General features: G+C 46.1%; 3 protein-coding genes across 3 annotated transcripts; 2 read left to right on the top strand and 1 right to left on the bottom strand.

Moving 5' to 3' along the window:
• Window positions 1-21,302: 21,302 nt before the first annotated feature.
• Window positions 21,303-29,737, top strand: LOC108932016 (NACHT, LRR and PYD domains-containing protein 3-like). Its single transcript, XM_029251956.1, has 9 exons — window positions 21,303-21,616; window positions 21,807-21,920; window positions 22,029-22,089; window positions 23,471-23,693; window positions 26,452-28,228; window positions 28,589-28,762; window positions 28,855-29,031; window positions 29,288-29,461; window positions 29,557-29,737. The coding sequence occupies exons 1-9, from the start codon at window positions 21,459-21,461 to the stop codon at window positions 29,735-29,737; spliced, it is 3,039 nt and encodes a 1,012-aa protein (XP_029107789.1). The 5' UTR covers window positions 21,303-21,458.
• Window positions 29,738-55,555: 25,818 nt separating this feature from the next.
• Window positions 55,556-60,990, bottom strand: LOC114910563 (neoverrucotoxin subunit beta-like; the record flags this gene model as incomplete). The annotated part of the gene is made up of 4 exons (XM_029252222.1): window positions 55,556-56,085; window positions 60,344-60,390; window positions 60,579-60,755; window positions 60,848-60,990. Coding segments are annotated over 4 exons (897 nt in total), but the record flags the coding sequence as incomplete, so codon positions are not given.
• Window positions 60,991-61,006: 16 nt separating this feature from the next.
• On the top strand, window positions 61,007-61,537 carry LOC114910562 (stonustoxin subunit beta-like; the record flags this gene model as incomplete). Its single annotated transcript, XM_029252221.1, has 1 exon — window positions 61,007-61,537. A coding segment is annotated over one exon (531 nt), but the record flags the coding sequence as incomplete, so codon positions are not given.
• Between the last annotated feature and the right edge of the window lie 10,552 nt (window positions 61,538-72,089).

Here is a 72,089-nt window from a genome sequence, read left to right as displayed (position 1 = left end):
GCCCATCAACGCCTCCACTTCCTCAGGCGTCTGAAGAAAGCCAGGATGTCCACTACAGTCCTTACCACTTTCTACAGGTGTGCTGTGCAGTCCATCCTCACAGGGTGTATTACATCCTGGGGTGGCAGCTGCTCCATACAGGACAAGAAAGCCCTACAGAGGGTGGTCAAAACAGCTCAGAGAATCATCGGCACACAGCTACCAGCAGTCCAGGACACCTACACCACACGCTGCCTCAGAAAGACGATGCGCATCATGAGAGATCATAATCACCCGACAAGGGCACTTTTCTCTTCCCTGCCATCTGCAAAACGGTTTAGGGCTATTCGAACCCGCACAGCTAGGTACAGGAACAGCTTTTACCCCACTGCTGTAAGACTATACAACACTAACCAATGTGCTACCTTTAGTAACTAGAGTTGGACTGCTCCCCCCAAGCACATTGGTAGATTACACTGTCACTTTAAGCATTCTCATTCTCATTCTCTCGTTCTGAGTTCTCTGACTGTCAACTGGCATTATTGTTACTACTGTTACCATTATTTATTGTTATTGCTGTTGCACTACTCATTGTCATTGTCATTGTTTTGTATGTCATTGTTTTGTTTGTGCAGTATTTCTATTGTCCTTGCATATAGTGTGTGGAGAAGCATTCAGGAAGAATTTCATGATACATGTACATGGTACTTGTATCTATGACAATAAACTTGAAACTCGAACTTGAAACATGAACTAGGACAAGCTGGACAGGAGAGCGATGGCAGAGACACGCAAGTGTCCTACATCTGGGACCTGCTGCAGAAGAACAGCGGAGATGTGGCGCCTCCTCATTTCCTGCTCAGAATTATTCACCAAACGTCTTGTAGAAGAAACACTCGTCTGCGGGCCATGTCCTCACCCTTTGGACAAGTACTGTACCGGTGTATTTCACTTCAGTAGTGGAAGGTATTTGTACGCTGCAGAGTGTGTGCTCTGACATGTGTGGAAAATATGGATGAGACTCATAACCTTCAGGTGCTGAATGAAAATGGGAAAGTCCTGGGTTCAAATCCCACCTCCTGCTGCAGTACCTTTGACCACTATATTTACTCTGAATTGGTACAGTAAAAATGATCCAGATGTACAAAGTGTCAACAACTGTCACCAGCTCAATATAGTGGCACAGTGGTGCAGCAGGTAGTACTGCTGTGTCTCCTTGCCTGAGCTACACGGTCAGGGGTAGGTTCAGATCTGATTCATGGTGTGTGGAGTTTATATCTCAAGGATGTGGGAAGAACAGGACCATGGTATACCACTTCTGTACTCTCCTTTGCCATGAACACCGTATAAATAGTTGCTATAATTTGGGTTTTTGACTGTGGCTCAATAAACTAACATAACAGTGGTGTAAGATTATTAATAATAACACTGGGAGACTGTGCTGGGATGAGCTGATGATACACACAAGGTCAGTGATCTGTCTTGCACATGGTCTCACATTCCATACACTGTCTCAGGGGAGGAAGAGCGCCACCGTCAGGCTGCTCCTGTATGTCCCACAGAGGCAATGTCTCTGTCCAAGTGCGCTGTCCCACTGTGAGCTGTCCAGTGTCCAGTGCTGAAGCTCAGTACACCGCCACCTGCAGGCCACAGAATTACATTTACAGACACCTGAGGAACCCCCACTGCTGTAAGAGTATACAACACTCACCAATGTGCGGCCTTCACTAAATAGAGTGGGACTGTTCTTTCCAAGCACATTGGTAGATTACACTGTCACTTTAAGCTTCTCATTCTCACGTTCTGAGTTGTCTGGCTGTCGACTGTTATTAATTGTTACCATTATTTATTGTTATTCGTTTTACTCATATGGGGAGCGCGGTGGCGCAGTGGCGCAGTGGGTTGGACCATGGTCCTGCTCTCCAGTGGGTCTGGGGTTCGAGTCCCGCTTGGGGTGCCTTGTGACGGACTGGCGTCCCGTCCTGGGTGTGTCCCCTCCCCCTCCGACCTTACGCCCTGTGTTACCGGGTAGGCTCCGGTTCCCTGCGACCCTGTATGGGACAAGCGGTTCTGAAAGTGTGTGTGTGTGTGTGTGTTTTACTCATTGTTATTGTTTTGTGCAATATTATCTATTGTTTTTCTTCATAGTCTGTGGAGAAGCATTCAAGAAGAATTTCATGATACTTGTACACGGTACTTGTACCAATAAACTTGAAACATAATACTGTGGCGTGCAATGTCGTGGATTTGGATGGGGCGAAGAAGGACGCAGAGGCAACGTTCATCTTGAACGTTTCATTGAACACCGGCACTAGAAAAATAATGCTCTCACTCCGAGAACCCCGTTTCCTCAAGGACTCCCGCAACTCCCCAGTGCCCGCAGGCTCTCTCTGTTTTCCCCCCCTTATATTCCCCGCTGCCACCAAAGCAAACGCCAACCAATCATAACACACACGGCTCGCTACAATCACAATGCAAAGGTAACGGAACCAGACTACATCCTGCCCAGGTCCTGCTTTGTGGCACCCGTTCAGTGGGACTTCACCCAGGACCTGGCCCAAGCCCAACAAGGGGACCCTGAACTACCAGGTAAACCTTCAGGAAAACAATATGTTCCACCAGGTCTGAGGACGACTCTCCTACAATGGGCCCATGACCATCCAGCGGCAGGGCACCCAGAGTTTGGGAAGACTCAGGCTAGGATCCAGCAGCTCTACTGGTGGCTGTCCCTCCGGGAGGACGTACAGGACTACATCCGGGCGTGTCCAGTCTGTGCTCAGTCCAAGGCTTCAAATCAGAGTCCAGCAGGGCTCCTGGAACCCCTGCCGGTACCCAACCGTCCCTGGACGCACCTAGCGTTAGATTTCTTAGTGGACCTCCCACTGTCAGATGGTAAGACCACTATCTTGACCGTGATCGATCGTTTTTCCAAGGGCTGTTGCTTGATTCCTTTGCCCAAGCTCCCCTCTGCCTTGGAGACAGCGGAGTTGCTGTTTCAGCATGTATTCCGGCTCTACGGTATACCCGAAGACATAGTGTCCGACAGGGGTCCTCAGTTCACATCGCGTGTGTGGAGGGCCTTTTGGAAGAAACTCGGGGTCACAGTGAGTATGACATCGGGGTACCACCCTCAAGCCAATGGGCAGGTAGAACGGCTACAGCAAGACATCGGTCGGTACCTCAGAAGCTATTGTCTTGAACACCCAACTCACTGGGTTCGATACCTTCCGTGGGCAGAGTACGCCCACAATATGCTCACCCATACCTCTACAGGTGTCTCTCCTTTTCAGTGCATCTTGGGGTACCAGCCACCATTGTTCCCATGGCAACCGGGATCCAGCGATGTGCCGGCTGTGGACTCTTGGTACCGAACCAGCAGCGAGGTATGGGCAGCTGTCAGACGACATCTCCAAGAATCACAAACCCGTATCAAACATCAAGCCGATCGACATCGGCGGCACCTCTCCCTTACACCCGGACAGAGGGTGTGGCTGTCAACCCGGGGTCTCCAAGGACCGTATATGTCAAAGAAACTCAGCCCAAGGTACATAGGACCCTTTAAGATTATCCGCAGAGTTACCCCGGTCTCATATCGCCTGCAACTGCCCCAACACCTACGCACACACCCGACGTTCCATGTATCCTTCCTCAAACCCTTGGCCACCTCCCTACACCAGCCCGCAAGTACGCCTCCAGACCCAATTCTCCTGCCTGACGGTGGTGCACCAGCGTATGCGGTACGGGCGCTCCTGGATTCCCGCCATCGTGGAGGGGTACTCCAGTATCTGGTGGATTGGGAAGGATACGGACCTGAGGAACGGTGCTGGGTAGCGGCAGGAGACATCCTTGATCCAAGCCTCATCGCTGACTTCCACAGCAGTCATCCGGATCCGCCCGCACCTCGGCCTCGAGGCCGTCCCCCTGGTCGCCCTCGAGTGTTCGGGACCGATCCTCGGGGGGGTACTGCCACGCCCACACCTCCGGGCCAACACGGAACACCTGTGACCCAATGCAGACCGCAGCATAAAGGCTGCGTCGGACAACCAGCTGATGCGGAACCTTGATCTGCCTCTTCGTTAGCGACCTTCTCCAGCCATTTCCTGTTCCCGAACGCCTTCCCCGAACCCGTCCCTTGTTCCCCCGATCTACTGCCTCCTTCGGATCATCGACCTCTTGCCTGTACACTGACCTCGCCTTTTGGATCCTCCCTGTTACGACGTTCGCACCTCGAAGACCCTTTGCCCGTCCTCTGACCTCCTCTCTTGGATTTCCCTGAAGACACCACGATTACCGCTCTGCACTTGGGTCCGCCGCTTCCCTCAGACGCGACCATGACAATCTCTGGCGCTGGTTTGTCTCTCCTGTCCATGTCCTCTTTAGCTTGAGCCTGAGGCGAGCCACAAGGAGGTGATGGTCTGAGGCAACATCTGCTCCTCGCTTGGCGTGTACGTCCTGCAGGGATCTCCGGAACCTCCTTGTAATGCACACATGGTCTATCTGGTTCTCTGTAGATAGATCTGGTGAAACCCAGGTTGCCTTATGAATCCTTCGATGAGGGAAGATGCTTCCGCCAATGACCAGGTTGCTTGTGGCACAGAGGTTGACAAATCTTTCTCCATTGTCATTCATCTCACCTAGTCCTTGCTGCCCCATAATCTCCTCATAGCCCCTGTTGTCGCTGCCAATCTTGGCATTGAGGTCTCCCATGACAATGGTGACGTCTCTTCCTGGCAAACTCTGGATGACGATCTGCAGTCTGTCATAGAATTCCTCCTTCTGCTCTTTATCGCTGTCATTAGTCGGGGCGTAGCACTGCGCCACATTCATGTTAATCCTTCTCATCTTAGTTCTAAAGGTTGCTGTGATGATGCGTGGTCCATGGGCCTCCCATCCGGTGAGAGCTCTCTGGGCTGTCTTATTTAACATCAGAGCCATGCCTTGGGTGTGGGAGGCGTTGTCTTCCTTGTGTCCTGAAAACAGCAGCCTTTCTCCCGATGATAGCCTCTTCTGGCCTGAGCCAGTCCACCGTGACTTGCTGATTCCCAAGATGGCAAGTCTGTAGGCCTTCATTTCTGCTGCCACCTGTGTCGCCTTTCCAGCTTTGTACATGGTCCTCACATTCCACGTCCTGATGTTAAGGGTGGCCTTGGTTGAAAGGATGGTGATCGGCTGAGCAGCTTCCAGATTCTTCTGGCTTTCACCACTCCGCATCATAAGACTTCCAGTTGGAAGTCCATCTTTGCCCAAGGCCGAGATGTCTGAGATGTCTTGAGTACTTGTTGGCGTTTCTGTAGCGGTGTGGGTTTTTTACGGGATGGGGTCACTAGCCCCATGCCCAACCCTCCTCCTTTATCCGGGCTTGGGACCGGCAGGGGACCCCGAAGGAATCCCTCGGCGGAGTTCGTAGTCAGAGTGAGTAACAGGAAACACGGGTCGAGTGTAGGCAGCAGTTGCTCGAAAAGAGGTTCCACATTCACGTCTCCTCGGCGTTCCTCTTTATCTTCGCTTCCATCAAGGAACAGCAGGTGTTGCCAATGTGCTGGCAGACGGAGACGAAACAGTTGTGAAAGTGTACAAACAGAGGAAGAACAAGATACTACATTCAAAAGGTAGTTTTTGTACACATACACACACACACTTTGAATTGCCTGTTCTGGTAATAATCCTGAGTGTGACTGATATGTAGATGCATGCGCTCTGACTTTAGAACTGTTGGTACCCTGAAATGTGTCACCTAATGCTCCAGTTTTATTTTATTTTGTTGGTGTGTGTGTTGCATGTTTGGTTTTGCATTATTAATAAAGAATTCTGTACTGTCTCACCCTGTATCACTCACTGAACCAGGCACTCTCGGCATGTCACACCAAGACAGTGAAAAACCTGAATATAAGAAATTTTAGTCTTTGGCATTGTGTGCAAAAAGAGTCGAGAATTATTTGTGCTCAATATGCAATTTCTATCACAGTTTAAACATCTAATGGTTTTTGGGCTGCGTTGCCTTATTGTACTGTACTTTACTCATTTACCCAGTAATGAACTTACTGTACCCACCATTGCTGTGTCTTATTGTTATACACAGTAATTAAGTGTAGCTGAAATACTCATGTGTTTTACTGGTTGCAAGCAGTATGAAGTGAAGCATTATTTAGTGTATAATATTGATGATAAAGTATCTTCAGGAATGGCCAGTGTTAAAAAGCAAAGCTCTTGTCCATCCGTCAGCTAAATCCTCTCATTTGTGTGGAAATAGAGAAAAGGGCTCTGGTGTGAAACAGTTGCACAGATTTCTTCTCTTCATATTCTTATATGACACACAGTAATAACAGCTGTCATAACAGCTGTCCGTTTTTTAAGTTTTACCCTCTTCGGATGACACTGCAAACACCACGTGTACTGTTCTCCCTGCGTGTTGTGCACACCCAGTACGTTAACGCAGTTTAACAGCAAGCCAAACTCGATTCTCACGAGCCAGGATTATGAGCGTCTTGCTCCTTTATTGTCTCCAAATGTGAAAATGCGAGTGAAACTATAATAAACAGAAACAGTAAAGGAAACTTAGTCTAATTACAACAATCGTCATAATAACTAGTTAAATCGTTTGCCGATAGCACACTTAGCATGACACAGCGCGAACTCACAGCATGACACAGCGCGAACTCACACACGCGTTTTACAAGACAGTAACGTGGAGTTACGGCTGAATAAACAGAGTTTACATTACAAAGGTCAAACTTAAAAGCACGTAAACATTTTAGCCAATGTCTGCAAGAACTTCACAACTTACAGTTATTGCTTCCACGGGCGTAGGAAAGCACACAGAACTCAAGACGCTTCCACTATGCCTATCGCAACAGTAGCGCATCATGGAAATAGCGCATGTGCACAAATTGCGTATAACTTACGGAAATAAAGGTTCCGCTCAACAAAGCAATTAATCACATGAACTAAACAGATCTGCGGGCAGAACACTCCCCGTCTGGCATGACTAATGCCACTAAATTTAAGCTGTTTTCTCCCTGTCCTTTTCAATCCCGTTCTTCCCAGTCATTTTCCAGCAGGAGGACGACGTCGGAGATGGGCCGCAGGTAAGTCTTCGAGGTGCCCTGAGATGACGTCCGTACTTCAACTGTGCGGACCTTTCCATCGCTGCTTGGAGAGGTTGACGTGACCAGAGCCATTGGCCACTCATTCCTAGGCGCTTGACTTTGGTGTAACAGCACAATGTCCCCAGGTTGCAGGTTCCGATGCGTTCTGTGCCACTCGCGTCTTGAATGGAGCGTGCTTAGGTATTCGTTTCTCCAACGGCCCCAGAATTCATTCGCAAGCGCTTGCACTTGCCTCCACTGGCCTTTCAGGAGGTCTTTTCCAGTGAAGATTCCTGGTGGAGCATGTAGGCCTGGCTTTTGAGTTAGGAGCATGGCAGGGGATAGCAGAACTGGTGAGGAGGGATCCGATGAGATGGGGGCCAGCGGCCTAGCGTTGATTATTGCTGAGGTCTCTGCCATCAGGGTACACAGAACCTCATGTGTCAGGTGAGTGCGTTTGTTTTGTAAAAGCATAGAGTCTAATATTCTGCGTGTCACCCCAATCATACGCTCCCACACTCCCCCCATGTGGGAGGCGTGCGGGGGATTGAACTTCCATGTGCAGCCGTTGCTGTGGAGATACTTCAGGATGCTGGTCTGCCTCTCATCAAGACACCCCATGCCCAGTTCCGCGCTGGCAGCGACGAAGTTAGTCCCCCTGTCTGACCTAAGCTGCTTTGCGGGGCCTCTAACTGCAAAGAATCTCCGCAATGCATTGATACAGCTGGTGGCATCCATAGACTCTATAACTTCGATGTGTACTCCCCTGGTACTCATACATGTGAACAGAATGGCCCACCTTTTGCTTTGCGCTGCACCTCCACGAGTGCGTCGAGTGACCACCGACCATGGTCCAAATATGTCCAGCCCCACGTACGTGAAGGGTGGAGATGTGTTGAGCCGCTCCGGAGGGAGGTCAGCCATCTTTTGCACTTCTACCTTCCCCCTGAGCTTTCGGCATATTACACAGCGATGAAGGATAGAACTCACCAGCCTCTTGCCAGCAACAATCCACAGTCCAGCCGCTCTGATGGCCCCTTCTGTGAACTGACGCCCCTGGTGTTTCACTTCCATGTGATGGTGTTTCACAAGCAGCTTGGTAACATGGCTATTCTTTGAGAGGATGATTGGGTTTTTTACCTCTGATTCAAGGGAAGCATGTCTGAGACGCCCTCCGACCCTCAGGAGGCCATCACTGATGTAGGGGTCAAGGGTCAGGATTGGACTTGAATTAGGGACTTCTGTGTTTGCTTGAAGAGCAGCATATTCGTTCGGATATGTGTCTCTTTGAACAGACTCTAGTATGAGCCTCCTGGCTGCTTCGAGTTCTCCAGGAGTGCGAGGCCTGCTACATTGATGCCATCCTTTACACATGTGCTGCGATGTGTCGGTGGAGCCTGACTTGTGGGAACGTGCCTGATGTATCAAGAGGGAAACAGCTCTCAACAAGGAGTTCCATGTGGAAAAATGCTGGAATCTTTCAGAGCCAAGTCGCTTAGCTTCAATGTGGGTAGCGAGAGCCGTTACTTGCGGTCTGACGTCCACGTCCATTTCAGGGTCTATCAGTTCAAAGTGCTCGTGCTTCTCTGGCTTTGGAGGCTTATAGAGGAAGTCAGGTCCCTTGAACCACATTGTGTTCATGAGCTGTGATGCAGCCACAGATCTGGTGGCTAAGTCGGCTGGGTTCTCTTCTGAAGGGACGTAATGCCACTGCTCAGGGGACGTTGACTGGCGTATGCGATTCACGCGATTGTGTACGTAGACAAAGAATCGCTTTGAGTCATTACAGATGTATCCGAGGACCACCCTGCTGTCGCAGTAGAATTGTACAGCGTCCGGCTTGTGGTCCAGTTCGTCTAAGATCAGCTCCGCTATCTCAACCGCCAGGACGGCCCCACAAAGCTCAAGGCGTGGGATTGTGGGCTCCGGCTGCGGTGATAGTTTTGCCTTTCCCAGGACAAATCCAACTTCACAACGGCCATCTTCAGTGACAGCTCTTAGATAAGCTACTGCCCCTATGGCCCAGTTTGAGGCATCGGAAAAAGGACACAGTTCCGTGTACATAGGTCTTGAGAGTGACTTGGGTATATAGCAGCGAGGCACGTGGAGGCTGCTTAGCTCCTCGAGTGACGATTTCCATACTTCCCATTTGCTCATCTTTTCATCTGGCAGAGGAGCATCCCAATCCTGAACTCCACTGGACAGCTCCCGCAACAGCAATCTGCCTCTGATCGTCACTGGTGCTGCCAGACCCAAGGGGTCAAAGATGCTGTTGACGACTGATAGCACCCCACGACGGGTGTAAGGCTTGTCAGTGACAGCTACTTTAAAGGTGAACATATCTGTGCTGATGTCCCAGCATAGGCCTAGGCTCCTTTGGGCCGGCAGAGTCTCATCATCTAGACCCAGGTCTTGGATGCCTGAGGCCAGTTCTTCTGGTTTGAAGGCTTTCATCACAGTGATGCTGTTTGATGCGATTTTGTGCAGCTTCAGGTTAGACTCTGCAAGTGATGCACAAGTACGCTTCAGTAGGTCTACAGCTGTAGACTCTGTAGGAAGGGATATGAGCCCATCGTCCACATAGAAGTGTCTTTCAACAAAGTGCCTTGTGTCAGCTCCATACTTTGGTTCTCCTTTCTGAGCAGCTCGCTGCAGACCGTAGATAGCAACCGCCGGGGATGGGCTATTGCCAAAGACATGCACTCGCATGCGATATTCTTCTATCTCTTTGGATAGGTCATTGTCTTTATGCCACAGGAATCTCAGGTAGTCTCTGTGGTCGTGCTTTACCAGGAATCCATAAAACATCTGTTGGATATCAGCAGTGACTGCGATGAGATCCTTCCTAAACCGTAACAGCTCACCCAGGAGAGTATTGTTCAGATCGGGGCCTGTAAGCAGCACTGAGTTGAGGGAGACACCGTGTTGTTGGGCGCTTGAGTCAAACACGACTCGTATCTGCCCTGGCTTCTGCGGATGGTACACCCCGAAAATGGGCAGGTACCAACATTCTTGCTTCTCATGGATGGGCGGTGCCTTCTCTGCATGTTTGTTCTCGAAGAGCTTTTCCATGAAGGAGGAAAACTGTTGCTTCATCTCCGCGTTTTTGCTCAGAGTGCGTCTTAAAGACCCAAGGCGGGACAGTGCTTGCTCTCTGTTGTTCGGGAGTGGGGGACGAGGTGACTTGAACGGTAAGGGAGCCACCCAATTGTTCTTTTCATCCTGATGGACTTCTTTCTCCATAATCTTTAGAAAGATCTCATCCTCGAAGGACATGGCACATTTGTTGTCATTGTCTGTACGCTGAAAGACCATAAGCCCGAGCTTGTCTTCAGGTTGCATAGGTTTTGACGTGGATGTAGAGAGACCATACCTGCGCTCCCCGCCGTAGCACGGTTTTTCCTTTACCCTGATGCTGTTATGACAAGGAGTGAGGAGAGACGGGCGTCCGTTCTGTAGGATGTGGGTTCTGAAGACACTCAGAGTTGGTTTATGAGCATTGTCAATACACACGTCACCTACAATTACCCAGCCTAAGTCTAGACGCTGAGCAAAGGGTGCGTTATGTGGTCCATTGAGTTGCTCTCGCACCTTGTGCACACGTATCATGTCTCTCCCTAGCAGGATCATCATCTGCGCGTCAGGATCTAGCTTGGGAATGTGGGGAGCAATGTGCCTTAGGTGAGCGTGTGCGAGAGCGACCTCTGGAGTTGGAATCTCAGATCTATTGGTCATTATCTCATTGCACTCAATGAGTGGTGGAAGGTCCATGCACACACCTCCATTCACTGCTTCAATTTGAAAGCCTACCGCCTTTCTTCCAGTCATCTCCGTGGTGCCTGCGCATGTCTTCATCAGGTATGGTGACAGGTTGCTCTCAACCCGGAACAGGTGGAAAAATTCAGAGCGGGCCAGTGAGCGGTTACTCTGATCGTCAATGATGACATACATTTTGATGGAGTGCTCCGGTTGACCCCGGGGGAAGACACGCACCAGGCACACCTTTGAGCAGGACCGCATGAGGCTGCCCTTTCCGCAGACCTTGGTGCATCGTGATGTCACCTCAAGTGGAGGACTGCCTCGTGCTTCTGCGTCTGGTTCTAGAGTGGTCAGTGAAGCAGGAGGTTGGGAGGTGAGAGGGTGCATTGCAGAGCAGTGTCTTTCGCTCTCACACTCGCCGCATTTCAAGGTCGCTTGACAATCCTTGGCCTGGTGCCTTGGAGAGCAGCACTTAAAACAGCGTTTGTGTTCCTTTAGGATGCTTTTCCGTTCCTGCAATGTTTTCATTCTGAATAACCTACATTTTTCCAAAGGATGAGTTTTCTTGTGCACAGGGCAGTATCGGGCTAGATCATTGTCTCCTCTCTCAGCCTCTGTAGTGCTTGTGGAGTCTGCGTCAACTGTGGCAGACACGTCTGTCTTTTGCACAGACATAGCAGCCTTGAATCCGCTGTGCTTTGACTGAGTTCTCTCACCTTTGTTATAAGACTGACCGCTGCCAGACAAGGTGAAGCTTGGGTCATTTCTAGCCTTAGCTTGGTCATGGACAAAGTCAACAAAAAATGAAAAAGGAGGAAAAGTTACTCTGTGCTGTTCCTTGTATAGTGAGCCGGTGAAGAGCCATTTGTCTTGCAGGGCTGGAGGCAACTTTTCCACTATGGGCTTTATCCCACGAGGAGTATCGAGGTAGGCCAGGCCAGGAAGATAGCCATCATTTTTAGCTGCGAGCAGCTCCATGAGAAGATCGCTGAGCTCTCTCAGTTTTGTGTTGTCCTTAGCCGACAGACGGGGGAAGCTATCCAATCTTTTAAATAGGGCATTTTCCACTATTTCTGGTGTAGCATAGCATTCCCGAAGTCTTTCCCAGGACAGATGGAGGGCAGCTCTGGGGTCAGTAACATAAACGGCACGGATCCTTCTCACATGCTCAGATGACTCTTTACCCAGCCATTTCACGAGGAGGTCCAACTCTTCGCTATATGTGAGCCCCAAGCCCTGTGTCGCGTTGAGGAATGAGGACTGCCATGCTCTGAAGTTCTCTGGCGTGTCATCGAATTTGGAGAGACCAGTGGTCACTAATTCTCTGCGTGCTAGGAACTTGGCAAAGTCTAACATGGTTGAAGTGTTAGCATGAGAAGGATGCTGACCATGTTCTCTGCGTGGGTAATCCGATGGTCGTGAAGTAAGTATGCGTTCAGTTGCACATGCGTGCTGATCTGCTGAGGGTCTGAAGAGATTGAGCGGAGGCTTCTCCTCTGCAGCTACAGGTGTTTGCTGAGTATCATTGTTCGCAGCGTGCCGGATTTCATCGTGATGCGATAAAGCAGGAGTCTGAGTACTGACCTGTGACCGGTGCCGCACATATTCTTCCGTGCGCTGCTGAATCACTTGTGGCGAGACAGCGCTCCTCACACTTTGCATGTCATCATTTCCCATAGCTGCGGCTGCTTCTAAGATTTCAGCGTTTACTCGCGCAGCTTCCGCTTCCTTTTCAATCTCCAATGCTTCTAATTCTAGATCTAGCCTAGCTCTCTGCTTTTTTATTTCTAGCTGTCTTTTAGCATAAGCCACCTTGGTAAGAGCTGCTTCAGCTGAGGCTCTAGCCTTGGCAGCAGCCTCCATGATAGATGACTCGGAAGAAGATGAGCGCTTAGAGCTCGCTCTTGATGCTGCATGGACTGAAGAGTTGGGTGAAGATGGACGCTGCATGCTTGCGTTCCTGTATTTTTTCCTTGCACCCACCGCTGGTATAACTTTTCACTGTACTGTTCTCCCTGCGTGTTGTGCACACCCAGTACGTTAACGCAGTTTAACAGCAAGCCAAACTCGATTCTCACGAGCCAGGATTATGAGCGTCTTGCTCCTTTATTGTCTCCAAATGTGAAAATGCGAGTGAAACTATAATAAACAGAAACAGTAAAGGAAACTTAGTCTAATTACAACAATCGTCATAATAACTAGTTAAATCGTTTGCCGATAGCACACTTAGCATGACACAGCGCGAACTCACAGCATGACACAGCGCGAACTCACACACGCGTTTTACAAGACAGTAACGTGGAGTTACGGCTGAATAAACAGAGTTTACATTACAAAGGTCAAACTTAAAAGCACGTAAACATTTTAGCCAATGTCTGCAAGAACTTCACAACTTACAGTTATTGCTTCCACGGGCGTAGGAAAGCACACAGAACTCAAGACGCTTCCACTATGCCTATCGCAACAGTAGCGCATCATGGAAATAGCGCATGTGCACAAATTGCGTATAACTTACGGAAATAAAGGTTCCGCTCAACAAAGCAATTAATCACATGAACTAAACAGATCTGCGGGCAGAACACCACGGCTCCACAACAGCATGAAAAAAACGAACTGAAAGAGTTGAGAATTAAGCATATGGCCACCAGACTAATTACGGAATTATTATTATGACTGCAAAATATACCCCCTGTCAGAAGGTAGCTGTAGAGGTAGATGGTGCCGCGGATGGCTGCCTCGGTGTGGAGTTCCATAGTTGTTTTACTCTTTTTGTTAGTTTGTCTTGTCTTTAGTTATACTTCTACAATCAGTTTTACCAGGGAAGAACTGCTGAACATTCGGCAGTACACACCACCCAATATTTTACTGGTTTTCGATTACACTTAAATTTTGCTAGACATTGTAGTCGGAGGTGCAGCGGCGCTGCTCAAGCACTCCAAGACGTGCAAGCGTGGCAAGCAAGTCTGGTTCATCCTATATCGACCTACAGGGAGAAACTGAAATCAGCTAAACATAAGGATGGACTAACGAGGCAGAGCGGGACTTACAAGCCTGCTTCAAGTGCACTGATTGGAGTTTTTTTGAGGCTGCTGCTACCGATCTCTGTAACATCATGCATCAGTTTCTGTGAGGATTTGTGCATCCCTACCAGGACTCAGTGGGGGGTGCGGTGGTGCAGTGGGTTGGACTGGGTCCTGCTCTCCGGTGGGTCTGGGGTTCGAGTCCCGCTTGGGGTGCCTTGTGACAGACTGGCGTCCCATCCTGGGTGTGTCCCCCTCCGGCCTTACGCCCTGCGTTGCCGGGTAGGCTCCGGTTCCCCGCGACCCGTATGGGACAAGCGGTTCTGAAAGTGTGTGTGTGTGTGTATACCAGGACTCATTTAACATACAACAATGGCAAACTGTGGTTCACTGTAAAACTCAGACAGCTTCATCAGGCCAAAGAAGATGCCTATAGGAATGGGGAAAAAGTCTTGTATAAACAGGCCAAAAACACACTGACAAAGGAGATGAGAGTGGCTAAGAGTAACTACTCTGAAAAGCTGAAAAAACTGTTTTCAGCCAATGATCCTGCATCAGTGTGGAAAGGCCTGAATGACATTACCAGTTACAAGACGCCATTCCCCAGCACTGTGTCGAATCAACAAGTGGCCAGCAATTTGAATGAGTTTTATTGCAGGTTTGAAAAATCCTGTCTCACACCCCACACCCATTCTGACCTTCTCTCCATGCATCCATCAACACCTCCAGCAACCCCACTCTTCCCCCCTCCTGCACTTTGAGTCTGTGAAGAGGATGTGTGTCAGGTCTTCCGGAAACAGAAGACAAGGAAAGCACCAGGCCCAGGCAGTGTTTCACCAGCCTGTCTAAAAATCTGTGCTGACCAGCTGGCCCCTATCTTCACACAGATCTTCAACAGATCATTGGAGCTGTGCGAAGTTCCTTCCTGCTTCAAATGCTCCACCATCATCCCCATTCCAAAGAAACCCAAAATCATAGGACTTAATGACTACAGACTTGTTGCCTTAACGTCTGTGGTCATGAAGTCATTTGAAAGACTGGTGTTGGCCTACCTGAAGGACATTACTGGACCCTTGCTGGACCCCCTGCAGTTTGCGTATCGAGCAAATAGGTCTGTGGATGATGCAGTCAACATGGGACTGCACTACATTCTACAACATCTGGACAAACCAGGGACTTATGTGAGGATCCTGTCTGTGGACTTCAACTTGGCCTTCAACACCATCATCCCAACCCTCCTCCTGTCCAAATTAACCCAACTCTCTGTGCCCACCTCCATCTGTCAGTGGATCACCAACTTTCTGACAGACAGGCAGCAGATAGTGAGGCTGGGAAAATTTTCATCCAACACCCACATGATCAGCACCCCCCCAGGGATGTGTGCTCTCCCCAGTGCTCTTCTCCCTGTACACCAACAACTGCACCGCTAAAGACCCCTCTGTCAAGCTCCTGAAGTTTACAGATGACACCACACTCATCGGACACATCCGGGATGGTGACGAGTCTGCTTACAGACAGGAGGTTAAAGAGCTGGCTGTCTGGTTCAGTCACAACAACCTGGAGCTGAACACACTCAAAACCGTGAAAATGATTGTGGACTTTAGGAGGACCACCCCAGCATTATCCCCACTCACCATCATGAACAGCACTGTGGCAACAGTGGAGTCATTCAGGTTCCTGGGCACCACCATCTCACAGGACCTGAAGTGGGAGCCCCACGTAGACTCCATTGTGAAGAAGGCCCAGCAGAGGTTGTACTTCCTTCGCCAGCTGAGGAAGTTCAACCTGCCATAGGAGCTGCTGATGCAATTCTACTCTGCAGTCATTGAGTCTGTCTTCTGCACTTCCATAACTGTCTGGTTCAGCTCGGCTATAAAATCAGACCTCACAAGATTGCAGCAGATAGTCCGGACTGCTGGAAGAATCATCGGCACATCCCCCCCAGCTCTCCAAGAACTGCACTCGTCCAGAGTCAGTAAAAGGGCTAGCAAAATCATTCTAGACGCCTCACATCCAGGCCACTTCCTCTTCGAACCTTTGCCATCTGGCCGGCGCTACAGAGCACTGAGCACCAGGACAGCCAGGCACAAGAAAAGTTTCTTTCCTCAGCCCATCTACCTCATGAACAGCTAAATCCCCCCCCTAGAGAGTAAACCAGTGCAATACACAATGCTATTTATATTTATAATGATATCTATTTATCACATCATATCTCTTACTCACATTCCCTTGCATTTGTATAGAACATACCTTTACTACATATGTCTAGTGACTATTTTTTGTATATTGTGTACTTTATATTTCTGTATATTTTTTAACCTTCATTTACATATTCTATCTTCTCATCTGTGTCTTGTCACTGTCATTCTATTTGTGCTGTGGAAGTTTCTGTCACCAAGACAGATTCCTTGTTTGTGTGAACATACTTGGCAATAAAGCTCATTCTGATTCTGATTCTGATTTTGATGAAGACTGACCGTTGACCATCACCTTCTTCATCTCACTGAACTGCAAGACAGGTGTTCCTCCAGCATGGCTCTGTGGGTGTGGGGCGCTCGCGCAGATGTGTGTTTCGGCGGCCCTGTGCACTTGTGTGCAGATGAGGCTGCGGCCGCAGGTGGCGAGACTCATGCGCGAGCACAGCGAACATGACTGATGAATGTGTTCATGGGTTTTACACATATTTATATTTATACATCCTAAACTTTTGTGTCACTTTTCTATATGTGCTCATATACTGTATGTATTTGTATATTTTTCTGCATCTGTTACTTTCGTCCTCTGTTTGTTCGCAAAACCAGCAATCATTTCACTCCATGCCAGACTCCATAATTACTCGTTATGATTCATAAAGTCAAATTTATAATTTCCACACGTAGCAGTGAACTAGTGTTTCTCCCATCTGCTCATAAATGCCTCTTTGTGTTGAAGCTTGGAAGGAGGGACCTGTGTCGCTCGGATCCAGTCTGACCGGCACCACCTGGCCAAAGGAAAGAGCAGCTGCACCTCCTAGCGGTGTGTCTGTTCTTGCCTCTGCTGCCTACCTGTCCTGCATGACCACACTGTGCTGCAGCTAGAAACACTTCACCCAGGGCCACAGGTTATCCACCCCCCAAACTATACTAAATGTAATAAAGATATTAAAAACTGATCAAATATACGTCTGGACACAATGGATATTTCTCAGTAAAGCCCTCTCCACACCAAAACTCCAGTACAAGGACCACAGACGGAGTTCCATCATCACTTCCATCAAACGATCCTCCATAAATTCAGAACATAAAGTGTAAAGGATAACGACATCTTTGTCAGTGGCAACAAATGCACAACAAAAATTCCTGTACATCACACACACACACACACACACACACGCACGCCCAGCAGCTGTTACCATCTGATCAGTGACATACCAGTCTCGGATGAGCTGATGACAGTCATTTATCGCATCTGTACACCGTTAACGATAAGTGCCCAAATTACCACACACAGCACAAAAATTTTACCATGGTTACAACCATGGTGTAACACATCACCACACATTTCTTACCCCCCATCACCCAAAGTCCCGCTGAATGAAAGCCTTTCTTCCCCCTGTGCTGCAGCACACTGTTTTACCGCCGAGTCAATCATCAGTCCCGGACTCTTAGCCGAGGAGTTAGGCAAAAGTATCGTCTGGGGGGCTGTGTCCGTCCTCGAAGAAAACACGTCCAAGGGTGGCTCAGGCCACACGTCCCCTCTGAGACAGGACGCAGATGGATGTCACACAGCTTCCTGTCCCATCTGCATCTCCAGATTGTCCTGTACGTCGGTATAAGAACCTCCCAGATGGACAGATTGGTTCAGAAAGTTTCTCGCCACTTTTGCAGAAACAAAAAGGTCAAGAACGTGAACTGTCAGTACCTCGTGGTTCCCCGACCATGATCCCATCACATCACAGAGCGACAACTCGCGTTTCTAGCATTTTCTTCACACTTCTCCACTATTCCCCAACAATGGCCTTTGTCGGGGGGGTGCGGTGGCGCAGTGGGTTGGACCACAGTCCTGCTGTTTGGTGGGTCTGGGGTTCGAGTCCCGCTTGGGGTGCCTTGTGACGGACTGGTGTCCTGTCCTGGGTGTGTCCCCTCCCCCTCCGGCCTTACGCCCTGTGTTGCCGGGTAGGCTCCAGTTCCCCCGCGACCCCATATGGGACGAGCGGTTCTGAAAGTGTGTGTGTGTGTGTGTGTGTGTGTGTGTGTGTGTGTGTGTGTGTGTGTGTGTGTGTGTGTGTGTGTGTGTGTGTGTGTGTGTGTGTGTGTGTGTGGGGCCTTTGTTGGTAAAAGTCACATCAAAAAGGCTTCTGACCCTTTCCTTGGAGTACAAAGTACCTTCTCAGGAATCCTGGGACAACTTCCTGAGCAGAGGAAACCTGCTGTGGGAAACATCAGATGTCCTGAAGGTGTCTCCATCTAAGCTCCACCAGGTTCATTGGTACACTAGTATACAGGTGCATATACATACATTAGCTGAAGCCGCTTGTCCTGAGCAGGGTTGTGGAGAGCTGGAGCTAAATCCTGCAACACAGGGCATAAGGCTGGGGGTGGAGGGCGCACACACCCAGGATGGGATGCCAGTGCATCACAAGGCACCCCAAGCAGGACGTGAACTCCAGACCCGCTAGAGAGTAGGACCCGGCCAAACCCGCTGCACCACTGCACCCGCCTTGTTCAGAAGTCAGTGTGCATAAAATGTATGTATTTGTAAATATATTAACAAAATGTAAATGAACTGAATTTCTTGGACCCTGGAAAGTGTTTGGATATTTTACTGGAACACAAACAGAAATATTGTCAACACTGAAATCAACACCTAATGAGTTCATATACTAATTCAGTGCAGCTTTATACAGTATATTTCAGCTTAAATGACTAAAAGATTCAATTCAATTCAATTTATTTTTATAGAGCGCTCTTCTCACGCAGTGACACAGAGCACTTTAACGCAGACATAAGGCAAGAAAAAGATACAAACAAAGAAGACAGTTGACTAATGGCTACCATAATAAAGTACTTTTATAGAGCGATAAGTGTGCCTACTGGCCACTGGGGAAATGAACAAAAACTCCCAGCTGAAAGTTGAGGGAGAAAAAACCTCTGGGGGTCCACAGGCCATTGGTTGCCCACCCCTCCTGGGCATTCTAGAAAATAATAATTTGTAAGCCAGTGTGTAACAAGTAATAATGATAATGTTGGTAAATGGCATCTTCGATCCCCAGCTCAGTAGATGGACATTATCCTCAGTCAGCACGGGATTCGTCTGTCACCACTGGCTGGCCTCCTCAGGTCTTATGTAGCGAGGTAGTGCTCAACAAGAAGGTAGAACAGAATTAGTAATATGTTATTTAAATTTAATATGCATTTTTATAACGGTGATAAACAACCAAGGCAGGTGAAATTACATTTTGAGGTGGAATGCCTGAGTGAAGATATAAATCTGTAGTCGGGATTTGAGAAGAGAAGCAGATTGGGCATTTCTGACAGTAACTGGTAGACTATTCCACAGTTTAGGTGCTGTATAACTAAAGGCACGACCTCCTGCTGAGGCCTTATTGATCACAGGTACTTTACGGTAACCTGCATCTAATGAACGGAGATATCGTCCTGGGATATAAGAATCAATGATCTCACAAAGGTAAGTTGGAGCAATGCCATGTACTGCCTAGTAGGTCAAAAGTAGGATTTTATAATCAAATCTATAAGCGACCGGGAGCCAATGCAACGGTTTAAGTACCGGTGTTATATGAACAAACTTCCTACTTCTAGTGACAGTTCACGCAGCAGCATTTTATACCAACTGTAGCCTGGATAAAGTGTGGAATGGTCAACCCGATAATAAAGCATTACAGTAATCCAGCCTACTGGAGAAGAATGCATGAACCAGTTTCTCAGAATCCCGTCTATATAGGAAACGCCGCAATTTAGCTATGTTTCTTAACTGAAGGAAGCACGACTTAGTCAAAGCATTTACATGCGATACAAATGACAGAACAGATTTTATAGAAAATGTATATAAAAGAGGGGGTGCAGTGGCGCAGTGGGTTGGACCGCAGTCCTGCTCTCCGGTGGGTCTGGGGTTCAAGTCCCGCTTGGGGTGCCTTGCGACGGACTGGCGTCCCGTCCTGGGTGTGTCCCCTTCCCCCTCCGGCCTTACGCCCTGTGTTACCGGGTAGGCTCCGGTTCCCCGTGACCCCGTATGGGACAAGCGGTTCTGAAAATGTGTGTGTGTGTGTGTGTGTGTGTGTGTACATAAAAGATATAAGAGATCTGTTTCAAGTTTCAGTTTCAGATACGTGGACAATAATTTTCTTGTCATGCTGGTTTTCAACCAATGAGATTAACTGGTGTTCAGTTACAGCAGGTAAATTCGACAGGTGAGCAGTTCCTGGTGGACATTTTCATAGTCAGACACCGATCTCCTCCATACTAAATAACAATTTTGGATATTTACAATACTTCCTAAGGTAAGTACTAATTTTTTTGGGAAAAACAGAATAATTCTGCATTATATTTGTAGAAAACATTCTGTTTTATCTGCATTTTTGTGACTTGAAGGGAAATGTTTTTAACTTTTACTTTCACTTTAACTGTTGTTCTATACTAGCAGAAAAACTGAAACAACAACAGTGCAAAACTGAATTATTAATTTCTGAAATATTCCAGTCTACACTGACCTAATGAAGGTTTAAACAGGGGTGCAGTAGCACAGCAGGTTTGACCAGGTCCTGTTTTCTAGTGGGTCTGGGGTTCGAGTCCCTCTTGGGGTCTGCTGTGACATACTGGCATCCTCTCCTGGGTGTGTCCCCTCTGGCCCTGTGCTCCGTGTTGCTGTGTTATCCTCTGGCTCACTGGGACCTTGCTTGTGACAAGTGGTGTCAGATAGTATATGTGTGTGGGTTCTGTGGAGATAAGCATTTTCTATAAACTCTGTTCTTAGTTAAGTTTAGCTGGGTTTCATACTAACACAGGACAAAGTGTCTGAGAACAAGGAGCTATAATAGTTATTGGACTTTAACATGTGAGTTATTGGAATGTTTGTCTCTTAAATACAATCTATTTATTGTGGTAATTACCATGATGAAGGATCACTGCTGGATGGCACTCTCACTGCTGTCAAATAAATGACATTATTTACTTTTTATTAGTCTGCTTTGGGGGGCGCGGTGGCGCAGTGGGTTGGACCGGGTCCTGCTCTCCGGTGGGTCTGGGGTTCGATTCCTGCTTGGGGTGCCTTGTGATGGACTGGCGTCCCGTCCTGGGTGTGTCCCCTTCCCCCTCCGGCCTTACGCCCTGTGCTGCCGGGTAGGCTCCGGTTCCCCGTGACCCCGTATGGGACAAGCGGTTCTGACAATGTGTGTGTGTGTGTGTGTGTGTGTAGTCTGCTTTGCATCTTGTTGTGAATATTTAATGTGGTTCATCATGTTACAGGATTATTTTCATTGAATATATTTTAATAGAATGAATTTGTGAAATGGATCTAATTCCTGTAGGAAAACAGACCTTTGAAATATGTCTGACTTATTCAATACAACACTATTTTCATTAATTGAACTATATTTTAAGAAGAATTATGTGTTCTGTTAATGTACCTTGTTGTGTGTATTTGCAGACCTGGTTTCCACAGAGACCCTTACCTGCTGTGTCCCAGTCCAGGTCCTGAAATGGAGAGTTGTGCCTCAGAAATTAGTCACTCTGGAGAATGTAAGGAATGGGAACCATCCTCAGAAATGACTCTGAACAGGTAAGAGAGAGACGTGTGTGTTTGTGTTCCTGTGTGTTGTGTTGTCTTAAGTAATATTTATTTGATACAGGTTGGGGTTCAAAGTGAGTTTTTGCGCATTTTTACAAATTTTCTTGGGAACTGGAAGGTCACAATGATAGAAAGACACTCACTGGAAAGTTTACTGGAAGTTTCTTATTTGTGACCACAGAGTCCAACAGGAAAGAAGAGACTCACCTGAACCCAGCTGTGTGTCCATGAAGAGTGACCGGTCAATGGAACAACCTATTCGTTTCCAACAGGGACAGGTTTCTACAGATGGAAGGTAGATGTTTTGAACTAATGATGCAACTTTTGAGCTCTTCATCTTTATTAAACATGTTCAGATATTTTTGTCCGCATTAGTATATTTAAACTTATGTTTAATCATCAGAAATCAGCTGAAGAGATGTGACTCGGCGCATCAACAGGTTGATTTATCAGCAGTTTTCAAGGTACCACAATATTACTACAGTACATAGCTGTTGTAATTATTTTTATGATTAGACCTCATTTATCCTGAGTGGTTTTACAATCTATGAAACAGGATATTTACTAGACCAGTTTAAGTCACCTTATTTTCTCCAGACTACAATAACAGACTTCTCCTGAGTCTTGAATCAGAAACCATCAGATTACTAGTCTGTGTCCTTAACCACTTCACTACTTGCTGTCCTGCTGTTCTCTGTTTGCTTAGTTTGTACCAAAGCTAAAACACACAGGTTCACTTTGGTTCAGTTCCATTTCACAGGATTTAATGAAGACAGACTGGTGTTGTCATCAAGATGTAAATACTGACATCAATTTGTGATGTAGGATCCAAAACATGACCTGCTTCTCCTGCGTGGAGTTTGCTTTACTAGCCATTGTTACATAACATTCATAACAAATGAAACTGTATTACATGATGTTCAAGGTTCTTATAGCTGTTGAGAAGACACATCCCACCCCAACAGTGTTGTACCAAAGCCCAAGGAAGTAGGTGTTAATGGAACAAGATGAGCCCCTCATGTGTTTCCCTAAAGTGTTTAAGGGGACATTGCCCTCGTCCCAGGGTTGGCTCTCTTTGGCTGCTCCAACGCTGGTCTTGGTGAGCCATGTGAGGAACAGCACTGTGTAATGATTCATATGGTTATAGACAAGAACAATATTCTACACAACTGATATCTGTCTTCACGCTGATTTAGGAAAAGGTTTCATGAGATTATTATCATCATCACACACAGAACAAATACCTGGACACTTAATACACAGAGACTGAACTTGATTTTTATTTTATGTTGTTTTTCACTCATGATTTGCCTTTTTCCAAGTTGGAGACAAAAAACATATATGAAGGATTTGATGTATAAAAAAGTTATGAGATAAAATGAGTTGTGACATAATGAATCAAACAAACTCTCTCTCTGAGAACCACCTTAACTGACAGTTTCAAACATTATATTCAGTTCTATTGTGTTCTGTTTACATTTTCCAGATTTCCACACTTTTCTCCTCACATTCCCTTTCTCTATAAGTTTATACTGGTAGTTTCCTCTGTTCATATGTGTACTGACTGTTAACATGTTTCAGATAGTTTAGTAGTGTTTCCCTTCCCCCTGCTGGACTTGTATATAATACCAGTTTATTGGGTTAATGATGTTTCTATTGTTTGTCCATCTTTGTATTTACCTTTTATATATATCGTGCCACATTTGCTACATTAAATCAGTTTAGAGGACTTCCTCGGTGTGGTAAATGGGAAATGAATTAGTGGCTTGTCAAATTATACAAATTTATAATAGGAAGCTAGAACCAGATTTTATTATTGGTCTAGAAGTTCAGTGTTTCCTTTAGTCTCTTGAGGACAAAGCTGTGAAGTTCCTGAGAGATGAGTTGAACAAGTTGAAGAGGAATCTGAGTCAGGATTACCCAGCATGCCTTGAGCCCCAGGCTGACAATGACCTGGACAGTGAAGCTGAGATCCAGAAGATGTGTGGCAGAGAGGGGGCTCTGAAGATCACACTGTACATCCTGAGGACCATGAACCAGAAGGACCTCGCAGACACACTGGAGAAGAGTAAGAACTTTGTGTATCTCTTTACAGTCTCATGTAGCTTAATTTTCTTTTGAATTCGTTATACAATAATACACCAGGAAAGACGTTCAACCCCTCGTGCCAAAATCAAGGGGGCTGGACATAAAACAACCATGCCACCAATACTCCATCCCTCCCAAAACCCCACCTGCCCCTCACCCCACCCCAATACAGCTCTCCCTAAAAAAATCAGCCCACGTCATGGGTAGGCACCACCCTCCTCGCTGGGAGCCACCACGAGCACGTCGCTGGGGTTGTCAAGTGGGCACCTTGCTTTGTTGATGTTTCATTGAATTGAGCCCACGACACCTCCAGAAGGCTCAACAGCAAGATCTGGCATCCCAGACCCACCCCCCATCCATGCCTGCGGTGCCATCCCAGCGGCTCCACCCACCAAAGAACCTCCCACCCCAGCCATACGTTAGCCACCGACAAACCAACCAACACACCACATCAGCACATGGAGGCGACAGCAAGACTCACCATTTGACAGTCACATAAGCAAGTACTCCCTACTCAAGTCTGCTTCCCCCAAACATTTTGCTGCCTCCTCATCCACAACCACTGACTGGGTCTTTCTGCTACCTCCGACGAGTTTTTTAATCACTGCTTTTAACGACTGACCCTTGAAACCAAAATTCAACAGTAGTGACGTGCTTGATTTTGCAACAAACCCTCTTGCACCAATCTCCACCGGTCTAATAATGCACTGCCAGCCTTGTTCCCTCACCTCACTGGCCAACTCAAAGTACTTCAGTTTCTTCCTCTCAAAGGCATCCTCCAGTGCGTCTTCGAAGGGTATCGTTAACTCAATGAAGTACACTACCAGTGCGCCCTCGGAGTACAGCACACTATCGCGTCTCAATGCCGTGACCACAATGCACTGCGGTATCTGCAGGTGTTTTCCCATGTCCGCTAGCAACTTCCAGTCTCGTACTTCACCCCTTAAAACTCGTACCACCTCCTCCACGCCCGTGACATGCACCACTCTCCCCCATCCCGCACAAAAGAAATTACCTTATTTCTCCTGCCATGCAGGAGAGAATTGACCTCAATCCGCTTATTCTCCAACAAGCATGCCAAGGATTTTAGCACTTCATTATGCATCCAAGCATATCTTCTCTGAGATAAACTAACCTTGCACGCTGACAAAATATGTCTCAGAGGCTATACCACCACGCAAGCTGCAAGTCGGCTTCGTACCTACCCAGCGACTAAGATTCTGTGTAGTAGGAAGAACATCATAGGTGGCTCCAATGAGAAACTAATATGACCGGCGTCCATCGCCCACAGACCATACCAGCCAATCTTCCATTTCTCCATACACTCCCAAGTCAAACATTGCCCCTGCACTCCATGTGACGTCGCAGTTGCCCCCCTCGTCTACTGTTTCTGTTCCTGTTTGCGGATAAAACCAATCACCAGCTTCCTCCTCTCCGGCAGCTTAGCTTTATTCCACAATTTTATCGGATCACCGGCACCGAGCCCCGCCCTACCTGCCTGCACCTGACCGACCACATCTCTGTGCTCAAGAGCTGCCTGTGCATGCGCAACGACTCCCCCCGGATTCCACTTGCGTCCTGTTTTAATCTTACAAGAATCAGTCTCACCACTGGGTCCCTTGTGCTTGACAATATCAATTCTAAGCCAACCTTGGCACACTCAAATTCTTCTACTAGAATTGTCAGAGGCAACTCCAAGACCCCCTTTCCATACAAAGCCACACTACTTGAACAATGAGGAAGCCCCAACCATCTCCTTATAGCTTTGCTCATAACACCTTTGAGTCTTTCCACCTCTGACATCGAAACCTCGTAAACAATTAGCGGCCACCTAATACGAGGCAATAGACCAAACTGCAAGCACCACACCTTCAGTTTCCCTGGTAATAAATATTTATCAGTCTTTTTAATTGCCTGCATTACATCCTCGCTTAACCCATTTACCTATTCCCTGTCACTTAATGAAGAATCATACCATCTGCCCAAGCTCTTAATTGGCCTTTCAGCCACTGACGGGATCTTTTCCCCATCAATCTGAAAATTCTCCTGCAGTAACTTGCCTTTAACTATTGACAAGCTCCTACACTTGCTAGGTTTAACTTTCAGTTCGGCCAGCTTTAGATTTCCATTTAGCTTTGTTAATAAGCAACGAGTACACGGGACGGTAGTAGTAAGCACGGTGATATCATCCATATATGCTCTGATTGGCAGGAGGTGAGAACCATCCTTCAGCCTCATACCCCCAACCACACATTTCGAAAATCTTATTATCACTTCCATCGCCATGGTAAAAGCCAAAGGCGAGATTGTGCATCCAGCCATTATGCTATCCCCAGCCGCTACCAAGATGTGGTGTATTGTTTGGTACAAAAATAAAACTGGATGTCTTCAAAATACACCTTAACCAGTCTCATAATACACTCTGGGACTTGAAAGAAATCAAATGCCTTCCACAACAAAACATGTGGTACTGAACCAAAGGCATTCGCCAAGTCCAAGAAAATCACGTGGAGGTCTTTACCTATGTCAAATGTCAAATATATAGGCAAGATAGGCAATAATGAAAATTAATTGTCAAAAAACTAAATTGATTGATACAAAAAGACAACAAAAACTATAATAAACATAACATTGATTTCCTTCTGTTCATTTTAAATGGTCTGTAATAGATTTGGATTTCTTTTGTTTTTATATTAATACTTGTTTTCCCCCATTTTTCCTGTAATTCATTTTGTCAGATGAATTTCTGATGAAATATCAATATAAATACAGATGTAACCTGAAGAAGAAATTCGAGTGTGTCTTTGAAGGGAAAGCAAAGCAAGGGAATCCAGTCCTGCTCAATAAGATTTACACAGAGCTCTACATCACTAAAGGTGGAACTGGAGGGATCAATGATGAACATGAAGTGAGACTTATTGAAACAGCCACCAAGAGTCCAGGAGTACAAGACGCTGCGATTCAATGCAGTGACATTTTTAAACCCTTACCTGGAGAAACGACACCTATAAGAACCGTGCTGACAACGGGGGTTGCAGGCATCGGAAAAACTGTGTCTGTGCACAAATTTATTCTTGACTGGGCAGAAGGAAAAGGAAATCAAGATATTCATTTAATATTTGCTTTTCCTTTCCGGGACCTAAACCTGATGAAGGGTCAAGATTACAGTCTGATAGAACTCATTCACCACTTTATCCCAGAACTGAAAGAGCTTGGATCAGCTGAGCTTGAAAGGTGTAAAATCTTGTTCATCTTCGATGGTCTAGATGAGAGTCGACTTCCTCTAGATTTCAAGAACAATCAGAGCTGGTTTGATGTAACAAAGACAACATCTTTGGATGTGTTGCTAACCAACCTCATTAAGGGGAATCTGCTCCCCTCTGCTCTCATCTGGGTAACCTCCAGACCAGCAGCAGCAGGTCAGATCCCTCCTGAATGTGTCCACCAGGTGACAGAGATACGAGGGTTCAATGATCCTCAGAAGGAGGAGTACTTCAGGAAGAGGTTCAGCAATCAGGACCTGGTCAATAGGATCATCACACATGTGAAGTCAACAAGGAGTCTCTACATCATGTGTCATATTCCTGTCTTCTGTTGGATTTCAGCCATTGTTCTTGAGAAGCTGTTTGGTAATGAAAACAGTGGAGAAATCCCCAAGACTCTGACTCAGATGTACACACACTTCATCATCTTTCAGTCAAGTTTAAAGAATGAGAAGTATCAGAAGGAACGAGAAAATGAGCTTTATAACATTTTAAAATCAGACAGAGAATTCCTTCTAAAACTGGGGGAACTGGCTTTTAGAAACCTTGAGACAGGAAACCTCATATTTTATGAGGAAGATCTCAAAGAGTGTGGCATTGATGTCAGTGAAGCTTCAGTGTACTCTGGAGTGTGTACAGAAATCTTCAAAGAGGAATGTGGGTTATACCAAAGGAAGGTTTACTGCTTTGTGCATCTGAGTGTTCAGGAGTATCTTGCTGCTTTGTTTTCAGTATTAAAAAGAAACAAGCAATACAGTTTTATTAAACAGATTGCAGCTCATACAGAAAACTGGTCTGACTTTTTGAACAAATCAGTGGATCAGGCCTTACAGAGCAAGAATGGACACTTGGACCTTTACCTCCGCTTCCTTCTTGGCCTTTCAATGGATTCCAGTCAGAGTCTGTTATATGGGCTACTGACAGAGAGAAGAATCAGATCATTTGATACTGACAAGACAGTGCAGTACATCAAGAAGAAGATCAGAGAAAATCTGTCTCCAGAGAGAACCATCAATCTGTTCCACTGTCTTAATGAACTCAATGACAATTCTTTAGTGGAGGAAGTCCAAGGTTACCTGAGCTCAGGGAATCTTTCAGTCAAACACCTCTCACCTGCACAGTGGTCAGCTCTGGCCTTTGTGTTACTGATGTCAGACACAGAACTGGATGTGTTTGACCTGAAGAAATACATCAGATCAGAGGAAGGTCTTCTGAGGCTGCTGCCAGTGCTCAAGATCTCCAAAACAGCACTGTAAGTACTCTGGTCGAATGGTAATGTAAGATTAATAATAAAACTGAAAGGCACTTTACAGTTATCACCACATACACACACACACATTTTCAGAACCGCTTGTCCCATACGGGGTCACGGGGAACCGGAGCCTACCCGGTAACACAGGGCGTAAGGCCAGAAGGGGAGGGGACACACCCAGGACGGGACGCCAGTCCGTCACAAGGCACCCCAAGCGGGACTCGAACCCCAGACCCACCGGAGAGCAGGACTGTGGTCCAACCCACTGCGCCATCGCACTCCCCTCACCACATACATTACTTTGCAAATTAATGGACTGTTTCTATGTACAAATATCCATCTAAATGTTATCTTTTCCAGGCTGAAACAATGTAGACTGACAATGAGATGCTGTGGAGCTCTGTCCTCAGTTCTGACCTTAAACTCTTCACACCTGAGAGACTTAGACCTGAGTGACAATGACCTGCAAGATTTAGGAGTGAAGATACTCTCTGCTGGACTGAGGAACAAACACTGTAACCTGAACACACTGAGGTCAGTACTACTGGGGAATAAACACGGTACGTGATCAGTAATGTGTGTATTAGTGAGAATACAGTGTTTAGTGTGTGTGTGTGTCTCTACAGACTGTCTAACTGTGGTATCAGAGAGAGAGGCTGTGATTCTCTGGCTTCAGCTCTACGTTCGAACCGCTGTTCACACTTGAGAGAACTGGATCTGAGCTACAATCACCCAGGAGACTCAGGAGTGAAGCTGCTGTCTGATCTACTGGAGGATCCACACTGTAGACTGGAGACAGTGCAGTAAGAACTGTGTGTGTGTGTGTGTGTGTGTGTGTGAGTGTCATTACTATTAACCCTTAATTCTTAATTATACTGCATGCATGAAACATATCAAACGTACTTAAAGAAATCCTTATTCTTTTAAAAAGAAATTTACAATGTTACTGTCATTTACAAAATGTCATATTTATCAAGACAATGCATGAATCTGAAATATTTGTAAACATTGAACTGAATACTTCATCGTTTCACATGTTTAAAATGATATCATTTCCAGGCTGATCCAGTGTGGTCTGACAGAGAGATGCTGTGAAGCTCTGACCTCTGTTCTCATCTCAAACTCTTCACACCTGAGAGAGTTAGACCTGAGTGACAATGACCTGCAGGATTCAGGAGTGAAGATACTCTCTGCTGGACTGAGGAACAAACACTGTAAACTGGACACACTGAGGTCAGTACTACTGGGGAATAATAAACACTGTACCTGATCAGTAATGTGTGTATCAGTGAGAATACAGTGTTTAGTGTGTGTGTGTGTCTCTACAGACTGTCTAACTGTGGTATCAGAGAGAGAGGCTGTGATTCTCTGGCTTCAGCTCTACGTTCGAACCCCTGTTCACACTTGAGAGAACTGGATCTGAGCTATAATCACCCAGGAGACTCAGGAGTGAAGCTGCTGTCTGATCTACTGGAGGATCCACACTGTAGACTGGAGACAGTGCAGTAAGAACTGTGTGTGTGTGTGTGTGTGTGTGTGTGTGAGTGTCATTACTATTAACCCTTAATTCTTAATTATACTGCATGCATGAAACATATCAAACGTACTTAAAGAAATCCTTATTCTTTTAAAAAGAAATTTACAATGTTACTGTCATTTACAAAATGTCATATTTATCAAGACAATGCATGAATCTGAAATATTTGTAAACATTGAACTGAATACTTCATCGTTTCACATGTTTAAAATGATATCATTTCCAGGCTGATCCAGTGTGGTCTGACAGAGAGATGCTGTGAAGCTCTGACCTCTGTTCTCATCTCAAACTCTTCACACCTGAGAGAGTTAGACCTGAGTGACAATGACCTGCAGGATTCAGGAGTGAAGATACTCTCTGCTGGACTGGGGAATAAACACTGTAATCTGGACACACTGAGGTCAGTACTACTGGGGAATAAACACTGTACATGATCAGTAATGTGTGTATCAGTGAGAATACAGTGTTCAGCGTGTGTGTGTGTGTGTCTCTCTACAGACTGTCTGGCTGTTGTGTCACAGAGAGAGGCTGTGCTTTTCTGGCTTCAGCTCTGCTTTCGAACCCCTGTTCACACCTGAGAGAACTGGATCTGAGCTACAATCACTCAGGAGACTCAGGAGTGAAGCTGCTCTCTGATCTACTGGAGGATCCACACTGTAGACTGGAGACAGTGCAGTAAGTACTGTGTGTGTGTGTGTGTGTGTGTGTGTGTGTGTGTGTGTGTGTGTGTGTGTGTGTGTGTGTGATTACTGCTAACCCACATACATGTCACAGGGCTCTGTATTTCCACACACTTCATAGACAGGCTGTGTGTGTCTCTCAGTCACTGTGTGTCCTTTTGCTTCTCCTGCAGTGTGGACCATGGTGGACAGTGCAGGATCAGACCAGGACCAAGGAAATGTAAGTGTGTTTGTCCTGAAGAGTTGCCTTCAGATGCTCATGATGATGGTGTGTGTGAGACTCTTCCTCCTGTCTGTGTGATTGGTGTCTTCTTCATCACTGCTGTGTCACTGATGTCAGGAGACTTGGGAGTGTTTTCTGAAGGAGATCAGATCCACACCACTTGCTCACTCTGATGTTTATTCTATACACATATAACACCCTGTTGTTGAGCAGCAGCTGCTGGGCTGTACTTCCGATCCAGCAAACACACTATGCTCTGCTCTACACATCACACACACGGCTGTTATACGCATGAGTGCATTTGAAGTTTCAAGTTTTTATTTGTCACAAACACAATGTATGACGTGCAGTGAAATGCATATCCGACAGCCCGCGGTACAGACAAATAAGTAGAAACTAGGAACACAGTCCAGGAATACAAGGAATATATAATGATGAAAACAGGAAAGAATAAATAATAAAATAAATACACACACACTTTCAGAACCGCTTGTCCCATACAGGGGTCACAGGGAACCGGAGCCAACCCGGTAACACAGGGCATAAGGCCGGAGGGGGAGGGAACACACCCAGGACGGGACGCCAGTCCGTCGCAAGGCACCCCAAGCAGGACTCGAACCCCAGACCCACTAGAGAGCAGGACTGTGGTCCAACCCACTGCGCCACCGCACCCCCGTATAAAAAATAAATAATAAAATGAAATAGGATACAAACGTGTAGTCCAATATTAAAGGTTCGATAAAAGTGCAATGTGTGCAATGTGCTGAGGGGGGGCGCAGTGGCACAGTGGTTTTGACCGGGTCCTGCTCTCCACTGGGTCTGGAGTTCAAGTCCTGCTTGGGGTTCCTTGTGATGGACTGGCATCCCGTCCTGGGTGTCCCCCCTCCAGCATTTTGTCCTGTGTTGCCGGGTTAGGCTCCGGCTCCCCGCTACCCCGTATGGGACAAGCGGTTCAGAAAGTCTGTTCTGGTGTAGAATTTTTTTTTTTTTTCAGTTCAAGGTTCTTTTTGAAATAATGAAGCACAATAAGCTGAAAAAGATGATTTATGACAGTTCTCTCCAGATGTTCTCCACCACAGATACACACTCTTGCACATCTGTCCTGTGTCTTTTTATACTGCTCAACCTGTCTTATGTCCTTGTACAAGAGACGCAGACCTTCCAAGGTCTCCACCCACTTGCACTTAAATGGAGTTTTATCAGTAGCACAAACACACTGTTCCAGAGACTTCTACAGCAGGGCATATCACAGACACACATAGAAGACATACAGAATTGAATGATGAATACACACACACATTTTCTGAACCACTTGTCCCATTTGGGGTTGCAGGGAGCCAGAGCCTAACCTGGCAACACAGGGCATAAGGCTGGAGGGGGAGGGGACACACCCAGGATGGGACGCCAGTCCGTCGCAAGGCACCCCAAGCGGGACTCGAACCCCAGACCCACCGGAGAGCAGAACCCAGTCCAACCCACTGCGCCACCGCACCCCCCAAATGATGAATAATATAATAGAAATAATAACAGGAGACAAAGTCAGAACACAGCTAAATAAACCAGAATCATTGTAATAGTGAAAAGAAAAATCATTTGAAATAGGATATATTTTAAATTTTTGAAAGAAAATCTGAATGTAATCTGTTTGTTGACCACTGATTTAGAGTATAATATTGGTAAATAATAGAGGTGCGGTGGCACAGTGGGTTGGACCACAGTCCTGCTCTCCGGTGGGTCTGGGGTTCGGGTCCCGCTTGGGGTGCCTTGCGATGGACTGGCGTCCCGTCCTGGGTATGTCCCCTCCCCTTCTGGCCTTATGCCCTGTGTTACCGGGTAGGCTCCGGTTCCCCGCGACCCCATATGGGACAAGCGGCTCTGAAAATGTGTGTGTGTGTGTGTGTGTGTGTGTGTGTGTGTGTATTGGTAAATAAAAGGTGGTGATTTTAGATATTGAGCATACTGTAATTTTTTAAAAAAATTCTTGCTCAGTTATGTAACTGTTTGAAAATGTAAAGTGTTGAAATTGTTCTGCCCATCAGTGTGGAGGGCTGCCTTACATTTACATACTTGTAGTAACGCTAAGCTGACAGTGAGAACTGGAAGTCCACTACAAAAACAAACTGTAATACAGTTTCATTTACATTTATGAGACACTTTTCTCCAAAGTGACGTTGAGCTCAGAGAAAACAAAAGTTCATCTGTAACCCGGTGACTAAATGATCACACAAGGTTGAGTAGAATTTCAGAGAAATTTAATCTTAGGCTCAGAGAGATATTTACTGTCTTGAGTTCCAACCAAATAATAAACTTCAGTTAGTGAAATATGGAAATGTCCCAAAAAGGATATGTCACCATCATGTTATAATTAACTCTTAAGAATAAAAAAATTACAATAAAATAATAATATAATAAATCATCAAGTTAGTTTGTCTACAGATGCCAGTAATACAGTTTCACACAGTTACATTTACAGGATTTGGTGAAATTTGTGTTTTATCTGGAGATTTAACACTGTTTTAACTATGTTTTGACTGTTTCATCTGCAGATTTCTGCCAGCTCACACTGGACCCCAACACAGCAAACACACACCTGTACCTGTCTGAGGACAACAGGATGGTGGCATGGAGTGGAAAGGAACAGAAACATCCTGATCATCCAGACAGATTTGACTGTTTTAGACAAGTTGTATGTGTAGAATGTGTGTCTGGTCGCTGTTACTGGGAGGTTCAGTGGACTGGAATAAATGGGGCTGAAATAGGAGTGACTTATAAAGGAATTGGGAGGAAAGGAAACAGTGATGACTGTGTGCTTGGATATAATGACAAGTCCTGGGTTCTGTTCTGCACTGATAATTGTTACTTTGTGAGACACAACAAAAAACTCACTGCCATAGCTGTACCCCCCTCCCGTAGAGTAGGAGTGTATGTGGACTGTGTGTCCGGCACTCTGTCCTTCTACAGCGTCTCCTCTGGTGAACTAACCCTCCTGTACAGGTTCACCTCCACATTCACTGAGACCCTGTGTCCTGCGTTGGGGGTTTACAGTTATTCCTCAGTGTGCCTCTGTGAACTGGAATAGATAAGTGTCCTGGGTCTGTTTCGTTTTATTACCACTGTTTTATTGTGGTGTGATTTATTTAATTATTATATTACCGGCTGTATTTATTTTGTAATCATGATTGTTTGTAATGTTTCCGTCGGAAATTCCGAACTCGCGGTAATTACTGAATTCTAGCTGGAGGAATAGCGAATTGAACCGGGACCCACTGCTGGTGTTTATTGCTCGTCAAACGCTGCCTGAACTGTACACCTGTTATTCATAATCGTATAAAATAAATATAAAGCAAACTCGGCTTTCGAGCGAATTGCTCCACTATCGCCCACTCGAACACACATCACTTTCATTAACCAATACGGCAGATAGCAGTGGACCGAATACTGCACTCCCTTCCCACAATGCATCGCTCTCTTAAAGCAACACTGCATTTTTACAGCTTCATGTCCGTGTTCGTCCAGTTCGTCTTGATCAAGCAGTGTGTGGACTGTGTGAGCTGCTGATGCAAAGAGAATTAATAATTTAAATAAGTGAAAACTGCACAGCAAATGTTTATTGGATTCTAGCTGTGTCTAAATATTCTTAACGTAAGCCATGAATATAAATACAGGCGTTTTTTTTTTTTTAAATTATTAAACAAATCACACAATACCAGAACATTGATTAATAATTCAGAACAATCAACCGAGCCAGGGGGAATAAAAAATAAAAAAATCCTTAAATTATAAAACACCCCAATAGCCAGACATTACATCAAGATTTTAAAAATATCACAATAAGAAACGGTCTTAATAGCCTTCTTATTATGATCACACTCCTTGACAATGTACTGCTTAACTTCTTTAAGAAAAAGAGAAAATATAGGCTTTTTATTAGCAAATTTTGACCTGTGTATATGATATTTAGCCAAAATGATTAATAAATTAATGATTTAAGCCTGTTTCTCTGTATGCTTATCAAAACGGAAGAACCCAAACAGTACGCATTCATAATACAAAGCAAAATCCTTACACAATTTATCAATAATAAATTTTGAGACATCTCTCCATAGCTGTTTGGTGTAACGGCAGTGCCAAAAGAGGTGAGGCACCGTCTCTGGGCGCAGGCTACAAAAAGAACAACTTACATCAATCCCATCCTTGAATCTTCTAAGAAAATGCTTGACAGGATAGAATTTGTGTATAATCCTGAAAGAGATTTTCCTAACCTTGTTAGTTAAGAAATATTTCTGAGTCAACAGCCAAACTTTCTCCCATGGGTCCTCATCAACAAAGGTGTTCAAATAAGCAGTGACATAAGGTGAGGAGGCAACTTCATTCCGAAACAAAGACCGAACCGCTGTTATTATTTCTGAGAGACTGCGAAAAACAGATCCTTCCACATGAAGTATCAACTGGGTTTGCTATAGAAACAACAGCAGGGTAAGAGACACCTCCAAGCAGAGTCACAGAACCATTAGGAATAGCCTGCATTACCAGGCCAAACGCTTCCTTTGTGACATGAAATCAAAAACATGACATAAATTCAGTGTAACTCATGAGAACTCCTCTTGCAACTGCATGTTGGACTCCGCCAGGGCTGCCCTTTGTCACCGATTCTGTTCATTATCTTCATGGACAGAATTTCTAGGCGCAGCCAGGGAACAGAGGGTGTCTGTTTTGGTGGCCGCGAGATCTCGTCTCTGCTTTTTGCGGACGATGTGGTCCTGTTGGCTTCATCAAGTCAAGACTTGCAGCGTGCACTGGGGAGGTTTGCAGCCGAGTGCGAAGCGGCGGGGATGAGAATCAGCACCTCCAAATCCGAGGCCATGGTTCTCAGTCGGAAAAAGGTGGATTGCCCCCTCCGGGTTAGGGGGGAGTTGCTCCCTCAAGTGGAGGAGGAGGAGTTCAAGTATCTCGGGGTCTTGTTCACGAGTGAGGGAAAAATGGAGCGGCAGGTTGACAGAGGGATCGATGCGGCGTCCGCAGTAATGCGGTCATTGTACCGGTCTGTTGTGGTGAAGAGGGAGCTGAGTCATAAGGCGAAGCTCTCAATTTACCGGTCGATCTACGTTCCTACCCTCACCTATAGTCATGAACTCTGGATCATGACCGAAAGAATGAGATCGCGGATACAAGCGGCAGAAATGAGTTTCCTCCGCAGAGTGGCTGGGCGCACCCTTAGGGATAGGGTGAGGAGCTCAGTCACCCGGGAGGAGCTCGGAGTGGAGCCGCTGCTCCTCCGCATCGAGAGGAGCCAGTTGAAGTGGCTCGGGCATCTGTTCCGGATGCCTCCTGGACGCCTCCCTGGGGAGGTGTTCCGGGCTTGTCTCACTGGGAGGAGGCCTCAGGGCAGACCCAGGACACGTTGGAGAGACTATGTCTCCCGGCTGGCCTGGAAGCGCCTTGGGGGTTTCCCCAGAGGAACTGGAGGAGGTGTGCGGGGAGAGGGAAGTTTGGAGGACTCTGCTCGGACTGCTGCCCCCGCAACCCGGCCCCGGATAGCGGAGGAAGATGATGATGATGATGATGATGATGATGATGATGCCGGTTACTAATAAACCCAGATTGATTTTCCTCAGTAACTGAATCTAACACTTGCTTAAATCTTCTGGCAAATACTGTGACAAAAATTTTATAATCATTGTTAAGTAAGCTAATTGGTCTCCAACTGTCAAGAAAGAGCAAGTCTTTTTTAGGCTTAGGAATTAAACAGATTACGCCTTGCATCATACTAGCGGGAAGAGCAGTTCTAGCAGTGCTCTCTGAATAAACCTCAAACAAAATGGAAGCAATTAACTCAGGAAAGAGCTTATAAAATTCAGCCGTGATCCCATCATTGCCCGATGACTTATTATTTTTAAGGCATATAATGGCATCCATAATTTCCTCCACAGTAATTGGAGTGTCACATACTAATGCTTCATCTTCACTAAGGCAAGTCAGGGTGCCGAGATATTTAGAAAAGGCTGCCAAGTCACCCTCACTAAACTTGGATTCGTACAATGTGGAGTAATAGTTATAACAAAAGCTGGAAATCTCCTCTGGGTTACTGGTAACACTACCTCCACCGTTCAGCTGAAAAACAGAATTAAGTTTAGCTCGCGACTTCTCAAGCTTAAAAAAATATGCAGACATTTGCTCCCCATGCTCCAGCCACTTCTGTCGAGACCTTACTGTTGTGTTTACAGGTGCAATAACTACACTTGAACACAAATAAAGATAAGGCGCGATGGATAATGTTTTCTTTTTCCTTTACTGAACCACGTGCAGCAACAACTCTTCTACCCTTTTCTGTACATATTGCCGGCCAACCAAACTCTAACCCATGGTGCTATTAAGAGTGGCCTCTTAACACTTAGCCTGGAGTTTTCACTATAATCAATACACAACAACTCCTCCCCTCTAGATAAAGCAACCCTCTAGAGAAAGCAACCCATAACAATAACACAACTGCAAGTCCCTTTGCATGATGTCTTCGCCTCGGTAGGATTCCAAACCCTATAAAGTAAGACGGTCTGGGGGTTTCCGTGTACGGGTAGGGTAACATTTCTCCTCACAAGCTGGGATAGGTGTTTGTGGCACTTCCTGTGAAGACATCGCAGCATCTTGTGGTGTAGTGGTGTCGCTGCCATCGGAAGGGGCAACAGTAGACGTGGATGGCACATTTCCTGGAACACCTTCCAAAGAAATATCTGCCTTTCTCGACTGATCAATATGCCGTCTCCAGGTGATGTCCGGTCCAATCTCTACTGTGTAAGAAAGTGGTCCTGTTCTTTCTTTTACCTTTGCAGGCATCCACTTGTGATCCCCGCGGTAGTCCCTAGCGAGCACACTCTCACCAATTTCCAACTCTCGTACCGGTCCGTCTCTTTGCACCTGTCTCAACTGGTTGTCCTGCACAACCCTCTTCACATTCGGTCGCAACAGGTCCAGCCTTGAACGTAAAGGTCTTCCCAAGAACAACATAGCTGGCGTTTGATTCGTGGTAGCATGTGTTGCGTTACGATACGCAAACAAAAACCTTTGCAACTTATGGGTTAACGTAGTCTTGTCACCCACCATGGCACGCAGCGCATTCTTCAAACTTTGTACAAATCACTCCACTAATCCGTTTGTAGCGGGATGGTATGGGGCAGAGGTCACGTGCCTGATCCCATTGTTCTTTAGAAAGATCTGGAACTCCTCAGATATAAACTGGGGTCCATTGTCACTCACCAGTTGTTCTGGGACACCAGTCCCCGCAAAAAGTTCTCTCAGCACTGTTATAGTTTGGGTAGCGGTTGTGGACGACATGCTAAACACTTCTGGCCACTTAGAACATGCATCGACAACCACCAGAAATGTAGAAATGAAGCTCTTCCAAGACTCGTGCCTGCAACTTCGGAGGTATAATAATCCTTAATCCCCACATGAGGCAACCACCACCCAATGTCAGTTCATCTCGGCGCCGATAGAACTGCGGAAACTGTATCTTCTGTTCTTCATTCCAGCCAGTCTGAGTAGCTGCGTAAACTAGGGACAATATTGGATCTCTCCTGGTTTCCCTCTGAAGCATTTCAGCTGTAACAGGGGAACTATCAAGCTGAGCAAGAATAAAAACATCCAAGGGAATGCTTCCTTTTGCCGGGTTTGCATCATCATCACCGCCTAATGGTAGCCGTGAGAGTCCATCAGCATTTGCATGACTGTGAGTTCTTTTGAACTCAATCTGGTATGTATGTCCTCCGAAAAACAACGCCCACCGCTGCATTTGCGCTGCTGCTGTCAGTGGAACGCCTTTCCGTGGATTAAAAATGGAAACCAAGGGTTGGTGGTCAGTAACCACCAATGTTTCCATACAAATACTGATTGAATCGTTTCACACCCCATACTAGACTCAAAGCCTCTTTATCAATTTGTGCATAATTTCTTTCTGCAGCATTGAGAGAGCGTGATGCAAAAGCTATGGGGCGTTCAGTTCCATCACCCATGGCATGTGATAACACCGCTCCAATACCGTACGGTGAAGCATCACAGGCTAGCTTGATGGGTTTGCATGGATCAAAATGGGTCAACACTGTTTCTGATACCACCAGTTTCTTCGCTTCCTGAAACGCTCGTTCACACTGTTTTGTCCACATCCATTTCTGTCCTGCTCGCAATAACGCATTCAAAGGGTGGAGAACAGTGGCGAGGTTTGCCAAAAACCGATTATAATAATTAACAAATCCAAGGAACGACCTCAATTGTGAGACATCTTTTGGTCGTGGGGCATCTGCGACAGCCCTTGTCATGACACTTGTGCAAGCCGTTTGCATCAATTTCGTGTCCACAATGTGTAATAGTACTCCTGAAAAACTCACACTTATCACGCCTCGCACGCAGTCCATAACTTCTTAGTCTCTGTAGAACACGTGTCAAGTTCTCCAAATGACTGTCGTCATCCTCTCCAGTGACTATAATATCATCAAGGTAGCACTGGGTACCCCGACATCCTTGAAGTACCTGCTCCATCGCTCGTTGCCATAATGCTGGCGCTGAGGCAACACCGAAAACCAGTCTATTGTATCGATACAAGCCTTTGTGAGTGTTAATGGTCAGGAACACCTTTGAGTCTTCCTCCATTTCCATCTGCAAATATGCTTCTGCCAGATCTATTTTACTGAAAAACTGTCCTCCTGATAAGGAAGCAAAAATATCCTCTATTCTTGGTAGTGGATATTGTTCAGCTTGCAGTTCAGAGTTGATGGAGACTTTAAAATCCCCGCACAGTCTTACAGTTCCATCCTTCTTGGCAACAGGAACAACTGGTGTTGCCCAGGGGCTCCGGTCAACTTTGGACAGTATTCCTTCAGCTTCTAACCGATCCAGCTCCGTTTCCACTTTCTGACGAATAGCATAGGGGACTGGCCGCGCTTTCTGAAATTTGGGTACTGCACCCTCATTCAGGGTTATTCTCCCTTTAATATGCTTCAACGTTCCTATTCCTGGTTGGAATACCACTGCAGCACCATCCAACACCTTTTTCAGTTTCTCTTGAGTGCCTGACAAAACAGGAACTGAGATTTGTAGACTTTTTATGGATTTCCAGTCCAACTGTAACTTTCTCAACCAGTCACGTCCCCAAAGTGCTGGTCCTGCCGTTGGAACTATGTACAGATCTAGTTCGCACTGTTGATCATTGTACCTTACAGTCACTGGCATCACACCCAGAGGAACTATGGACTCACCAGTATATGTTTTCAATTTAACAGGCGATGGCTTAAGTTTTGCTTTTGTGAAATGTCTTTCAAACTCAGATACGGCAGAGCCTGTGTCCAGCTCCATTCGGACTGACTTTCCATTCACTCGTGGTGTTAGCCAGATCGCTTGTTTCAAGTCACCTCTCAGACTGTAGATTTCCAGAGTTGCCAACCCTGTGTCGCTTTCTTCATCAGATTTTTGAGCAACAGCATGCACATCTCTACTTTTCTTTCTCTGAGCCTTGTACTGTTTGTTCTTCTCCTGGTGTGAAAGATCGGAGCGACAAGCTCTTTGTATGTGTCCAACTTTGTTGCATTTTCTGCACGTTTCAGTTTTAAATCTGCACTGGTTTGCTTTGTGTCTGCCCTTGCCACAACGGTAGCACAATTCTGCATTTTGCACTGTCTCTTTCAATTTACACACAGTGGTCACTTTGTTCACCGACATTTTTACTCCGGATTGCAACTCTACAGCGTCTCTGGCTGCTGTTTCCATGGCGACAGCAATTTCAACTGCCTGTTTGAATGTGAGATCCGACTCCGTAAGCAATCTTTTCTGGATACTCTCTTGTAAAATACCACAGACTAGACGGTCTCTCAGCGCATCACTCAGTCCATCTCCAAACTGACAGTGTTCTGACAGCTTCTTTAATTCAGCCACATAAGCTGCGATAGACTCCCCTTCGTTTTGATTACGTTTATGGAACCTAAAACGTTCCGCTATAAGCAGCGGTTTTGGAGTAGATTGATTTCTTTGGCTAGCGAGCTGCCGTATTTTCTCAGAAATTTGCCAACTTCAAACTTTAAAAGCTCCCAGTTACAACTAAACACACCATCCCTCTGGGCTTTGTCCCAGTAATAGGTGATCAGCCTCTTCAGCTTCGCCTTCACTGAGTCATGTTTAAGCAGGGAGCTGTTCAGCTTCCAGTAAGAAGCCCCTCTACTGCAAGATGCTCCAGCAAAAAAAATTGATGCTAATGAAAACAGCCTTGCGGTCAGTCAATGGAGTTGTCAAAATATTAACAGTAACGCTATTTTTTATCTAACACCTCAGAAACAAGCCAGAAGTCTATTGTCATGGTTGGGTCTGAGGGAAGCGGCGGACCCAAAAGCAGAGCGGTAATCGTGGTGGTGTCTTTGGGGAAATCCAAGAGAGGAGGTCAGAGGACGGACAAAGGGTCTTCGAGGTGCGAACATTGTAACAGGGAGGATCCAAAAGGCGAGGTCAGTACACAGGCAAGAGGTCGATGATCAGAAAGAGGCAGTAGATCGGGGGAACAAGGGACGGGTTCGGGGAAGGCGTTCGGGAACAGGAAATGGCTGGAGAAGGTCGCTAACGAGGAGGCAGACCAAGGTTCCGCATCAGCTGGTGATCTGACGCAGCCTTTTATGCTGTAGTCTGCGTTGCGTCCCAGGTGTTCCGTGTTGGCCCGGAGGTGTGGGCGTGGCATCTATACGTGACTGTCTAGAGCCATCTCTGTTGCTCCAGGTGTATAGCCTATCATTCACATACTTCTCCCTCCATACATCAACAACATTAAATTTTTCCATGAGAAGTTTCAAAGTAGATTTCAAACACGAAGGATGACCTGGAGGCCACCTATCCTTAGCCTCATCCAAAACAACATTAAAATCTCCTCCTATTAACACATAAGCCTCCGGATACTTGGACAGCCAGTGTACAAGTCTCTCCAACGAATTAAGTAATTGATCATTCCTAGCTTTAGAGTTAAATCCATAAATGTTAACCACAATCACAGTAACGCTATAGCACCTTATGACCAAACAAATGAAATTGCCATTAAGATCACAGTCAGAGGGCAGGACCTTACCCTCAAAATTGTTTTTTAGGCAAGAAAGCCCCGCAGAGTGCTCCGACCCATGGGACAGCCAGATATCCCCACCCCATTGTGATTTCCAAAAATTAACATCACTAGTAATAGAGTGCATCTCCTGAAAAAAAACAAGATCAGTTTTCAAGTGCTTAGTAAACAAAAACAAGGACTTACGCTTCACATTATCTCTCCACCCCCTGGCATTTAATGACACAACCGAAAAAGACATAAAAATACAAAAATAAATAAAAAAGAACTTTTAACCTCTATCGAGTCTAATACTCTAGAAAATGAGATAAGTAGGTCAGTAGAATAAGTAGCACCACAGAACATGTCAAGTTACATGAAAAGAAACTTCCAGAAAAGTTCAACAATAATCTAAGTTATATTAAGTGACATCTCCCACAATATAAACTACACATTCCAAATCAAAGTTATCCAGCACACACACACACACACACATTTTCGGAACCGCTTGTCCCATACGGGGTCGCGGGGAACCGGAGCCTACCCGGTAACACAGGGCGTAAGGCCGGAGGGGGAGGGGACACACCCAGGACGGGAGTTATCTTTAAAAAAATATCAGAAGTCCATAGAAAAAATTATGGCCCCTACCAACAGAGTGCAAATACTCCGTGCCTGCTAACGAAACTGTTAAATAAGACACATGAAAAAAAACAACAATATCCAAACAGTCCAACAAGCCATCCCGTGAGAACAATCTCGCCTTCTCCTTGAATGTAAGCTCTGGCTCCTACGAAGTAGGCTGTCTTTCCTGCTTCCCGGGCCTTCTGAACCTCTAGCCAAAGCCGGAGCCTCTTCTCCCGATCTTCCTTAGAGAAATCCTCCTTAAGCTGCAGGCCATGGCTCTTCAGGTAGGAAGAAGTCTTAGCAGCCCTCCACACAGCATCTCTGCACACACGTGACCTGAACTGCAGGATGATCGCCCTGGGTCTTTCACCTCCATCCATTTGCCGGCTCTTGCCGAGGCGAAATGCCCCATCAACAGCATCAACAAGCTTGTCCTTCTTGCTGGGTAGGACATTCTGGCAAATCTTCAGCACCTCCAGACGAACATTCTCTTGGGAAAGTTCCGGAACCCCCAACAACTTCAAATTCTGCCATCTCATATAATTTTCAAGATCCTCCAATCTCCTCTTCGCCAACCTGACAGGCTGCTCTACTCTTCCAACGCGCTGCTCGAGGTCAGAAACTCTCACAGTGACAGCTCTGAGGTCAGTAATAGCAGCCTCCACCTTCTCATTCAAGTCGGAGATTCGCCTCTCAATTGCGTCAGACCTGCTGTTTATCAGCTTGATGATGCTCGCTAACTGACATGCGACCTCACCGGCCGGCATCGCGGCGCCACACTCTAGCGATTTCTTTTTGGCAGCAGCGACTTGATCGGGGTGGCGGGCAGTGGGGGGGACTCCTCCTCCTCCACCTCCCCCTCCTCGACAGTACACACCGCTGCGTCCTCACACATGTCTCGTGTGTCATTGCGGCCCCTGTAGGCTAGCGCACATGCATAGCTCACCGCCTTATGCTCCTCGGCCGAAGAAGACGAAAGTCCACGCTTACAGACCATTGGAACAAAAAACAGCACACTATATAAACGCATAAGGATAAATGCACTTAACTACTTAAAAAATACGGCCACCTCTAAGTTGGAAGCCTTTCCACTATTCTTTCCCAAAACTTGGTGCAAGAGCTCAAAAAAAGCATCCGCTTAGGCAGCCATCTTGGTCTCCCCCCTGTACAGGCGTTATATGTATTGTAACGAGCCACGTTACTGTGTTTTAGCGGGAAATGCGTATGTTGTGATTGGTTGGCGTTTGGTGGCATCGGGGAATATAAGGGGAACAAAAGACGAACGGGTCTGTGGGCGCTGGGAAGGAGCTTGGGTCTTTGAGGACACGGGGTTCTCAGACCGAGAGCATATTTTTTCTAGTGCCGGTGTTCAATGAAACGTTCAAGATGAACGTTGCCTCTGCGTCCGTCTTCGCCCCATCCAAATCCACGGCGCTGCGCGCCACAGTATTATGTTTCAAGTTTATTGGTACAAGTACCGTGTACAAGTATCATGAAATTCTTCTTGAATGCTTCTCCACAGACTATGAAGAAAAACAATAGATAATATTGCACAAAACAATAACAATTAGTAAAACCAATAACAATAAATAACAGTAGGCAGCCAGAGAACTCAGAACGTGAGAATGAGAAGCTTAAAGTGACAGTGTAATGTACCAATGTGCTTGGAAAGAACAGTCCAACTCTATTTAGTGAAGGTGACATATTGGTGAGTGTTGTATACTCTTCCAGCAGTGGGGTTCCTCAGTGTAGTAAATGAAAGTATGACATGTATTAAAGAAAACAAAATAGGTTAATAATTATGTATAATCAAGCCTTGCGTGGAACAGAGATGTTATAAAACTTATTGATTCAACTGAATCTCTTGTTTGAAGGGTTGTTACTCTCTTAACTCCATGAACAGCTATTTCAATGTTCTTTTAAAAAAACACACACATCTGGTATTACACTAATACACATCCGACAGTAAACACCGGGGAAGGATTATAGGTTGCACAGGATGTACGTAGTTACTTCCTTCCCATTTATGGCCCATCATTGGAATCCTTCTCATTGAGTTGGAGTTTGATAAGAGATCAACTTGAACTTGTCCGAGTCGTCTTTTTTCATTCTTCGTACATGTCAAACATATATCTGCAGTTTTTCGAGCGTTAAAAGGCACCAGTAAGATGCAAAAAGAAAAGGTTTCTTTACTCATAGAAAAAGCAAGTTACCTATTCTCTACTAGTCTAGACTAGTTGCCTGGAGGTACGATTAAAGAACAACAACAAGCAGCTGGAGTACACACTGTTTTATATCTTCCCGCAAGAGATAATTTGTCAGAAGGTAAGGGTCTAAGTTTTAAACGTCTGCAGAGAGTTCTGTAGCTAGCAGTCCATCCATCATTCCTGGCAGTGAAAGCGGTCTGAGCATCAATGATGAATTAGTTGCAGCACCTAAATAATAAATAGGGGCGTTAAGTACACTTCCGTGTGTCCAGTGTTGATTTGCATGGGTCATTAGTGACACTGAGATTATTACAGGTGCACTGCTCTCTGTGTGATCAGTCATAGGCTTTACATGGGTGTCATGGATTGTACTGTACTGTGTTTGGACCGTGTTCACTATGCTCAGTTGAGGGGCTACTGCAGCCCAACCTGCACAACCTACTAGTACTACTGGCCTCTGCACAGGTACTGCAGCTTATGTGTGTGCATAATTGATTACCAGCTTACAATATATAAATATTGATGTTCATTTTTTGCAAATAAAGAAAAAACACTTAGGCATGGGCACATACACACACACACACACATTTTCAGAACCGCTTGTCCCATACGGGGTTGCGGGGAACCGGAGCCTACCCGGTAACACAGGGCGTAAGGCCGGAAGGGGAGGGGACACACCCAGGACGGGACGCCAGTCCGTCACAAGGCACCCCAAGCGGGACTCAAACCCCAGACCCACCGGAGAGCAGGACTGTGGTCCAACCCACTGCACCACTGCATCCCCCTGGGCAGATACAAATAGGGGAATTATGTGATAAATACACACACACAGAAACCGCTTGTTCCAAGAGGGGTTGCGGCAAACCGGACCCTAACCCAGCGACACAGGGCGCAGGGCTGGAAAGGGGAAGGGACACACTCAAGATGAGACACCAGTCTGTCGCAGGGCACCCCAAGCAGCATTCAAACCCCAGACCCACCAGAGAACAGGCACAGGACAAACCCGCTGCGCCACCACACCCCTGCATTCTATTTGATTTTTATGCAAATGAATTCTGTACGTTTTGCCATATATGGTGTCATGGACAAAGGTAGAAAAATAAGACACACACACACACACACACACACACATTTTCAGAACCGCTTGTCCCATACGGGGTCACGGGGGAACCGGAGCCTACCCGGCAACACAGGGCGTAAGGCCGGAGGGGGAGGGGACACACCCAGGACGGGACGCCAGTCCGTCACAAGGCACCCCAAGCAGGACTCGAACCCCACACCCACCGGACAGCAGGACCGTGGTCCAACCCACAGCGCCACCGCGCCCCCTAAAAATAAGACATTCTAAAATAATTTTTCTTCTGATTTTGGTTCCTGATTTTAATGTTTCATGTGTTATTTCAATAAGTTTATGCTGAAATGGTTATTCCTTTTTTTTTTTACCAGTACCAGTCAAAACCTCATAAGGCAGGCCATGCCCCCCAACTGCATTGTTAGCAGACTAGTGTGGCTTTTGTTAGCATGTCAGTCCTCAACTTTGATGGTAACTGCAATGTGTGTAGCCACCTCAAATTAAATTTTCAAAGGTTCCCTGACTCTAGAAAGAAATATGTTCTGAATTTCTCCCATCTCCAGAAATCCTCTGTCCTCGCTGTATTTGCACTGAAGCGACACTTTAGCTGCTATTATGAACTTCTGAGGAAACTAAAAATGTTGTCATTTACTTTAAATTGGCAATGACACTAAGGGCATGTGGACTTATTATATTCTGACAAGTGTCTCAGCATCCTCCCCCTCAAAACAGTCAGTATCTTCTCCATCAGACCTCATACGGTCACCATCACTGGACTCCATCAAAAGGTATGGAAAATAGTTTCAGGTCCATACCTCAAGACAATGAGAGTACGCTATTCTATTGGAAGTTCTGTGCTTGTTCTTCCAGGGCATGTTGACCCAGGGGAAGATAACATGACCACTGCCCTTCGAGAGACCGAAGAAGAGGCAGGTCTTTTAGCAGGGCAGCTCCAAGTAGGCAGCGGCATAGTTGATGTGGGGTGCGAGATCTTGTCCATGAGGCGTTGGAAGGTGGCTGGGGCCCCATGTAAAGGGAGTGACAAATTGGTGCAAACCAAAAGCCGAGTTTTCCCTGGACTCCGGAGACAAGGGAATCTGCCGGTAGCCCTTGCTGAGATCCAGTGTCGAATAGAAATGAGCAGGACCTAGCGGGTCCAGTAACTCATCCACTCGGGGCATGGGGTAGGCGTCAAACTTCGTGACCGCACTGACCCGCCAGTAATCCACACAGAAGCGGGTGGAGCCATCCGGCTTTGGAACCAAAACAACCGGACTGCTCCAATCGCTGTGGGATTCCTCAACGATACTGAGTTGCAGCAATTCGGCGAGTTTGTCCTGTATCACTTTTTGTTTATGAACAGGAACTCGATACAGTCAACTACGTACCGCCCATCCCGTCGATGAGACCGGGGCCCAGCGTAACGGGAAGGGGGTCTTTGTCCAGGTCAGGTAGCTCCGGGTCCAACTCATCCCGTATGGGGACCAAGGTAGCCAAGGAGGCAACCGGGATCTCCCGCCAGCGCTTAAAGAGACTGAGGCGGTATATCTGCCGTGCCCCGCCTCAGTTGGATCGGAGGACCTCATAATCAACCTCTCCAATGTGCCATCTGACCATGAAGGGTCCTTGCCACTTGGTGAGCAATCTGGACTGCGACGTGGGAAGCAACAGAAGTACCTTCTCACCTGGTGTGAAGTGCCGTTACTGTGTCCCCCTGTTGTACGCGCAGGCTTGCCTCTCTTGGGCCTGTTGCAGATGTGCCCGGCACAGGCGACCGAGAGCGTTCAACCACTCTTGTAGGTCAAGAACATGTTGCAGTTCGCTTTAACTAGGGCTGGGGCCTTCTTCCTATGCCTCCCTGATAATATCTAGAAGCCGACGGCCGTATAAGAGCTCAGAGGGGGAAAACCTCGTGGAGGCCTGGGGTACCTCCCGCATCGCAAACAACAGGGGGTCCAACAGCTGGTCCCAGTGTCGGGGTCCTCTGCTACAAACTTTGCAATCATGTTGTTCAGTGTTCGGTTGAACCGCTCCACCAGCCCGTCTGTTTGGGGGTGAAAAACGTTGGTTCAAACAGGCTGAACCCCCAACAGTTTAGAGAAGACAGTGAGGGTGCGTGACATAAACGTGGTGCGCTGGTCGGTAAAAATCACCTTTGGTACGCCTGCCCTCGTGAACAGTTTGAACAATGCATCCGCCACCATGCACGCTGACATATTACGCAGGCAGACTGCTTCTGGATACCGTGTGGCATAATTGACCACTACCAACATGAACTGAAAACCCTGCGCGCTCCGCTCCAGGGGACTGACGAGGTCCATCCCCATCCAGTCAAAGGGGTTGTCCACTAGGGGAAGCAGGCACAACGGTGTGCGTGGTATGGTGTTGGGGTTTACCCACTGACACTCGGTGCAAGCAGCACACCAGCAACGGATGTCCGTGCGAATACCCGGCCAATAAAACCGCCCCATGAGAGGCCATAGCATTTTATCCTACCCAAGGTGTCCCGGCATGGGGTTAGAGTGGGCCGCGTGGAATATAGCACATCCCAGCAACCGAGGGGTACTAAAAGCTGAAGGCTGTCCTCCCCGCTGTCCGGATCACGTTATAAGCGGTAATAACAGTGGTTAACCACACAGACATACGGGTAGGAAAGCGGCTGTCCAGGGCGAACCGACACCCCATCGATTTTAGCAACTTATTCGCATACATGGCGGAGCATGTCATCTCGCGACTGTTCAAGGGAGAAGTCAATCACTTCGGCAAGCCACGCGATATTCGTCGGGGACGTCAGCGCTCCGATGCCCAGCGCATCGCTTCCCGGCGTTGTTGGGAGGCAGCAGGCCTCCCCCTCCGCGTGGGTCCGGCTTCCTTCTGCCTGTACGAGAGCCCCGGCAAAACCCACCCAGTTGGTCCCTAACATCAGTGGGAACGGCGGGTGCGGTGCAATCACGGCCCTTACCTTATAGCCTCGGCCCCCCACCCTGAACGTGATGTTTGTGGTAGGATAAAGGTGCACATCCCCATGAACACACCGAACCTTCACCCGCAGACGCCATGCCCCCGGCAGCACCAGGCTTTGCTGGATCATGGTTTGTTGACACCCGGATTCCAAGAAAGCCCAGCAGGTACCCCCTTGGAACCTTACCGGGACTCTGTACCGAGGAGCTGGACCGGGAGCAGTCGTACTGCAGCACTGACGTTCATCACGGGGCAATCCCGCTGGAGATGCCCCTGGTCCCCACAACACCAGCACTCTGGTCCTTGCCTGCCGGTCATCGGGGGGTTCCCCTGAGGAGAGGAAAAGGAGGGGGCTAATGGGAGAAAGGGAAGGGGTCATCGCAATGACGCGTTTCCGACTGGGGAAGGGCAGGCTGCAGGAGCGGAAAGACGAGGGACCGGGAGGCCCGGCACGGACAGCGGACCGGGGCTCGGCCAGCTCCGGGGTGCAGGTAGGCGTCGGTGTGGGAGAGGCCGGGTGGGTGGAGAGGCTCGTGGTCAGTTGGTTTTCTGCCATCAACTGTTCCAGGGCCACCTGTTCCACGATCCTGATTTGCAGCCAAAGGTGGGCGGAGTCTAGGACCCACTGGGAAAACAGGAAGGGCCGGGCCGTCTTGTCCAACCTCAGGCTGCACAGTCACTGACAGTGGCCCTCTGTCGTCAGGCTCACTTTCTCCACCACCGCTTCCTGGAGTGCACCGTAATCCGCAGTGGTGGCCAGTACTTGGCACACCACCCTCAGGGGTGTCCCCCATGAGATGGGGCATGAGCCGTAGCGTCCACTCCTCCAGGGGCCACTAGCAGGAGCGGGAGGTGCGCTCGACGATCTCCAGGAACGTTTCCAGGTCATCTTCCAGGGCCATCTTGGGGAGGTGGACGGGGCCAGAGGCAGGCAAGACTGGGCGGTCAGTGAGGGTAGCCAGAGCTTCCACCAGGGCCCGGCGAGCTTGACCGCCATGGTGGCATCCAGCGATTCCTGGTGTTACAGCTACAGTCGCTGGAGTAGGCATTCCAGCTGTTCCCCGTCCATCACCTGGTTCAATCCCAGGTTTTGGCACCACTGTAACAGAGGAAATGGTCGCCAGGTAGGATGCTCGTCTATTCGACTTGGGTTTATTATCTCCTAGTTGGGAAGAAGGAAAGAGGGTGGAACAGGGAACAGGTATGATGGGGACTTGACTCGTGGTCGTGGTTGTTTGCTCTCGGTCCTCTCGGCATCAGTTCTCCTCTGCCAGTTCTCTCTCGCTGCCGTGCCCAGGGGAAGAAATAGGGTACGTGATTAGCCCCGGCTGCGGCTGCTTTGTCCCCGTCTCTGCCCCTTTCCCCCACTGCCTGGCCTGCTTTCATCTCACACGCCCTGGTCTGAAAATCCTGTGCCTTTGGATGCTTGTTTCCATGAGAAACGTCAAAGGAATGAGCCGGTTTGGCTGAAGGACTATGTACACTAGTTACAGAATTAACATGGACATTTAAGTGCTGTTGAAATGTTCTATACTGTTGAAAAGTGTTGTTAAAAATTTATGAGCTACTTGCATTCTTTCAGTGTGTTGTATAGTGTATTTTCATATGCATGTGAAGTGGTTGCTTGATAGCTAATGTACTGCTTGCCTTTCCTATTGCATGTACTGTTTGTGATTACAGGAAGAATTCCTTAAGTAAGGGGGGAATATGTGGTGGATATGTGGTGTTTTGCATTGGCGTACTGCTAGTTGGCGTTCAAGGTTTTGTGATGCCATTAGAAAGATAATTGTCAGGTGCATAGCTTTACTATGCTGCATATATTTACGTAGAACTACGTGTGGGTGGTGCGAGAAATGAAACGAGGTTGTGTTTGCAGTCAGCGTTTATTGGGCGACAAATCACAGCATTCTACAGATTCAGTGGAATCAGACACGGCAAGAATGGGGTGATGATGTGAGAAGTACGATATTGCCACAGAAGATGACGTTCATGCCGCCAAAAGAATCGTTGAAGTTGATGTTGGCCATGCGCGAGTGGATGGTGCCTAGGACACCAGCGCTGATCATGCTGACTTCGTCGATGATCACTCGTCTCAGCGTCGGTGTCTTCGGCGCCCTGCTGCCCCGACCCACTCGGCCCAGATATCAGGTCTGTCACTGCTGCATGCGTGTCCATGGGCTCATCCTGCACGGTGATGTCGGGTGCACGAGAAGTCGATGGTTGCGGCTCCGAGGCCTCCTGAGGCGATTTTGCAGCGTCCCACGCCGCCTTGTCCCGAGCATGCTGCTCACGCTTTCGCTGAGCCGGTGTCTTGGCCGGTGTCTTATTCGCCTTTGGGCCCCCTACCTCGGTCTAAATTAAGGTTTTCCTGCCGGTGTGATATGTGTCCGATAGCGCGGCTCTCTAGCGACGAACTGAGGTACTGATGTCACCACTATGATGTGGTTAAAATGTGATGACATATAGTGCAACACACGGCAACTCCATAACGAGCCAAATGTGGGACATTTTCGCAACGTTACCAGCTCACTCAGGCTGAACCGACAGCGGCCGTTCATATGTCGTTCGATGCGGTGTTCCTTCCTCTGTCCAACGGTATATGCAGTATCTCTCTGTGTCTTTTCATCTGCGAGCAGTAGCAGTGAGAGGGGTTGCATTTTTTCGTGACAGTCAATTCCCAAGTTACCCCCCCCCCACCTAATGAGGATAAAGACGTAGTTCTACATCAAAAAGAGAAGACTTGTCTTATACGTGGTGATGTTGACTTGGTGTATTACGGGCTTGTTCGTTTTCATTATTCAAATCTTTGAATAATAATTCTCCTGCTTCCCTTGCCTACTAAAGACACAACATGCATTCTATTCAGAACAAAAAAAAAATCAAGTACTGTAGACAAAAATGTATCATCAAGCATATTCACAGTGATGAAGACTGACCGGTGACCACCACCTTCTTCATCTTACTGCACTGCGAGACACGTGTTCCTCTATCATGGCTCTTTGGGTGTGGGGCGCTCGCAGGTGTGCGGGGCATGTGTGCAGATGTGTGTTTCGCCGGCCGTGTGGGCTCGTGCACAAGTGAGGCTGCGGTCACAGGTAACGAGACTCATGCGCGAGCATAGCGAACATGGCTGATATGTATATGTTTTTACATCCTAAACTTTTGTGCCACTTTTCTGTATATGCAGATATATATAAAAATTTCCCACTCAGCCCTCCCTTTTTGCGGGCGGTCTTACTCCTTCAAGCTCGGGTCCTCTACCAGAGGCCTGGGAGCTTGAGGGTTCTGCCCAGTATCTTAGCTGTTCCTAGGACCGCACTCTTCTGAACAGAGATCTCGGATGTTGTTCCCGGGATCTGCTGGAGCCCCTCTCCCAGCTTAGGGGTCACAGCCCCAAGTGTTCCGATTACCACGGGGACCACTGTTGCCTTCACCTTCCACATCTTTTCTAGCTCCTCTCTCAGTCCTTGGTATTTCTCAAGCTTCTCATGTTCTTTCTTTCTGATGTTGCCATCGCTTGGGATGGAGACATCTATCACTACGACTTTCTTCCTCTGTTTGTCCACCACTACTATGTCCGGTTGGTTAGCCATTACCAGTTTGTCAGTCTGGATCTGGAAGTCCCACAGGATCTTAGCTTGGTCATTCTCAACCAACCTTGGGGGTGTATCCCACTTTTATCCTGGGACTTCCCGCCCATACGCGGCACAGATGTTCCTGTACACTATGCCAGCGACTTGGTTATGGCGTTCCATGTATGCCTTGCCTGCTAACATCTTACACCCTGCTGTTATGTGCTGGATTGTCTCAGGGGCATCTTTGCACTGCCTGCACCTGGGGTCTTGCCTGGTGTGGTAGACCCCGGCCTCTATTGATTTTGTACTTAGAGCTTGTTCCTGTGCTGCTATGATTAATACCTCTGTGCTGTCTTTCAGTCCAGCTTTGTCCAGCCACTGGTATGATTTTTCAATATCAGCCACTTCTTCAATCTGACGGTGGTACATACCATGTAGGGGTTTGTCCTTCCATGATGGTTCCTGTTCTTCCTCATCCTCCTTCTCAGGTTTCTGCTGCCTGAGGTATTCACTAAGTATCTCATCAGTTGGGGCCATCTTCCTGATGTAGTCAAGGATCTTTGTTGTTTCATCCTGGATAGTGGCTCTGACGCTCGCTAGTCCTCTGCCTCCTTCTTTCCGCTTAGCGTACAGCCTCAGGGTGCTGGATTTGGGGTGAAACCCTCCATGCATTGTCAGGAGCTTCCTTGTCTTGATGTCAGTGGCTTCTATCTCCTCTTTTGGCCAGCTTATTATGCCAGCGGGGTATCTGATGACCGGCAGGGCGTAGGTGTTGATAGCCCGGACCTTGTTCTTCCTATTCAGCTGACTTCTCAGGACTTGCCTTACTCTCTGCAGGTGTTTGGCAGTTGCTGCTTTCCTTGCGGCCTCTTCATGATTCTCATGCACCTGCGGGATTCCAAGGTACTTGTAGCTGTCCTCAACATCTGCTATGTTGCCTTCAGGTAGTACAATCCCCTCAGTTCCGACTACCTTCCCTCTCTTTGTTACCATCCAGTTACTTATCCAATCTGAATGACATTCCGATGTCATTGCTGTAGATCCTGGTGGTGTGGATCAGGGAATCGATGTCTCGTTCAGTCTTGGCATACAGCTTGATGTCATCCATGTAGAGGAGGTGACTGATGTTTACCCCATTCTGTAGTCAGTATCCGTAGCCAGTCTTGGTGATGATCTAGCTGAGGGGGTTCAGGCCTATGCAGAACAGCAGTGGGGACAATGCATCTCCTTGGTAGATGCCGCACTTGATGGTGACTTGCGCAATTTGCTTGAAGTTGGCCTCTAGGGTTGTTTTCCACTGCCCCATTGAGTTCCTGATGAAGGCTCTTAGTGTCCTGTTGATTTTGTATAGTTCTAAGTATTCCAGGATCCATGAGTGAGGCATCGAGTCATAGGTTTTCTTGTAGTCAATCCAGGCGGTGCACAAGTTGATCTGTCTGGTCTTGCAGTCTCAAGTGACTGTTCTGTCTACCAGTAGCTGGTGTTTCTACCAATTCCTTTCTGGGCCCCGCTCCTGTATTGAACCATATGCCTGTTCATCTTAACCACTATGATACCTGAGAGCAGCTTCCATGTTGTGCAGAGGCAGGTTATCGGGCGATAGTTGGATGGGACCGCTCCTTTCTGGGGGTCCTTCAGGATCAGGACTGTCCAGCCTTCTGTTAACCATTCAGGGTGGGTCCCATCCATTAGCAGCTGGTTCATTTGTGTTGCAGTTAGCTTCTTTTGCCAGAAGGCATGGATCATGTCAGTTTTCCTTGATCTTGGCCTCTAGCCTTCTTTTCTATGCAGGATACTGCTTGGGATTCATTTTGTATCCAAGCATCTCAAGGATTACTGTTGCTGTGTTGTACAGCAGCTGGTTGGTCTCAGTAGGGATTGTTCATAGTGCTGCATTCACATCTTCTAGTAGACTTTCAGTAGGTACTTCACTTGGTCTTGCTAATCAGCCACAGGGGCTCCAGGTATCCTTCTTAGCCATGATCTTATCTCTTAGGTCAGCTGTTCTTGCATTCAGCTTACAAGGGCTCATTGTTCTTGGGGCTTGGTACCCAATCTCAGAGTGTGGGGATGATGATGATGATATCTCCCCCCTGACCTGTTGTCCTGGCTCCCCCTTGCCGTAACATTTGTGTTGTACCTCATCAATCTCTAGTTGTGATAGCAGTTGTTTCTTGCGGATGTTGTAACACTGAGCTACTAGGTGTTTAGGCATTAGTCTTGATGTTGGGTTTCAAAGTATCCATAGGTCCCACATCCTCTTCATGTAACCCCTTTCACTGGAGTTACTTGTGTAGTAGCATTCCAACAGTTCCCTATTCTCATCTCTTGTCCATGCATGCCTTGTTCTAGTTCCAGTAGCCCACTTATCAGTATGTCCTGGTTCCCCAACATCTGGCACAGACCTTGTTAATCCAGGCAACATCTGAGCCAGGATGGCTCTCTTTGTTTTTCACTCTCATAGCCCAGGTAGGCAGAGCCAAGCATAAGGAGGTCTTCCTAAGAACCCCCTACTAGAGGTAGGCCATGACCGGGATTCGAACCCCAGCTTCCCAGATCTTACCACTATACTATCCATCTGCTGTGTGTGTGTGTGTGTGTGTGTGTGTGTGTGTGTGTGTGTGTGTGTGTGTGTGTGTGTGTGTGTGTGTGCGTGTGTGTGCGTGTGTGTGTATATGTGTGTATGTATGTATGTATGTGTATATATTTGAATGCTATGTATGTATTTGTATATTTTTCTGCCTCTGTTACTTTCGTCCTCTGTTCGTTCACTCGACCGGCGATCATTTCACTCCGTGCCGGACTCCATGATCACACTTTATGATTCATAAAGTCAAATTTATCATTTCCACACGTAGCAGTGAACTAGTGTTTCTCCCATCTGCTCATAAATGCCTCTTTGTGTTGAAGCGCGGAAGGAGGGACCCGTGTCGCTCAGATCCAGTCCGACCGGCAACACGTGACCTGGCCAAAGAAAAAGAGCAGCTGCACCTCCTAAAGGTGTGTCTGTTTGTGCCTCTGCTGCCTACCTGTCCTCCTCGTTCACCTCACCTGTCCTGTGTGACCACACTGTGCTGCAGCTAGAAACACTTCACCTAGGGCCACAGGTACACTGATGTACACTAGTACACTAGTACACCCCCCCAAACTATCCTAAATGTAATAAAGCTATTAAAAACTGATCAAATATACAGTACCTCTGGACACAATGGATGTTTCTCAGTAAAGCCCTCTCCACACCAAAACTCCAGTACAAGGACCACGGACGGAGTCCCATCATCACTTCCATTTCCACATCACTTTCCTAACTGCGAGTTAGGAAAACTAGCCGGTCTAAAGTTACACCAACAATCAGTGGTAATAAAACGAAACAGACCCAGGACACTTATCTATTCCAGTTTACACAGGGACACTGAGGAATAACTATAAACCCAAAATGCAGGACAGAGGGGCTCAGTGAATGTGGAGGTGAACCTGTACAGGAGGGTCAGTTCACCAGAGAAGACACTGTAGGAGGACAGAGCGCCGGACATACAGTCCACATACACTCCTACTCTGCATGAGGGGGGTACAGCTGTGGCAGAGTGTATGTTGTTGTGACTGACGTAATAACTCTTCTCAGTACAGAACAGAACCCAGGACTTATTATTGTTTCGAAGCCGACAGTCATCACTGCCTCCTTTCCTCCCGATTCCTTTATAAGTCACTCCTATTTCAGCCCCATTTCCAGTCCACTGAACTTCCCAGTAACAGCGACCAGACACACTCTCTACACACACAACTTGTCTAAAACAGTCAAATCTGTCTGGATGATCAGGATGTTTCTGTTCCTTTCCACTCCATGCCACCATCCTGTTGTCCTCAGACAGGTACAGGTGTGTGTTTGCTGTGTTGGGGTCCAGTGTGAGCTGGCAGAAGTCTGCAGATGAAACACAGTCAAAACATAGTTAAAACAGTGTTAAATCTCCAGATAAAACACAAATTTCACCAAATCCTGTAAATGTAACTGTGTGAAACTGTATTACTGCCATCTGTAGACAAATTGGCTTGATTTATTATTATTATTTTATTGTGCTTGTTTTATTATTAAGAGTTAATTGTAACATGATGGTGACCTATCATTTTTGGGACATTTCTATATTTCAGTAGCTGCAGTTTATTATTTGGTTGGGACTCAGGAGAGTAAATATCTCTCTGAGCCTAAGATTAAATCTCTCTGAAATTCTACTCAACCTTGTGTGATCATTTAGTCACCGGGTTACAGATGAACTTCTGTTTTCTCTAAGCTCAACATCACTTTGGAGAAAAGTGTCTCATGAATGAATGAATGCAAATGAAACTTTATTACAGTTTATTGTTTTTGTAGTGAACTTTGTGTTCTCACTGTTAACTTAGTGTTACTACACGTATGTAAATGTAAGGCAGCCCTCCACACTGATGGGCAGAACAATTTCAACACTTTACACTTACAACAGTTACATAACTTCACAAGAATTAAAAATAAAACTTACAGCATGCTCAATATTACTACAAAATTACTACCTTTAATTTACCCATACAATAATACACAGGGAAAGATGTTCAACCCCTCGTGCCAAAATCAAGGGGGCTAGACACAAACCAACCACGCCGCAATATTCCATCCCTCCCAAAACCCCACCAAACAATTCCCTTCACAAAAAAGAAAAAAAAAAAAAAAAAATCAGCCCACATCATGGGCAAACACCATCCTCCTTGCCGGGAGCCACCGCGTGCACTTCGTTGGGGTTGTCAAGTGGGCACCTTCCTTCGTTGATGTTTCATTGAATTGAGCCCACGACACCTCCAGAAGGCTCAACAGCAAGATCTGGCGTCCCAGACCCACCCCCCTCCATGCCCACAGTGCCATCCCAGCGACTCCACCCACAAAAAACCCACCCCAACCACCAACAACCAACCAATACACCACATCAGCATATGGAGGTGACAACAAAACTCAAACCATTGATGTTCACCTAGGCGAGTACTCCCCACTCAAGTGTGCTTCCCCCAAACACCCTGGTGCCTTCTCATCCACAACCACTGACTGGATCTTTCTGCTACCTCTGACAAGCCTTTAATGGCTGCTCTTAACGACTGACCCCTAAAACCAAACTCCAACAGTAGCAACGTGGTTGATTTTGCAACAAACCCTCTAGTACCGATCTCCACTGGTCTAATAACGCACTGCCAGCCTCGCTCCCTCACCTCACCAGCCAACTCAGAGTACTTCAATTTCTTCCTCTCAAAGGCATCTTCCAATGAGTCTTCGAAGGGTATTGTTAATTCAATGAAGTACACTATCCGTGCGCACAACCAACCTTGGCACACTTGAATTCTTCCACGAGGCTAGTCAGTGGTAATTCCAAGACCCCCTTTCCATACAAAGCCACACTGCTCAAACAATGAGGAACCCCCAACCATCTCCTAATAGCTTTGCTCATAACCCTTTCCAGTCTTTCAACCTCTGACATACAGACCTCGTATATAGTTAGCGGCCATCTAATACGAGGCAATAAACCAAACTGAAGGCACCAAACCTTCAGCTTCCCTGGCAAAAAAGATTTATCAATCCTATTAATTGCCTGTACAACATCCTCCCTTAATCTTTTGACCTGCTCCTTGTCGCTAAATGAAGAATCATACCAGCGACCCAAGCTCTTAATTGGCCTTTCAGCCACTGACGGAATCTTTTCCCTATCAATCTGGAAATTCTCCCGTGATAACTTTCCTTTAACTATCGACAAACTCCTACACTTACTAGGTTTAATTTTCAATCCGGCCAGTTTTAGATTTCCATTCAACTTCGTTAATAAGCGACGAGTACGTGGGACAGTAGTAGTAAGCAGAGTCATATCATCCATATACGCTCTGATTGGTGGAAGGCGAGAACCATCCTTCAGCCTCATACCCCCAACCACCCATCTCGATGCCCTTATTAACACCTCCATAGCCATGGTAAAAGCCAGAGGCGAGATTGTGCATCCGGCCATTATACCAATCCCCAGCTGCTGCCAAGATGTGGTGTATTGCTTGGTACAAAAATAAAACTGAATGTCTTCAAAATACACCTTAACCAGTCTCGTAATACACTCTGGGACTTTAAAGAAATCAAATGCCCTCCACAACAAAACATGCGGTACTGAACCAAAGGCATTTGCCAAGTCCAAAAAGATCACATGGAGGTCTTTACCTTCCATCTTGGCCTCCTTCATCTGATGCCAAATCATACTACAATGTTCTAAACAGCCTGAAAAACCCGCAATTCCTGCCTTCTGCACAGAGGTGTCAATTAAATTGTTGACCAACAAATATGCAGACAACCTCTGCGCCACAACACTAAAAAATATTTAACCTTCAACGTTAAGAAGGCATATTGGCCTGAATTGCCCTATATCTACCGCATCTTTTTCTTTGGGTATAAACACTCCTCCTGCTCGCCGCCATTCCTTTGGAATAATACCTTTTTTCCGTACGACCACCATCTGCTTCCACAAAAACTTTAAGATGTCTGGGGCACCTTTGTACACCCGGTAAGGAACCCCATTGGGTCCTGGAGCAGATGCTGCCCTTGCACACCGTACCACCTCTTGTACTTCTTTCAACCTTGGAGGACACATATCCATTTGTACCACAATCTCCCCTAATGGAGGAATATCTGCAGGTACTTCAAAAACCCTCTCACTTGCACCATCGGTGTGCATTTCCCTCAGATAGCTCTCCAACTCCCTCCTTGGACCATCTAAACACCCAGACTTCTCTTGCTCAAGCAAGGACTTCACAAATTTAAATGGGTCCTTAAAAAATGCCACCCTAGCCTGTTCCTTCTTCTTCCTCCTCAATCTAAGCTTTTCCGCTCTCCTCAACACTACCAATCTACGTTTCAATTCTTCCTGCAAGATATTAATACCACTTCTACCTTCCTCATCTGCTCGTTTCCAAAGCTTTTTTAGGTGTCTTCTTTCCTGAATCAACCTCTCAATTTCCATCTGCCTTCTTGACTTTAACCTGCTCTGCTCACCTTTACGCTTCTTCTCAAACACCCCAAATCTCTTCTCCCCATAGTCATATATAATCTCACCCAATTGGTTTATCTTAGACTCAGCCGTACCCTTCAAACCATTTAAAATCCCTCTCAAATCATTGTTAACAGAGGTCCACTCCTTACAATCAGTGGCGCCTGGCCATCTCACCTTAAGTTACAACAGTTACATAACTTCACAAGAATTAAAAATAAAACTTACAGTATGCTCAGTATTACTACAAAATTACTACCTTTAATTTACCCATATTATACTTTAAATCAGTGGTCAAAAGTAAACAAAACACATTCACTTTTAAAATTACTTTCACAAATTTAAAATATATCCTCTTTCAAATGATTTTTTCACTATTACATTGATTTTGATGTATTTAGCTGTATTCTGACTTTGTCTCCTGTTATTATTTCTATTATATTATTCACCATTCATCTCTGTATGCCTTCCATGTGTGTCTGTGATATGTCCTGCTGTAGAAGTTTCTGGAACTGTGTGTTTGTGCTACTGATAAAAATCCATTTAAATGCAACTGGGTGAAGACCTTGGAAGGTCTGTGTCTCTTGTACAAGGACATAAGGCAGTTTGAGCAGTATAAAAAGACAGGACAGATGTGTAAGAGTGTGTATCTGTGGTGGAGAACATGTGGTGAGAACTGTAATAAACCAGCTTTTTCAGCTTATTGTGCCTCATTATTGAAAACCTCAAATAAAAAAGATCAGTTCCAACACATAGATACGTTACACACACCTCACAGTGAAATGCATTCGAAAAAGTAATCCTGAAATGAAGAAGACAGGTAAATGATATAACATTTACTCCTGTATACAACAGCTATGTGTGTGAGATGTGTACAGCAGAGCACAGTGTGTTTGCTGGAGGGGAAATACAGCCCAGCAGCTGCTGCTCATCGACAACAGAGTGTTATATGTGTATAGAATAAACATCAGAGTGAGCAAGTGGTGTGGATCTGATCTGCATCAGAAAACACTCCCAACTGTCCTGACATCAGTGACACAGCAGTGATGAGGAAGACACCAATCACACAGACAGGAGGAAGAGTCTCACACACACCATCATCATGAGCATCTGAAGGCAACTCTTCAGGACAAACACACTTACATTTCCTTGGTCCTGGTCTGATCTTGCATTGTCCACCATGATCCACACTGTAGGAGAAGCAGAAGGATGCACAGTGACTGAGAGACACACACAGCCTGTCTGTGAACTGTGTGGAAATACAGAGCCCTGTGACATGTATGTGGGTTAGCAGTAATCTCACACACACACACACACACACACACACACACACACACACACACACACACACACACACACACACACACATAGTACTTACTGCACTGTCTCCAGTTTACAGTGTGGATTCTCCAGTGGATCAGAGAGCAATTTCACTCCTGAGTCTCCTGGGTGATTGTAGCTCAGATCCAGTTCTCTCAGGTGTGAACAGGGGTTCGAAAGCAGAGCTGAAGTCAGAGAAGCACAGCATTCCTCTCTGATACCACAGTTAGACTGTCTGTAGAGAGACACACACACACTGAACACTGTATTCTCACTGATACACACATTACTGATCACGTACCGTGTTTATTCCCCAGTAGTACTGACCTCAGTGTGTCCAGGTTACAGTGTTTGTTCCTCAGTCCAGCAGAGAGTATCTTCACTCCTGAATCCTGCAGGTCATTGTCTCTCAGGTCTAACTCTCTCAGGTGTGAAGAGTTTGAGATGAGAACTGAGGCCAGAGCTTCACAGCATTTTTACTGTGTTTCATCTGCAGACTTCTGCCAGCTCACACTGGACCCCAACACAGCAAACACACACCTGTATCTGTCTGAGGACAACATGAAGGTGACATGGAGTGAAGAGGAACAGAAACATCCTGATCATCCAGACAGATTTGACTGTTGGTATCAAGTTTTGTGTGTAGAGAGTGTGTCTGGTCGCTGTTACTGGGAAGTTCAGTGGACTGGAAATGGGGCTGAAATAGGAGTGACTTATAAAGGAATCAGGAGGAAAGGAAACAGTGATGACTGTGGGCTTGGATTCAGCAACAAGTCCTGGGTTCTGTTCTGCTCTGATAAGAGTTACTACGTCAGTCACAATAAGATTCACACTGAAATACCTGTACCCCCCCCCTCCCACAGGGTAGGAGTGTGTGTGGACTGTATGTCCGGCACTCTGTCCTTCTACAGTGTCTCCTCTGGTGAACTGACCCACCTGTACAGCTTCACCTCCACATTCACTGAGCCCCTTTATCCTGCGTTTTGGGTGGGCTCGACATCCTCAGTGTCCCTGTGAACTGGAATAGATACCAGTGTCCTGGGTCTGTTTCGTTTTATTAACGCTGTGCTAGTATTGCTGGTGTGACTCTAGACCGGCTGTGTGTTTTCAGATTTTTCACTGTTCACACACTAAAGGCAATTTGGAGTCACCTGTTACCCTGAACATATTAGTCTTTGGCCTGTGGGAGGAAATCAAAGTATCGAGATTAAATTCAAACATGGGAAAAACACACAAACTACACAGACTGAGCTTATACCCAAACAGCCCGGGCACTGGGAGGTATTTCTGACAGAAGTTCTTTGGTTCAAATTCTGCTACTTGTAATGCTCAATAAGTTTGTTACAGGGCCCAATTTGGACCATTTAGGTGGTGTCATCTTGGACTTAATTCAGTTATTTCAGGTCAGGTATCAGGAATATCTGCCATTACATCCTGTTAGAAACAAAGCAATAATTGCATATTTTTATTTATTAAAAAAAAAGAAAAAGTATTTGCCACTCCCCACCCCCTGTCTCTTCTGAAGTGTGTCCTCTCTTTTCAAAGCTTGAGGTATTTGGAGCAACTCTAGTGTGAGTTGCCTTGTGGGCATGGGAGTTTGCGAGGTCAAATAGGTTCAACTGGTCAATGTCAGTAGATATTCTGCATTCCTCCACTAAATATATACTACCATCTGAATAGGGTTATCATGAACTGAGTACTATTGTAATTCACTTTAAACAAGCGCTTTCAGTTAAATTAAGGTTAGTAACAAAAGTAATTGAATCTTTCATTATGCATGGCCGGATGAGTGAATGTTTGCCATTTCAAGCTTTTTTATTCCTTTTGGTTTCATTTTAGGGGTCCCCTAAGGAGCTGCAACTTTTTAAGGGTCACATGGTAAGATGTTGTACTTGACAGTTTCCGGAAACCCTTATGCAATCCGAAATTTACGTAAGGCAGAACTGGCCCCACCCGAACCTGTTAATGACACATCAAGGATAATTCATGTTTTTACAATGTTCGTGCACTTGTGTTGTGTTATTTTTATCCTTTTCCTTCATATAAAACACACATAGAAAATTACATACAATAAATAAGTATTAATGCTATGCAGTACTGTACTTTATGTTGTTCACATAAATTCCATTCGATTCAATTTATTTTTATAGAGCACCCTTCTCACCCAGTGACACATTGTGGTGAACGAAGGATCAGGATAAAAAACAAATAAAAGGTTATCTCTACATTTAATTACTACAAGAGCTATATTAGGTATTAAAGCTATAGGTAAGTCAACTGGAAGGCAAAGGTGAGAAATAAATCTCTGAGGGTCCAAGTGCCAGTGGCTGCCCATCCCCCTTGGCATTTTACATAGAAAAAGACTAAAGCAAACTTATACAGGTATTGATAACATTAGTACAGACATAAGAAGCTAATAAGCTTAGGAGCTGATGTTCAGTTTAGTCTCGTCGACTTTGGCATGCAGTCATCAGATCCGCCAACAAAGAGTGCTGGTATTACACTTTGTCTCCTCAGGTCTCGTCAGAGGTAGAAACAATGGTCAATAAAAAATAAAGGGTTAGTAACTGATGACATAACAAGACTAGAGAGTTTTATACTAAAAGACATCACATAGGAATACAGGATGTTTGAAAGGCAAAGATTTTTAAAAAAATGTACACAGAATAGAGATATTATTAAATTTCTATCTTTACATTGGACAAAACACATAAACCATTGTAGATTTGTTTTATATTTATTATATTAACACAGCGGTGGCGCGCGGTGGCGCGCGGTGGGTTGGACCGGGTCCTGCTCTGCAGTGGGTCGGGGGTTCGAGTCCTGCTTGGGGTGCCTTGCGGCGGACTGGCGTCCCGTCCTGGGTGTGTCCCCTCCCCCTCCGGCCTTATGCCCTGTGTTGCTGGGTTAGGCTCCGGTTCCCCGCAACCCTGTATGGGACAAGCGGTTCTGAAAATGTGTGTGTGTGTATATTAACACACCAAGGACAATGCAGCCTCTGCTTAATAGTTTGTGCATATGCATCCTACATCACTTTCTGTTTCTGCGTATTTAATTTACATTTATTTGCATAAGTATGCGATAAACATAACTTTTCTATGTAACATGAACAAGTTCAAGTTTAGTTTATTGTCATAGGTAGAAGTACCACGTACAAGTATCATGAAATTCTTCCTGAATGCTTCTCCAGAGACTATGGACAAAGACAGAGACAATAGAAATACTGCACAAACAAAACAATGACATACAAAACAATGACAATGACAGTGAGTAGTGCAACAGCAATAACAATAAATAATGGTAACAGTAGTAACAATAATGCCAGTTGACAGCCAGAGAACTCAGAACGAGAGAATGAGAATAAGAATGCTTAAAGTGACAGTATAATTACCAGTGTGCTTGGGAGGAGCAGTCCAACTCTAGTTGCTAAAGGTGGCACATTGGTTTGGGTTGTATACTCTTACAGCAGTGGGGTAAAAGCTGTTTCTGCACCTAGCAGTGCGGGTTCGAATAGACCTGAGCTGCTTTGCAGATGGCAGAGAAGAGAAAAATGCCCGTGCAGGGTGACTATAATCTTTCATGATGTGCATCGTCTTTCTGAGGCAGCGTGTGGTGTAGGTGTCCTGGACTGCTGGTAGCTGTGTGCCGATGATTCCCTGAGCTGTTTTGACCACCCTCTGTAGGGCTTTCTTGTCCTGTATGGAGCAGCTGCCACCCCAGGATGTAATATATCCTGTGAGGACAGACTCCACAACACACCTGTAGAAAGTGGTGAGGACTGTAGTGGACATCCTGGCTTTCTTCAGATGCCTGAGGAAGTGGAGGCGTTGATGGGCCTTTTTGATGGTTGATGCTGTGTGTTCAGTCCATGTGAGTTTGGCAGTGAGGGTGACCCCGAGGAATTTGAAGCTGTTGACCCTCTCTACAATGTCCCCTCCTATGTAGACGGGTGCCTGAACCCGTATCCTGTTTCCTGAAGTCAATCACCAGCTCCTTAGTTTTACTGACATTGAGAGACAGGTTGTTGTCCTGGCACCACTCTGCGAGGAGCCTCACCTCCTCTCTGTAGGCCGTCTCATCGTTGTTGGTGATCAGACCCACAATGGTGGTATTGTCAGCAAACTTAATGATGGTGTTGGAGCTGTGACTGGCCACACAATCATGTGTGAACAGGGAGTATAGCACTGGGCTCAGGACGCTTCCCTGTGGAGTGCCAGTGTTGAGGATCAGTGGGGAAGACGTATTACTGCCAATCCGCACATGCTGGGGTCTGTGGGTGAGGAAATCCACGATCCAATTGCACAATGCGGCACTCAGTCCCAGCCCTAGTAGTTTTTGGATCAGCTTGGTTGGGATGACAGTGTTAAATGCTGAGCTATAGTCTACAAAAAATAGCCTTGCATAGCAGTTTTTATTATCCAGGTGAGACAGAATAGTGTGACGTGTGTGTGGTATTGCATCTTCAGTGGATCTGTTGTGGTGGTAGGCAAACTGCAGTGGGTCCAGAGTGTCTGGGATGGTGTCCTTAATGTGTCCCAGCACCAGCCTTTCAAAGCATTTCATTGCAATGGGGGTCAGTGCCACTGGGCGATAGTTATTAAGGCAGCTCACTTTGTTTTTCTTAGGAACAGGGATAATGGTAGTGTTTTTGAAACAGGTGGGTACAGTTGAGCTTTTTAAGGAGGTGTTAAATATGTCCATGAAGACAGCAGCCAGTTGTTCACTGCATGTCTTTAAAACTCTTCCTGAAATTCCGTCTGGACCACCAGCTTTGCAGATGTTGACACGGCTAAAGGTTTTTCTCACTTGTGCTACAGAGACGGCATTAACATGCCGCGCAGTGGGAGGTCTGAGTTCTCGAAGTCGAAGCGGCCATAACACGCGTTTGGTTCGTCAGGGAGAGACAGAGCGGCACCTGTCAATGTCCGCGTCTTTGGTTTATAATCTGTTAATGTTTGTATTCCCTGCCACAGCCTACGTGCATCTTGAGTGCAGCTAAACTCTGATTCCACCTTCCTGCTGTATTCTCATAGGTTCTATAGCTCTAAGGGCCTTTCTTGGCTAATTTTTAATGAAGTTTGACCTCTGACTGCCATGCTAATGCTCACTGACTTTTCTGAGGTGATGAAGGAAAGTGTATTTCTCCCACCCACGCATTTTTATTCAGTCCAGTTCAATTTATTTTGACAGAGGACTCTTCTCACACAGAGTGCTGACCACAAGGGTCAGAAGCAGGGAGCGTAGCTAAGTGGTGGCCATGGGTGACCAGTGCCACCCCTGACTGAACCTCAGCTACCCCTCTGGCCACCCCTGAAGCGCAAAAAACTCTGACCACACTGACAGGTGACTTATTTCGCTGCTTATACTTGTATGACCTGCTCTCTGGTGGCTCTGGGGTTCGAGTCCCGCTTGGGGTGCCTTGCGGCGGACTGGCGTCCCGTCCTGGGTGTGTCCCCTCCCCCTCCGGCCTTACGCCTTGTGTTGCCAGGTAGGCTCCGGTTCCCAGCGACCCCGTATGGGACAAGCGGTTCAGAAAATGTGTGTGTGTGTGTGTGTGTGTGTGTGTGTGTGTGTACTTGTATGACGCACATAGTGTTCCGTGCAATGCTATTAGGCTGAAGAGCTGCGTACCACCCATGCGGCACAAACCTGTGTGTGTAGGAGGGAGGAATAGAGCGGGAAAATTCAATTTCGGTACCGTTACTGCAGCCAAGTCCAGCGCAAGTGAGCAACGCAAGAAGATACGGTGATGAGGAGAGTAAAATCAGTGTTATTTACCTACATTTCACTACCATTTCGTGACAGTTTGTGTTAAAGTGAGGTACAGCGGTGTTTCATCATGAGAAACATGTTAGCTTAATTAATATCGCATAACTTAGCAAATGTTAGCTAAAGTTACTGCAGCTGCTAGCTAGCTAATTTTTAAAAATAATGTTACCACATAAATGTTACCATATTATTCACTTAAATTAAGTCTGTCACCGTTTTTTGTAAGTAGCTATTTAATTTAATAATAATAAAAGTGTTTCTTGATAGGTGTGTTTGTCTTAACTGTAGAGAGCATGAAGGAAAACGGGAAGATTCAAGATAGGAAGATTCTTTTCTTTTTTACAAACTGAGGACTAGTAACAGTAAAACTGAAAATGATAAAGAGTCAGGGATAAATGTAGGTTACATAAGTTGTATCTGCAAACATAAAAAAATAATTTCCAATACCCAATTTGCATCATTAGCATCTAAATATACAAATAATGTAGAATAAGGATCGTATTAAATTATATTATAATGTTTTACAGACATTTCTAGGTACTGCCACTGTAATTTCTTGAGTACGTTTGTAATAAACAAATTCTGTAGAATTTATAGAATATCTGTCTGTAGAATTTGATTTTGGTACAGCATGTCACATTCAACTGTGATTTTTTTTTTTTTTGGCCACCCCAATGAAATCACTGGGTCTTACTTGGTCACCCCTGAAAAAAAGTTCTGGCTACGCCCCTGGTCAGAAGACATTTTGCTTTACTTCTGTTTCCACAGGAGATTCAGGACAGCCGCCTGTCTGCACTGCTGTCCTTCCTCTCAGCAGTTCCACGAGCCACTCAGCTGCTAGATCGTGAGCCTGGACCACTCCTGCTGGTCAGATCCCTGGAGCAGCAGCTGAGTCAGTACCTGCAGCAAGTCCACAGACACACTTTTCGACCCAGCCACAGGTAATGTTTATACTGTATATCTGTCAGGTATCCCATTCCACTGACCAGTAAAACAGGTGAAGATTCATAATTCTTTTTTTTGGAATCTATAGCTTACAGAGATGTCCACTATACAGTATGTTCAGAAAGTATTCAAACCCCTTCACTTTTCACACTCTCTTATGCTGCAGCCTTATGCTAACATCGTTTCAATTCACTTTTCCTTCATCAATCTCTACTCAATACCCCATAATGACACAGTGAAAACAAGATTGTACACATAATTATTCAGACCTACTTGAAATGTAGCTCACATGCAAACCTTTTCTATTCATCATGTTTGAGATGTTTCTACACCTTGTCTGGAGTCCACCTGTGGTAAATTCAATTTATTGGACATGATTTGGAAAGGCACACACCTGTCTATACAAGGTCCCACAGCTGATAATGTGTACCAGCAAAATCCATGGCATTAGGTCAAAGCAATTGCCTGCAGATATTAGAAACATGATTGTGTCAAGGCACATATCTGGGGAAGGCTACAAAAAAATTCAGCAACATTGAAGATTCCCAAGAGCACAACGGCCCTCATAATTCTTAAATGGAAGACTTGGAACAACCACGATTCTTTCAAGAACTGGTCACCCAGCCAAACTGAGCAACTGAGGGAGAATGGCTTTTGTAGACTGGTGACCAAGAACCCAATGGTCACTCTGGGTGAGCTCCAGAGACACTGTGTGGAGATAGGCAAAGCTTCCAGAAGGACAGCCATCACTGCAACACTCCTGCAATCTGGGTTTAATTGCAGTGTGGCCTAACAGAAGCCTCTTCTCAGGGGGGAAAAAAAAAAAAGGCACCTAAAGGACTCTTAGACTGCGAGAAACAAGATCCTCTGGTCTGATGAAACCAAGATTGGGCTGTTTGGCTTCAATTCTAAGCATCCTAAGCATGAATGCCTGCTCTTGAATCCAATCAAACATCTCTGAAGACAACTGAAAATAGCTGTCCACCGACGATTCCCATCAAACCTGACAGAGGTCGAGAGGATCTGCACAGAAGAATGGCAGAAAATCTCCAAATACAGGTGTTTGAAGACTGAATACTTATGTCAATGTGATATGTCAGCGCTCAGTGTTACTGTATGAGAAGAGTGCTCTATAAAAATAAAATAAATTGAATTGATATTTTAGCTTTTTATTTTTAATACATTTTAAAAAAATCTAAAATCTTATTTTCACTTTGTCATTATGGGGTATTGAGTGTAGGCTGATGAGGGGAAAAATTGATATGAATGATTTTAGCACACGCACTTTCAGAACTGCTTGTCCCATACGGGGTCACAACCAGAGCCTACCCAGTAACACAGGGTGTAAGGCCAGAGGGGGAGAGGACATACCAAGCACAGGACACCAGTCTGTCGCAAGGCACCCCACACGGGACTCGAACCCCAGACCCACCAGAGAGCAGGACTGTGGTTCAACCCACTGCACCACCTCATATGAATGATCTTAGCATTTTCTCTATTTCTCTTTTTACATTTTATTTTTGTGAGTAAAGACTGACATTTTATATAGCTTTATAATCTTGATTTGCTGGAATTCCTTTAATAGAAATCCAGGTTTCATTCAACAATATTTTAAACTGAGTGGAAGATGGAAGCTCCTATTTGACTTTAACTCTCCTGGATATATTTATTTGCTTGTTCATTTTAATGCACAATAAACAAATCCTTGCAACTCAGCACCACACCTCAGATACAACCACTCTTCCTACCAGAAATTGTAATGAAACTACAGTCAATGCACAATTGGAGCCAGCTATGCAATTTGATGCCAAGGCTACATTTTGTAATGTATTATTTCTGTTCTAGAGATCCAGAGGTAACATTTTTTGAGCAAATGAAACAACCAGTAATGATGTACAGGTTGGTGGATAATGAGTGGATTTTGGAAAAGCTTTTGTTCATCATTTCGTTATTGGCTAAAGAATACAAGTATAAAAATTATAGATGTAGTTTAATTGGAAAGATTTCCATAATGTCTTTTTTGACAGGGTGAAGCCTGCAGCATTTGATCTATTTCTTGGAAGATGTATTTCTGCCTATTTAGGAATAGTTTACTATGTCATGCAGGTATCCCTTGTTATTAAGTATTTCATACTGTAAAACTATTAACATTTCACACACACACATTTTCAGAACCACTTGTCCCATACAGGGTCACAGGGAACCAGAGCCAACCTGGTAACACAGGGTATAAGGCCGGAGGGGGAGGGGACACACCCAGGACGGGATGCCAGTCCATCGCAGGGCACCCCAAGCAAGACTTGAACCCTAGACCCACCAAAGAGCAGGACTGTGGTCCAACCCACTGCGCCACTGCGCCACCGCACCCCCTGCCTATTAACATTTCAGCATTTTATAAATGGAAAAGGTAATATGTCTTTTATCCTTTCATTCATATTTTGTTTTCTTGTACTTCGTTTTTCATCCAAAGCATTTCGGAAATCTCTACACCAGACTGACCAGACTGGCCATGAGGACTAAGCAGCAGTGATAACCCTGCTTTCTCTCCTCTGAGTCCAGCTAGAAGCAAAAGGAAACATCCAGGACTTGTGAGGGAATAAAGCCAAGTGTGGGGAAATTGTGGTCAACCACTGTATTGCTTACTGTAAAACTAAAAATTTAATATTTTTTTTAAACTCAAACATTATGACACAAGTAACAAATTTTAATAATTTAACTTGACTTGAAATTGATCAGACTATAATTTTCTGGTTGTCAATTTATCATGCTAGTGTAATATATCGCTTAAGATTCAAGATTCAAGAGTTTATTGTCATGTGTACAGTAAAGAGTTCGTTACACCATAGAATGAGATTCTTACTCTGTGAATCCTCTCAGCAGCCTATGACATAAATTATAAGGACATAAGGAAAGAAAAACACAAGGAGAACAGGGGGCATAAATGACAAATTTACAGAAATTACTATTAGTGAAAGGTTGCAAGTTACTAAAATTACTAAGATTACTATTAGTGCAAAAATCCAAGAAACAAGGTTATATACGTATATAAAGTGTGCAGTGCGCAATGTAAATATGGAAGTTGTACATGTGCAAAGTCCTGCAGAGATAGATTGGGTCTATTTGCAGTTGAGGGGGGAGTGTGAATTTGTGTACGCAAGGTATGCGGAGGTAGTCTGTGGTCTCTGATGTTATTGGCGTTGTAGATGTGTATGTGCATGTAGGAGGGACGGGGGGTAGTTGACACCTCTCCGGCTCAGAGGGTAATCTGTGTCTGCCGTGATGGGTGGAAAGACAGTGGATGGGTGTCATTCACAAGCCTGATGGCCTGTGGGTAAAAACTGTTTTTCAACCTTGAAGTTCTGCCTTTAACACTCCTGTAGCATCTGCCTGATGGTAAGGGTGTGAAAAGGCTGTGCTGGGGATGACTATTGTCCTTGATGATGTTAATGGTTCTTCCGATGGTTCTGGCCTGTTATAGGCTCTCCAGTGGTGGTAAGAACATTCCAGAGATGGTTTGAGCAGCTTTCACCACTCGCTGTAGTGCCTTACGATCCTGTACTGTGCAGCTTCCAAACCAGACTGTGACAGAGTTGGTGAGAACGCTCTCGATTGCACACCTATAGAAGCGTCTGAGGATTCGGCTTGGCATGTCAAATTTCCTCAGCCTTCTCAAGAAATGCAGACACTGACGTGATTTCTTGACCAGATTGTGAGACCAGGTGAGATCTTCAGTAATGTGAACACCCAGTAGAGCTGTAAATTATATTAGGTGGACTTGAAAGTTTTAGGCAGTTATTGTTTGACAGAACCCATGAATTAATAATCAACATCTTAAAAAAAAGAACATTATCCTCTAACTGGTTGGAAGTAAATGTGCCCTTCCTCCAAGGGAAGCTGCTGACTTTTTTAAAAATACAGTGTTTACTGCACTCTTGCAGCGATTGGCCTGTAATGCATATGATCTAGTTTGAAATAATGTTTCAAATTGTCACATTCGTAAATAATGGAAATTGTAAAAACATGTCTGTTCAATGTGTAATTGTTATTTACATAACTGACAGTTCTTACATAATTTAAATATTTTCCTGCAATTAAGTTTATATTTGCTACAGGGTAGACCTATTGCCTGGCAATTGAAGAACCATGGGTAAAACCCCCACTCTTGCTATAGCAACCCTGTGCAAGATACCCACCCTGCATTGGTCCAGTAAAAATTACTCAGCAAGATCAAGCCAGTGTCTTACAGTTCCTGGGCTGCTTGGTGGGTATGGAGTGAAATCCAGCTCAGGGTGTGTGGAGTTTGCGCATTTGTACCTCCCAAACAGCCATGGAAGAAAACATTCACAACCCGTTTCTCATCTTTCCTTGCTTTGGAAATGTACGAGTGGTTGCTATGATCTCGACTTGGCTTGATGGCGCATCTATCCACAAATAGCTAGACCATTGTAAGGTACTGTGGCACATGCCACTCTGGGTCTGGGTGAGGCAAAGAAGGGCGCACGGACACCGTTCATAACAAATGTTTATTGGAACACCAGCACACAGAGAGAGATATCAGCATAGTTCTATGACACATATACAACAAGCCCCGGTGGCACCGATGTGGTTCATACTGACGGCCTCATGCTCACCTAGCTGTTCAGCTCTCACAGTAATGCAGGGACCATTCACTGCAGATGCTCCACGTTGCCCCTACTTCGATGGCGGTGACGAACACCTCTCCTGTGCGTCTGGGCCCCCCGCCACAGCTCTCGCTGCTCGGTGACCTTTCTACAGGGGACCTGGGTGAGCCAATCCGGTTACCACTCCCGTCCTTGCTGTACGCCGGACCTGCTGCAATGCCCACAGGACTGGG

This window comes from Scleropages formosus, chromosome 5, assembly GCF_900964775.1.
Source record: "Scleropages formosus chromosome 5, fSclFor1.1, whole genome shotgun sequence".
In the NCBI taxonomy this organism is placed as follows: Eukaryota; Metazoa; Chordata; class Actinopteri; order Osteoglossiformes; family Osteoglossidae; genus Scleropages; species Scleropages formosus.
This window is presented reverse-complemented; position numbering and strand designations above follow the sequence as displayed.

Excerpts from the sequence above, each read along its gene's own strand:
- LOC108932016 (XM_029251956.1), top strand. The coding sequence starts at position 21,459 with ATGTACCTTGTTGTGTGTATTTGCAGACCTGGTTTCCACAGAGACCCT. Across the intron at positions 21,921-22,028 it reads CAGGTTTCTACAGATGGAAG|AAATCAGCTGAAGAGATGTG; the intron begins GTAGATGTTTTG and ends TTTAATCATCAG. Across the intron at positions 29,462-29,556 it reads TGTAAACTGGACACACTGAG|ACTGTCTAACTGTGGTATCA; the intron begins GTCAGTACTACT and ends GTGTCTCTACAG.